The following is a 72089-nucleotide window of genomic DNA, read 5'->3' on the forward strand; positions in this document are numbered from 1 at the left end:
CAAGAAGGCTCTACTAAAGCTGCTGAGTGAAGCATATGTACCAAGCAGCATCACTGGTGGGGAAATGGCTAACATGGTAGGACAAGTGTTGGAGAGCCATAAGATCACATTTAATGGGGACGAGCTGCTACCTGAAGGGCTAGGGCACAACAAAGCGTTGCACATCACCGTGGAATGCAAGGACTATTTCATAACCAGAATCCTGATCGACGGGGGTTCCAGTCTCAATATTTGTCTACTGGTAACACTCAAGAAGCTGGGTAAAGGACTGCATAAGATAAAAGATGGGGCAATCAATGTGAAATCCTTTGATGGTTCTTAGAGGTCCACCATTGGTGAGATTGTCCTATGCTTGCAAATGAGACCAACATGGTTCGATGTCGACTTCCAGGTGATAGATTTGCCAGCATCTTACAATTTACTGTTAGGATGACCATAGATTCATGGTGCTGGGGCCGTAGCATCAACACTGCATCAGGCCGTAAAGTTTGAATGGAATCACTAGGAAGTGATCATTCACGGTGATGGTAGCAACCCTATATACAGTCGTCAGACCATTCCGACGATCGAAGGAAGAAGGAAGCTGGGTGGAGAGACTTACCACCACATTGAATGGGTCAATGCTATCGACAAAGACAAGTGGTGGGATAATAAAATCGAGAGTATACTGAATTGGAGTGGATACGAACCTGGAAAAGGGCTCAACAAGAATCTCCAAGGAATCGTGAAGCCCATAAAACTCAAGAAACATGGCACTACCTTCAGTTTGGGATATGATTACACCTGGGAGGAATTTAACAATTGGTCGCCACCATGGAGCGGTCCTTACTATCCTCTAGAGCAGCCAATACCGCGTTTGGAGCAGACTTTCCAACAGTCCGACATTGTGTATGGGTCAGATGGAGAAGAGGCACTGGCGAAAGTGAATAACTTGTTCCTAGAAGACAATAAAATGGACTATTGTGTTGTTTTCGAGGAGGAGGGGAGGAAGGCCCATCCATACAAGCTGTAAGTAGAGGGGCCTATCTCAAGAACTGGACTATCAGGACAACCAGAGCCCGACGATCCTCGCGGTAGCAAGGCTAAAACAAGTATTATCCATTATTTTAATAAATGTTTTTCTTTTCGCATCTTCACTCTCGCAATAAGATCTTCAATGTTCAAAATAGTTACGCAATTTATCAAAGCGTTTTGACTTTTCTTATGAATCAACACTCATTATCGTTCTCTCTCATTACTTTACTTATACAACATTACTATTACTTATCTTGATGAACCAATGACTGTGACATGCAATGAGACAACGCAAGAAACAGACATTGATTCAGAGGAAGATGACATACCTGACGAGATTGTTAAAGAAGTTAAGAATTTTGAAAACAGACCTATGTCCAACCTGGACGAGACCGAAGTTGTTAACCTGGGAGATGTAGAAAACATCAAGGAAACACGAATCAATGTTCACCTATCGCCATCAGAAAAGAAAGAATACACAGAATTTTTAAAAGAATATGAGGACATATTCGCCTGGTCATATGATGACATGAATGGCCTGAGTACATCTATTGTGGCTCACAAAACTGCCAACTGATCTGACGTGTCCACCGGTAAAGCAAAAGCTCAGAAAGTTCAAGCCTGATATAAGTCTGAAAATCAAGGAAGAAATTGCCAAGCAGGTCAAAGCTAAGGTTCCCAGGGTAGTAGAATACCCGACATGGTTAGCCAACATCGTGCTAGTGCCAAAGAAGGATGGGAAGGTCAAGGTCTGTGTTGACTACCGGGATCTCAACCGGGCCAGTCCAAAAGATGACTTCCCTTTGCCAAACATACACATCCTGATCGATAATTGCGCCAAACATGAGCTGCAGTCATTTGTAGATTGCTTCGATAATTATCATCAGATCTGTATGGATGAAGAAGATGGTGATAAGATGGCTTTCATTACGCCATAGGGAATGTACTATTACAAGGTGATGTCGTTCGGCTTGAAGAATGCAGGGGCAGTCAACATAAGGGCCATGACTACCATTTTCCATGATATGATACACAAGGAGATAGAGGTATATGTAGATGATGTTATCATCAAGTCCAAGAAGTCCACTGATCACATGGAAGATCTGAGGAAGTTCTTCAATATACTGCGGAGGTACAAAGAACTGCCACCGCCAAAGAACAAGAAAGATGTGATGAGTTTTTTGGGGAGGCTCAACTACATCAGCCAATTCATAGCACAATCTACAGTTATTTGTGAGCCAATCTTTAAGATGTTGAAGAAGGACACCGCTACCAAATGGACTAACGACTGCCAAACGGCCTTCGACAATATATGTCAACACAACCAGTCTTGGTCCCGCCGAGCCAGGTAGACCCTTATTACTCTACCTTACAGTACTGGATGGAGTTTTGATTGTGTTCTGGGGAAGCATGATGAAACGGGGAGGAAGGAGCAGGCCATTTATTACCTCGGTAAGAAGTTTACCCCGTACGAGGCCCGATATTCTCTATTAGAGTACACCTATTGTGCTTTGACTTGGGTAGCCCAGAAGCTGAGACATTACTTCTGTGCCTATACTATATATCTCATATCAAGGATGGATCCTTTGAAGTACATCTTTCAGAAGCCCATGCCCACTGGCAAGCTGGCCAAGTGGCAAATTCTGTTGAGTGAGTTTGACATTGTCTACGTGACTTAAAACAAAATCAAGGGACAAGCACTAGCAGATCACCTTGTTGAAAATCCCATGGATGGAGAATACGAACCCCTGAAAACGTATTTTCCTGATGAAGAGGTATCATTCATAGGAGAAGACTTGCAGAATCTTATGACGGTTGGAGAATATTTTTTGGTGGAGCAGCAAATTTCAAAGGAGTTGGCATAGGAGGAGTCCTAGTATTAGAAACCAGTAAGCATTATCCGGTGTCTGCCAAACTCAGGTTCCCATGGACCAACAATATGGCCGAATATGAAGCCTGCATCTTAGGGCTTAAAATGGCCATTGACATAAACATTCAAGAGTTGCTAGTGATTGAATATTCAGATTTACTTATACATTAGGTACGAGAAGAATGGGCAACCAAGAACTCCAAGATACTCCCGTATCTGCATCATGTACAAGAGTTGAGAAAGAGGTTCACAAAGACAGAATTCCAGCATGTTCCCAGAGTTTAGAATGAGTTCGCTGATGCGTTGGCTACCCTATCATCTATGATACAACATCCAGATAAGAATTTCATTGATCCTATTCCGATAAATCCATGATCTACCAGCTTATTGTGCCCATGTTAAAGAAGAAGCAGACGGAAAGCCTTGGTTTCACGATATCAAGGAATATTTGGCAAAAGGAGAATACCTAGAACTTGCAAATCCTACTCAGAAATGCACACTTCAGAGATTGTCTAACAACTTCTTCCACAACGGAGGAATCCTGTATAGGAGGACTCCTGATTTGGGATTATGTAGGTGTGTCGACGCAAAGGAAGCATCCAGGCTGCTAGAGGAAATTCATGCTGGGACTTGCGGTCCACATATGAACGGTTTTGTCTTAGCAAAGAAGATACTCTGGGCTGGTTACTTTTGGATGACTATGGAGACAGACTGCATCCAATATGTCCGAAAATGCCACCACTGTCAGATACATGCAGATACGATAAAGGTACCTCCAAATGAACTTAATGCAACGAGCTCACCATGGCCGTTCGCCGCCTGGGGAATGGATGTTATTGGACCAATCGAGTCTGCTGCTTCGAATGGGCACAAGTTCATCCTAGTAGCCAAGGACTATTTCACCAAATGGGTCAAAACAACATCTTGCAGAGCAGTAACTAAGAAAGTCGTGGCAGACTTTGTCCGCGCCTGCATTGTTTGTCAATTCAGGATTCCAGAGTCAATCATTACTGATAATGGCTCCGACCTCAACAGAGACTTGATGAGAGCTATGTGTGAAACTTTCAAAATCAGACATAAGAATTCCACAACCTACAGGCCTCAAATGAATGGAGCTGTAGAAGCCACCAACAAGAATATCAAGAAAATATTGAGGAAAATGATAGAGAAGCATAAACAGTGGCACGGAAAGTTATCATTTGCTCTATTGGGGTATCGCACCACAATCTGCACATCAACCGGGGCAACCCCCTATATGCTGGTTTATAGTACAGAGGAAGTCATTCCCGCAGAGGTAGAAATTCCTTCCCTAAGGATCATACAAGAAGCTGATCTTGACGACGCAGAATGGGTAAAAAGTCGTTATGAACAACTGGACCTTATATATGGAAAGAAAATAAATGCAGTCTGCCAAGGTCAACTCTATCAGAACAGAATGTCCAGAGCCTTCAACAAAAGAGTCAAGCCGAGACAGTTTACACCGGGATAGCTAGTGTTAAAGAAAAATTTTCCGCGTCAAGATAAAGCCAAAGGGAAGTTCTCTACCAAATAGCAGGGTCCATACATGGTTCACCGGGTTTTGACAGGAGGACCCCTCATACTTGCTACTTGCAGAAATGGACGGAGAAGTCTGGCCAAAGCCGATCAATTCAGATGCAGTCAAGCGTTACTATGTGTAATTTTTATGCTTTCCTTATATGATGTAAATTGAACTACGCCTGACCTGATTCCCGTTTAAGTGAAGATATGTAGTCAGCCCTATGGGTTCGGTCACAATGCAATAAGAATTTCATTTCCCCCCTCCCCCCACAATTGGAAACTGGGGCAGAATTTTGAGGAGGACCCTCAAAATTCCGAAGTAATTTTAGCCAATCCCCGCAAGCAGCAGTCAGAAACGTTAACCCATCAAACTGGGGCAGAATTTTGAGGTGGATCCTCAAAATTCCGTAGCAGGAGAGGTTGCAATGTCCTGAACCATGTCACAGTCATCAGTTCATCTAAAAGCTATTTTAATTATACATTTATGTCATGTTTTACGAAATCATGCATGTTTATTACTGAAACTGCTTTGTTTAGCAATGCTACCCCAACAATACAGACGGTATCGCCAGATCAAAGCCAAACGAGTCAAGCAAAAGCTAGCGGGGATACGACTATCCTCCCCCCTTTACAAAACTCATAATTTTTCTTTGGATGCAGGCACTAGGATCGCAAAGTCATTAAACATACTGTATGCCCTACGAACACTGTTCAAGAATACGACTCTTCAGCCATTGCACTTGCCAGCATCTCTGTTCATTAATGGTGCCCTGTATGTCACAAGGATCCCAGTAATTGCAACACCGCAATCTGCTATTAGCTAAGAAAGCCCTACTACCATTTGTCATTTTATTTCTTGCATAAGGCTACTATTCTGCCTTCCGAGACTGAACGTTGTCTCCACCTGCATTCTTGCATAAGGCTACCATTCTGCCTTCCGAGACTAAAATGATGTCTCCATCTACATTCTTGCATAAGGCTACCATTCTGCCTTCCGAGACTAAACACTATCTCCATCTACATTCTTGCATTGCATAAGGCTACTATTCTGCCTTCAAACTAGCATAAGGCTACCATTCTTCCTTCCAAGGTTAATCTCTACCTCCGCCTGCATTTGCATCGCATAAGGGTACTATTCTTACTTCCGAGGTTAAGCTCTACCTTCGTCTGCATTCACATCTTTGCATAAGGCTATCATCCTGCCTTTCGAGGCTAAGCACTGCCTCCAATTTTCTTCGAAACTAAGCTCCATCTCAAGCACTATTCATTTCGCTTTTCTTACGGGCTGAGCTCTGCCCTTCAATTCGCAAGACTAAGCTCTGTCTTGTCCGCATCATACTATATCTTTCATGGGATGAAATATCGCCAACTCATCCAAAGGTGTCATCGTTCGTAGGCACTATCCTCATAGACCGAGAACACCTTGTCATAGCCTGAGGATCCCTTTCAATCTTTTGCATAACATTATTCAAAGGCATCATGGTTCGGAGGCACCATCCTCATAGCCCGAGAACATCATTTCATGGCCTGCAAATCCTTTATCATACGCTTCATGGCCCAGGACGTCATGGTCTAAGGACGTCATCCTAACCGTCCAAAGACAACATTCATGGTCTGACGGAAATTTGCATCATGTTTAAATTTACGCACAATATATGCTTGTGTTGTTTCTAATTGCAGGTAAACCGGCGAGAAATGGCCATCCCGGCAAGAGCGGCCCTTCTCCAGTTCCCGCGACCTTATCAAACCTGGCCACTCCCGTAAGCCTTTCACTCACCCCGCCCTGGATATTGCGTCCATTCTTGAAAAGTCTCCATCGGCATACTCCGCTGACGGATCCTGAACTGTATACGACCTGATTCCTGTAAAACTAGGAATATGTAGGTAGTTTAGAAGCTAGGGTGCGGCCTAAATCTTCTTCAAACCATTTTGCTCGGTCAAAATTGGCCATCATATCTTTACCCGACAACGCTTTCATCCTTTTGGGTAAAGAGGGGCAGCTGTTGATACCCAATTTTTCCCTACATATTTCAATATGCACAATACCTTCAAAATAGCATATATATTCATATATAAGTATATCCAAGTGTTTTATTATTTTTTCATAATTTTTAAAAAGATTTTAATTGATTTATTTCCCTTTTTTATCCATAAATCCCAATAATTATTTCCAAAATTATCATTTTTGGTAATCCATCTGTTTGATTTTCATATTTATGCCAAAATATAGCTAATGTAATTTTTACATATTTTTTACAATTTTATTTGGTATTTTTTAAAGCTAATTGCAGAAAATTGCAATATTAGCCTCTTTTAAGATTTAATTGTATTTATATTCATAAAATCAAGCCCTATATTTTTAAATTGTTATTTACATACTGTGAATAATTTTAGTGCTTTAAATTTATTCTTAGAAATTAATTTACAATTTTTTTATAATTTAAAAAGGAAAAACATTGCTATTTAAATAACAACCGATTTGTATTTAAATTTTAGCCTAATTTTAACCCCAAATCAAACCCAATTTCCCCGACCCAATTTCAATTTAAACCCGACCCCTAACCCAATTAAACCAACCCAACCCGGATTCCCCACCTACCCTTTTAATCTAGGCCGCTGATCATTCAGATCAACGGCCACCGTTCACCCTTCCTAAAATAAACCTAAACGACCGCTTACCCTAATTAATTTTTCACCAAACACCACCCTTGAATCCCTCTTCTCTCAATTCTCTTTGCAGCCTCATATGAACCCTCGCCGCTGCCACCTAATTCCACCCTAATCCACATCAATCCCCACCTAATCCATGGTCTCCTATGGCCGTTTGAGATGTATACCGGCCTCCTACATTTTCTAGTGACCCGTTTATGTGATTTCATGACTAGATCTCAACCTCAAAGAGATCTGGTCCAGTCCTAGCTCAACCTCTATTTCTGGTCTTTCTCCGGCCATCCATGATCGTTCAAGTCAGATCCTTGACTTTTCAGGCTAGATTGGTAACTTTTAAAGTCTTTCTCACTTTTTCTGGGTTCTCTGAAACCCTAAACTTTAGGATCTTTCAATTTTCTTTAGATGTATCTTAGATCTATGCATATTATGAATTTCTTAATTGTTTTTCTCAAAGGTTCACCGATTTTCTTTCAAAGTCACTCTTCATTTTTTTTATGATTAGGTTTTCTCTTAACTTCTTTTTAAAGAGCTCTTCTCTGATTTTCGATGTTATTTTATGATTTTACTATGTTCAATCAACTTTTTTATGCTTTCCCTCTACTTTATTCAGCATGTTGGAAACCCTAGGTCTTTTTTGGTCTGTCCGATTTCTGAAACTGTTTGTTTGAATGTATACTTGTTTGATTAAAGTTCTTTGTTTCTGACCCTCTTTTCTTTGTGTGACTTATCTGATTCTGAGTTCTTATCATCTCTTAAATTGACTATTGTCGAAACCCTAATTTCTCAAAAGGTGTCCTCACTTATTACTGTGAGACCTTTACTTGTTTTTGACTCTCTTCTTCACTTTGGCTCTACATGTGAGCCCTGACTATTTGACCTTGTTCATTACTGAATCCTAGCTTATTTCTGCTACTAATGTATGTTTATGTTTTTTCTTTTGCCAATCTATTTGACCTTGCATGTCTGATACTTCTGATCATTCTATTTATATGTTGAAGTGCAGAATTATGTTTCTTTCTTGATTGATCCTGATTCCCTCAATATTGCGACTGATTGCAAAAGTTTTTTTATGAACCCTAATTTTACTCGTTTATTTGAATTAATTGATTCCCTTCCCAAAACTAAGCATATTTTGAACTTAGTCTCAATTATTTGCTTCATACTTTTATTGCCCCCTTATATAGCAATGATCAATCTGTCCCAAACTGATTTCTTTTCTTAATTAAACCTGTTAGTATCCGTTAAGCAGTGATTCCTTAATTAAAGGGAATCACTTGTGTTAATTGATTTTGATTGTGATTATTTCCATATTTGTGTTAAGACTTTACTTTTTACCTTATTCTTCACTCGTTTTCAAAACTATAAATACCCACCCTCTCTTCTTTCAGAAAACATGACCAATTTGTGTTCAACACACACTTACACTTAAAAACTCTCTCTTTCTTTACTGCTACTTGTGGTATTTCTTTGTCTAGCCGGTTGAAAGCCAAGGCTAGACCATGGAATGTTGCCTGCTTTACCTTTCTACACCTTGTTTTTCTACTTGTATGTCCTAGTTAATTTTTAAGCCTCAACAACAACATGTTTCTTTAGTTGCTTCAGTTTCTTTCACTCTTCTCTACTTCTGCCTGTAGTTTTGCAGTCAAGTTACTTTACCAGCATGCTGTAATATATTCCCTTCCCCCTTAGATTAATACTTCCTCTATGTGTGTTTTGAAGTATACTCTGCCAAACACTTGTTCTGTACTTGTTGTCTTATGAATCCCAAACCCCCACATCCCTTCTATGTGTTTGTGTTCTTTTGACTGGTTCGTGACCATACCAGCATCAGCTATTGCTGTGCATGACCAAACCAAACCCCTACTGGGGTCATGTGCTTACAGACAAGTGTATCTCCAAAACCCCTTGACCCCTTTATATGACTACTGATTCTGTGTAGTTTGAGCTCACTACTACAACTGATTTCAAGCACTTTTGTTACTGATTACTTTCAAAATGGACTTACCAGTCTAGTTTTAAACAAACTCTTTTTCAAACTGTGTGTTCTGCACTTTCACTATACTCCTAGAATCTAGGTTCTGCCCCTCTTGTGTGAGCCTTGCCTTGGGACCCCTGAGCTCCATCTGAACTTGGACACATAAGGGCTGGCCCTTCCACACTACACTTACTCTGTCTGGTTATGCAAATCTGGGTGTGAGCACTGCTCGGGATCCCATGAGGTCCTTAGGGAACTCTGACACACCTATATATGAGAAAGGATTTGAAACAACATTGGCATTTGAGGAGGTTTATTCCATAACTCAGAGAGGAAGTCAGAATCAGGCTTCCTATGGTTGTAACTTCTTATTTTGCACTTTTTTCTTATGTAACAAATATTAGGGTTTGCTAGTGAAAAGGGATGGGGTGATTATGCATGCTTTAGCTATTAGAAGGGTAGATAACATGTCTATAGGGTGTATTTCGATATAATCTGTTAGAAAACGTGCCTATAGGATCTGCTTTGGTTTAATGAATTCTGCATGCTTCACTTTCACGCAAATATAAACCATAACTATGAATGGCTTTAATGATAGATATCATGCCTATAGGATTAATATAAATTTTAATAGAAATCATGCCTATAGGAATTTCACTTTGATCAAATAAATCTTGCCTGCTTCACTGCATGTTCTATTAGATACCATGCCTATAGGACCAAAATCAGCCTTTCATACTTATATACCATGTTTGTAGGAATTAAAATCAGCTATAATAGAGATCATGCCTATAGGATCTAAAACCAGTTTAGTTTAAAAATCAGTTTGACTAGTACTTATATGTTCTGAATCAGATTGAATAACTTAGTCTTTTTGTGTTAATAAATATAATTAGAAAGCATGCATATAGGATCCAAATCGCCTGTTTAAAATTAACCACTGCTCTACTGCATTCTTAATCAATATAGATATCATGCTCATAGGACATCACTGTTACGCCTAGGCAAGCCTTAGGCAATTACTTAAATAAAATTGAATCTGCCTTTGTTAATTACTAACTGCTACAACCAGCAGGCAGGCCTGATTCAGACTTCTTATCTGAGTTATGTAATAAATTTGGTTCTGCTTCAACATTTTAAACACCCTGCTTTAGTACTTTAAATTCTTACTCTAACTGTGTGTAAGTCATGCTATTTATATGCTCTATTTGCGGAGGTGTACATGAGCCTCTTAATTGTTTATGTGTTTCCCCTTGAAATGCAGTCCTTCATGTTTTGTATGTCACTCTAGCCTTTTACCTTTAAACCTACGAGTCAGCCTAAAATCCTCCCTCTTATAGGAATAGTAGTCCTAAATCCCTCCGGGACTGATAGGAATGGGACGAGTAATAGCATGCAATAGAGGTCGAGACCAATCTGCACTTTAATACCTTAATGGGGTGCGAAGGGTAGATATGGATATGATGACCGATGCGCTAATACCACGTGTAGCCCCTCTTTTGAGGAGTGTCATACCGGGTATTGCATCGATGTGATCCATATTATAAACAAACCTAGGACCCCCCTCCTTTTACGTTCTCAAGTTTGTGTAAACTGTAACTCCTTTTCAAAATTCGCCTTTTAATAATTGTTTTCAAACTCTTATGTGTTTAAACTTAAATCCCCTACTATTTGAGCCTATACTTGCCTATTTGCTAATTGTACAAATTTACAAAAAACTATCTGGCCGGGAACCACACTAGTGAATCCTGAGGGGTGCCTAACACCTTTCCCTTAGGATAATTTCAAGCCCTTACCCTATCTCTGGTTATCAAACAAACATAGAAATGAACCATATAGGTGTCATAATACACCTTAAATAATTAGGTGGCGACTCTTTAAAACTGCAAACCCAGTTCCCAAAGGGAATGAGTTGTCCCATACCCAAAAAATGTCATAAACCTGATTTTCTGACGTGAAGAGGAAAAAGGGGGCATGATAATACCTATTCTTTCGACAGATCGTTGCCTTTTACCGCCTTGACATAGTAGATTATGTGATCTTCCATGTCCGTTGTGCTATCATATATTTTCAGGTATGGCGGAATTTTGAAGGTTTTTGGAATAGAATGGGGGGCTGCCCCTTCACTGTATGGTTGCTCGACTAATCAGCCGACGTCACATTTTGGTAGCAACTTCGAAGCGCCCGGTATTTTATTGACCCTTTCTTGATACTCCTTCATCTGATCACAGAGTGTTTTGTTCTCGTTTTCCATTTCTTTCATTTTCTTAAAGATGACTACAAGTGCATCGTTACCTGCATCAATGACAGTGTGAGTGTTACTTGTGCGTGGAGTTTTTGGGTCATCGACGACAATTGTTGTTTCTGCATGTATTGTGCCACCGATATCCCTTTGAATGGGTTTGTCGAGTATGTTGCTCAAGGTGTTTGTAAACCACTCTTCTAATAGCCTTTTCACAGCCGGTGGTGCTTCTCCTACCGTGGATTTTGAGTTTTCCCTCTCGTGCGAGATAGTCATGCTTTTGTGCAGGGGGGGAGGGGAGGGGAGGTAAGGTATCTCCTTCAGGTGTAGTGCTTGGCATTGCATTTTCATTGTCTTCCCTGCCCGCTTCATTGATGGAATCCAGAAGGTTGTTCGTGACACCTACTAGTGCCTTTAATATTGCTTCCCCCTTTCCTGCCATTGTTGGTCTTTGCGAGGCGAAGAAGAGGTGATTATCCCTTTCAAGGATCTAGACAAAACTAAAATCTCAGCTAAAGAAATTCCCACAGACGGTGCCAAATTGTTTGACTCAAAAGATATTGAAACCTTTTTGAATAAATCAATCAAAGAAAATGAAGGGGTAAATCTTAGTTAAACACAATAAACTCTAGAACAAAAGGTGTAAAATATGAACACAATGGGTAGTAATTCTTGATCTTAAGAAAGTCAGTAATCGAGCGTTGAAAATGCTAATCTTCAATATGTAAAAGTATTACAATCAGTGTTCTCCCCCTTTACAAGGTTTATATCCCACTATATATAAGGGACAACCTTCTTCTGAACCCTAAAGGACATATCATATGGAATATTCAAGAGTATATTCCTAGTTCCCCCTGTTGGGCCTACACTACTGTAAAAATCATACGTCCTCTATTTGCTATCTGTCGTCCTCCACAGGACGTCGAGCTATGAAGATCTCATCTTCTGTTGTGTTGGCCAATAGCCGTGGTCGTCCAAATTTGGACCCATACAAGTACGCCTCTGAATTAGTGTATATATATATATAATGCATGATTTATGTATGTAAAGATCCTAAAAAAATCCTATGAAGTGCTAAAACCTAAAAGTCACTGAAGAAAATTGTACATACTTGCTCTATGTTATTTTACAACTTGTTTGGATGGTTTTTACGTATCGTTTAATAATGTATCGTATTGTATAGTATTGTATTGTACTGTATTGTTTGATAAAAACAATGTTTGGATAGATTGTGTCATTTGCCATCATTTTATAATATCACACACCAGCAATATGAAGAATAAACTTGTAATATTATTAAAAAAATTATGATACAGGGTAAAATTATGATATCACTTTGATTTATTTTAATCGTAGTAAATTAGTATAATTTTGTGTAAAACACTCTATATGAACAAAAATTTGCCGTTTGACAACGCTGCTGATGTAACGACCCGACCGATCGTTTTGAGCTCTAGCGTGTCGTTCAACGGTTTGAGGCCATGAGCAGCTTCACTTCAGGTATTATGACTTGTATGCAAGGTCAAAATTGAATTCCGCAAAGTTCAGAGTTGATTTGGTGAGGGAATTCGCATTTCGGAAGCTTTAAGTTGAAATAATTGCCTAAGATTGGATTTTGGAGTAAACGAACTCATAATCGGAATTCAAAGGTTCCAACAAGTTCGTATGATAATTTTGGACTTGGGCGTATGTCCAGATCGGGTTTTGGAAGACCCAGGAACGTTTCGGCACCTACTGTGGAAGTTAGCATTTTTGGAAGGATTTCATAAGTTTGGGTTAAATTGCCTTTCCATTTTATCTATGTCTATTTGGGATTTCGAGTCTGAGGATAGCTCCGTATGGATATTTTGGTATTGGGAGCGCGATCGGAAGTTAATTCAGGGGTCCGTAGGTCATTTTGGAGTCATTTGGCTAATGATAGAAATTTGAATGTTTTTGAGGAATTTGACCGAAAGTGGACTTTTTGATATAGGGGTTGGATTCCGATTCTGGAAGTTGGAGTAGGTCCGTAATATCAAATATGACTTGTGTGCAAAATTTGAGGTCAATCGGACGTGATTTGATAGATTTAATTAACGAAAGTAGAAGTTTGAAATTTTAAAGTTCATTAAGTTTGAATGGGAGTGAGATTCATGATTTTGACGTTGTTTGATGTAATTTGAGGCCTCGAGCGAGTTTATATCATGTTTTGGAGCATGTTGGTATAATTGCTTAAGGTCCCAAGGGCCTCTGGTGGATTTCGGAAGGTTAACAGAATGGATTTTGGACAAAGAAAGCTGCTGAAATTCTGTTACAGAAGTTGATTCGCTAGAAAATTTCTGATGCAAGTTTGGAAGCTCATATCTTTCAATCTATATGAAATCTAAAAATTTGCAAAACATGAAAGTTGTAGCCCTTGCATTCTAGTTTCCAGAAAAATAAATCATTGACCATTTGGATATTTGTACAGAAAGTTATAATATGTTGACTGAAGGCTGATAGTAGTTCAATTTCTACCCGAAAATCAGGCATAGTCGCATTTCATACATGCGACTAGCCTAGGCAGAATGCATAAAAACGAGAGTCATCCATTTTTTACTCATTCTTTAGTTTTGAGTCCCGAATTTGGGTAATTTTTGGAACTTTTGGAAGAGGGTTTGAACCTAGCACTTTGAGGTAATTAATTTCTACACAACATGAGTTTAATACATAGATTATGGATTGATTAACATGTAAAAATTTGTGAAATTAAGGGTTTAGATGAAAACCTAGATTTTGTATAAAAATGAAATTTGACCACTAAAATGGTTATGGAATTTGGTATAAATCATATATTTGACTTCATAAGGTTATGGTAACAACTTTCTTTGACAATTTTCGGAATCCGGGCACTTGGGCCAGGGGTGAATTTTAGGAATCTTACATTTAGGGTTGGGTAATCACCTTAATAGTTGAAATATGTATTTTTGAACATGTATTGATTAGTTTATACACTATTTCATTAGTTTTGGATTGTTTGGCACCGGATTGAGGGTTGGAGCATAATCTTGGACCGGAAAGTGCGCTTCGGAGCAAGGTGAGTCCCTATAGGTTATTTAATTGGATATGTGCTCCTATTTGTGGGGGCTACATATGCACAAGGTGACGAAAGCCCGTGCGTAAGTCTAGGACCCAAAAACATGCTCTACTTGTAATATTTGGAATCTTGTTGTCGATTTATAATGCTTAAATCATATCTAATTGGTAAATGATTTCTAAAGGAATTAAACATCATGTTCTTGACCGTTAAAGAGAATTGCTATTTCATTGGTAATTGTTTTTTCCTGCTGAAGTCTTGATTGACTGTTTGAATGTGTGTTTCTATGTGTACCTGCGTCGCATGTATGATTCGCGAGCGGCGTGATTGTTTTTTATATTTGACCATGTCACATGTATGATTCGCGAGCGGAATAATAGATGCATCTATAGTTCGCCTTCGACCCTCTGGCAATGCACAGTTTAAATATTTGTTGGATCGGGCCGTACGACCTTGACATGATTTGCACATGCTTGTATTGCTTGCCTTGAAATTCATAGATGTTGATATTTGTTTTCTCTCTTGCCTGAGATAAATGTATAAATGATAAAAATGAATTTGGAAATTTCCTATAAACGAAAGAATTGTTTACTTGCCTCATGTTATTTAAGTTACCGTCATTTTTATGAAAATCCTTGATTTATTAAATTATTGGTATATTATCATTGGACCACTAGTAAGTGTCGAAGTCAACCTCTCGTCTCTACTTCTTCGAGATTAGACGGGATACTTACTGAGTACACGTTATTTTTGTACTCATGCTACACTTGCTGTGTATTTTGTTGCACAGGTACATGTACATCTAACGGTCTAATGGGTGTAGCAGCATGGATGATATGGAGACTTAGGCGAGCTGCATCTCTCGAGGCGATCCACAGCCAGTATAGTCTCTTTCAGTGTATTGTATTTACTTCCTATCCAAATTTGTTTCCCGGGCAGTTATTATACTTCATTTGATTTCCTAGTGATTGCTCATGCACTTTTGACACCGGGTACATGGATGATTACGGGATATTTAATATTAAAAGTTGTAAACATTTTATTTATTCAGTGATGATTACCTTTTACTAGTTAAAATAAAGGAAATTATGGTTCCTAAAATATTAAAATGAGATTTTAATTAATTACTCAATGTTGGATTGCCTAACCGAGCTGTTCGGCGCCATCACGACCTTTGATGAATATTGGAGCACTAGATTTCCTTAGGTCTCACGAGTCATGAGAGAGTCTATAGAGTCTTGCAGATCGGTACAAAAATGTCTGTACTTATCTTCGAGAGGCTATAGGTCTGTTAGAAGCACTTCCCTTCTTGATTCCTCATCGTGCGGTTTGATTCATTTGAGGCTTATTCCACTGTTTCCTTCCTACTCAATCTTATGTGACGCGAAGCGCTTATTATAAATCTGGAATTGAGGAATTGCAATAGTACTACAGTTGTGGTACGGGATGTTTCTTCCTGCATAGTTGTTTGGGCTATTGTCATCTTCTTGCAGAAGGTCGTTCTGTTATTTCAGCTTAGTATCAGTATTACCTAAGGTTTCGAGATCTGGTATCGATGTTATGATGATTCATGCGTTGCTATCACCTAATATAGATGTGATAGTAGGATACTTACCAATTTGTCGTGGCAGTGAATGACCGAAAAGGAGGCCTACCCAGTGCATGATTTAGAGACTCGATATTTCATTCCCGGCGGAGGAAAGGCAAACAAACTATAATTGTTCAGGATTGAGTCGATGTTTCTAATGTCAACGGCTCGAGAAAACATGATCTTCGAAAAAGTATAAAGTTAGTAGCGGTCTATTGGTTCAAGTGCTACAGAGATATATATATTGATCTAAGGCAAAAACTGGGCAGCAAAGGATGAGGAAGGACATGTGGGAAGTGTCATGCGGTGGTTAAACTTCTAGAAGTTGAGTAGTTTCTTAAAGAAATGAGTTTGCCCAAAGTGGGAGAGTGGAAGAATAGCATATGGGTTCAGTGACAGGATAACTACACACCTTAAGGAAAAGTTAGAGTGGTTTGGGAAATTTAGTGGATGGTGATTGGGTCTACGAGCGTAATTTGAAATATTGGCCAGCATACGACTGGAGATTTGATATGACTGAAAGAAGCTGCTTGATATGAAGAAGGATACAACATAACTTTGAAATGGGGAGATATTGTCGTGTATTTTAGTGGATGTCCACAAGGAATGAACGGATTCATTCAGCTAGCGAATGAGCATGGGCTCAGGATGGGTTACTGATTTCGTAGTAATGGTGCATTGCAGCGTTGTTGGGAGATGACAACATGTAATTTGTACAAGGGGTTATCTCCTGTGAGCAGATCAGCGGCCGCATGGTTGGCGAAACGTATGTAAAGAATCCTACTGGCTATCCAGTAAGAAGTCGAATATGTGAATGTTGCTAGAGATTCAGAGTGTTCATGAAATGCTAACGGAAGGATTTCGAGAAATTTGGCGGTGGATTGTGCAAGGTTGTGTCAATGAGAGATAAAGAATCTTGGTGGGTTCTGGAGTTGTGTAATAGTGGCTTCAAGCTAAGTGGGAGAGTCCCACCGCCTACGGTTGGATTGCATGGTTGTCTATTTGTGAGATTTCACGTTATTAGCATATGGATGGGTTATTTCAGCTAATGGAAAGGAACATAAGAGCTAATTTGAGAAAAGGAATTGTTAAAGGTGTGCTATAGTTGGCCTTATTGACTCATGTTCAGGCTTGGGGAAGGGTACATGATTTATGCCTTGTGTAGATGCGGGTTTCAAGGAAAGTGATTTGGCTGGGTGCTTCGTCGAGGGGGTTTTCATGTGCTAGAAGATTCATAGAGTTGATTATATTTGGGACCAAGTCAGAGTGGGTGTCTCTCAACAACGATCCTAGTGAATTCAAATGATTTAAAAAATGCGGTGCCTAATAATTCAAGCCCGCAGTATGGTTAAGAATCGAGCTTTTGTAGCAAATTATGATAAGAGGATCAGAACGATCTATGATGTTTTTGTCTTACAATGTATGATTATGAGGAAAAAGGGGAAAAGACTTCGGATTCATAGAGGGATTATCAGAATGGGTGCATCAATTGAAGATGCCAATATGCGTACAAGGAGGGTATAAAGCGGTTCATGGGTTTGGAGACAATGTGATCTCATGGAATGGGGTCACTCAAGATGAGTATGGATTTAGGTTGGTGATGTAAGGAATGGAGCTAATATTATCTCTAAGGCAAGTTAAGGATGAAATAGAGGAAGTTATATTGGTTAGCCATGGTTGAATTTGCATAGTGGTGGCGGTACGCCCGAGGCTCGACGGTCGCCGTAATTGATTATATTTGGATTTATTCACGGATTATGGCATGTTATGTGTAGGCGGATCTTGGAAGGGTTATGGTGGTTTAGACCAATACTTAAGGATTTAAATGCTCTACGGTTATGAGAAGTTACTTGATAACTAGGGATTATGATGGATTTTACACTCCTTCTTACTTGAGTTTTGATTAGAAATGTGTACAAAATAGTCCCAAAGGCTTAAATGTTGTACTTGATTACAGTGTTTGGTCAACAAGGTGACACTTCATTATAACCAGCTCAAAAAGGAGTGAAACATGCACAAGTACCAAGAACAAGTCCAAGCACAATGTAGCAGGACCAATGCGGTAGCACTCCATTCTGTACGGTCCGCAAATAGGAAGTTCATAGAGGTGCTCATTTCAGACTTTCAAGCAATGCGGCCGCAAAGAATTTCATGCGGACGACATTGGCTTCATTGCGGCCGCACTAGATATTGTGCGGTCCGTAAAGCTGGAGTTCAGAGAGTTGCCAATTTGGGAATCATTGCCCATGCGGTCCATGGTCCTTTTTGTGCGGACCGCAACAAAAGCCACCGCGGCCACGGTGCATTTTTTGCGGCCCGCGGTGTCCAAGTTCAGAGAGCAGAAGTTGTAAGCCAAGAGCCTCAGTGCGATTTTGTGTAGACCGCACTACCCCTGCAGGGGTATTTTTGTCTAGAAAATTTGGCCTAGTATAAATAGTTTCTTTTCCAATTTTTAGGTCATCAGTTGTAGTTTTAAGCAGAGCTACGCTCGTGAACATTGTTCCTTTAATATTTTGAGTAATTCTATAGTAGTTTTATCATTGAATCTTCAAATTTTATCTTGTAACTAAATAGTATGGGTTTTTCTTCATCTATTTCTTTGTTTTCTTCTATTATCATGAGTAGCTAGACCCATTAGCTAGGGTTGTGGCTCAACCCTAGTGTGGGTATTTGATAGGTCTTGTGTTTTAATGCTTGAATGTCTATAGGTGTTGGATATTTGGACTATTTTCTGGTTTCAATGTTGAATTAGTGGTTGCAAATACTAATTTGTGCCTATTTGACTTGGGCTCTTCTTGAGAAAGAGAGCCTAAGTATAGGAAATTAGTCCAACAAGGAATTGAGGCATATTCATGAGATTGATAGCCCCAATTAAAGGGTTAGACCTAGAGATAGTAATACCCGACTTGAGCCTCAATTGCTTGCACAAATTATCATACCCAATTGGTCTTGAGAGAGTCAATTAGGGCAAAATCACTCAAACTACCGAGAGGTATAGAGTGAGTAGTATCGTGAAATGGTTATATCGTAATCCCCAACATGACAACCTAGCCTTAGACTCGAGAACCTGTCAAGTGCCCACCTAGGAGAAAGTCACTTCCCTAGTGCCTTATTAACTATTTAGTCAACCTAGTATTTCACTCTTAGCTTAATTTAGAACCTTAATAGTATAATAGTAGAAGTAATCAAAAGACCAACTATGATTAGAAGTTCAATTAGGGGCAATTATGCATCTCTAATTTAGATAGAAACTCAATTCCCATTTCTAGCTCCCTGTGGAAATCGATTCCGACCTTCTCGGGTAAAAGCTGCTTCGACCACTCTCGCTACTTTGTAGTGGTGCAGGGTTGGCCTCGATCACATTTTGGCGCCATTGCCGGGGAGCTAACGGTTTTGGGTATCTATCTAAATAGTTTTGTGTATGGTTCTTTTTCCCTTCTGTGTTACTAATTTGCGTGTGTCACGACTTCAGGTAGAAAATGGCAGCAAACAACGCACCTCTTGGAGATCTTCCGCCGGGGGAGGAGGTAGATGACAATATTGATGATGATGTTCCTATAGTACCTCAAGCTCAAAGGAGAAGCCAACAGACCAATGATAATATTCCAAACCCTCCCCCGCCACCTCCAAGAGTGGCTCCTCGAGTGCTTCCCAACCAAGTCTATGCAAGTGAAATTGTCCCACCTCGGATCCGAGCGGGCAATTTTCAAATTACCAATGTGATACTGACATTGCTAGAGCAACGTGGGTATTTCATGAGCGCTGCTAATCAAAATGCTTACAAATACCTTAAGGGTTTTGTGGATACCTATTGGGGGAGCAAGCAAACTAATGTGTCTGAGGATGCACTTCGGTTGAGACTATTCCCTTTCTCACTTAGAGGGAAGGCATTGGATTGGCTTGAGTGACTTCCCAACCATTCCATCACTACTTGAGATGAGTTGGCGGATAAGTTCATTGCAAAGTTTTTCTCGCTGGGGCACATGGAAGCATTGAGAGATGAGATCTTAGCCTTCAAGCAGGAGCCCACCAAACCATTACATGAGATTTGGGAGCACTATAGAACAATGGTAAAGGAATGCCCCAACAATTATATGACTGAGGCAATGATCCAACATACTTTTTACCGGGGCATTAACACAACAAACCAGTGCATAGTGAACCAACTTGATGGGGGCAACTTTATGAAGTTGTCTTATGATGAGGCTTGTGACATTCTTGACGAGATGGCTGACTCGTCCTTCGCTTGGCAAAGTAGAGCCAATGTGACCCAGGGTGACCCCACAGTCACTCATTTGCACAAAGAGCTACATGATCATGGGCAGGCTATAGTAGAACTGACAACAACAATGAACCAGCTCGCAAAGGCACAGTTGCAAGAAGTTCGAAATCCTCGCCAAGTAAGTGCTATGAAGGGTGTCAACATGCTAGTGAACAAAAGAAGACAAAGAGGTAAACAAAACCAAGGGAGTTCGGAGCAATATGAAAATGATTGTGGTGGATTCCAAGATGATGGTTATGATGGGCAGAATGAAGAAGTGCAATACGTGAACAACTACCAAGGCCAAAGGTGCAATTCTTCCAGCCAACAACAATGGATACTCCAAGGCAATTGGGGCAATCAACAACAACAAGGCAATGGTAATTGGGGGAACAACAACCAAAATTACAATTGGGGAAATCAGAATAATTAGGGTAATTGGAATGGCAACAACAACAACTGGGGTGGTAACAACAATCAGAAAGGTTGCAATAACGGCAAACAAGGAAACTGAGGGCAAGGATTTCAAAGGCCCCCAATGTATCAACAACCGAACTATCCACCCCCATTTCCATCCCAAGGTCCTAGTTCTTCTAGCAATGATATGGGGAGAATTGAAATAATGTTTAACAGATGATGAAAAAGAATTCGGTCTCTGATGCTCAGTTGTCTTCCCATAATACTTCAATTAAATATTTGGAGGTTCAATTAGGCCAAATCTCACAGTCCTTGAATACTCACCCTAAGGGGGATCTACCAAGTGATACGATAGTTAATCCAAAGGGTGGGAACAATCATGTTCTGGCAGTAACCAGAAGGAGTGGATGAGGCGGTGATGTGAATGACTCCAAATAAAAGAAAATTTTGAGTGATGAAGTTGAGTTGCAAGAAGATGAAGTTCCTTTGGTGGTTGAAAATGTGATTGATGAGAATGTGAATAAAGAAGTGATGATTGATATTATCCAAGAAGATGAAGTTCCTCAAAGGCTCGCGAAGCAAAAGAAAAAAAGAGAATTAGTTTAAAAAGTTTATTGATATGATGAAGAGGTATCCATTAATATGCCTTTGGTGGAGGCTCTTGAATAAATGTCGGGCTATGCTAAATTCATGAAGGACTTGGTGACAAAGAAAAGATCCATGGATTGCAAAACTATAAAGATGACCCACCAAGTTAATGCAATAGTGTATTCAATGGCCCCGAAGCTAGAAGATCCCGGTGCTTTCACCATTCCTTGCACTGTTGGGAGTGCAGACTTTGCTAAAGCTCTATGTAATTTGGAGGCAAGTATCAATTTGATTCCCTACTCGATTTTCAAGATTTTGGGTATAGGGAAACCGAGGCAGACTTCCATCAGATTGCAAATGGCGGATAGAACTATGAAGAGACCATTGGGTATATTGATGATGTTCTTGTCCGAGTGGACAAATTTATCTTGCCAGCTGATTTTGTGATCTTGGACTATGATGTAGATTATGAAGTTCCAATCATATTGGGAAGACCTTTCCTTGCTACTGGGAAGGCCTTAGTAGATGTGGAAGCAGGGGAACTCACCTTCCGGGTGGGTAATGTGAAAGTGGTCTTTCATGTGTGCAAGTCAATGAAGCAGCCCAACAGTTCTCAGGTGTGTTCTTTTGTGGACCTTGTCACGATAGTGATAGTTGATGATACTAGTGCAATGATCAATGTGGAGGACCCTCTAGAGGCCGTATTGTTGAATCTTGATATCAATGATGATGAAGGCCGAGTGGAGTGTGTGAATGATTTACATAGAATGGGCTCTTACTCTTATGAGCCTAGGAAACTCTCTTTGGATCTCGAGAATAGGAAGACTCCACCAACAAAACCTTCAATCGAGGAACCTCCGGTGTTGGAGTTGAAGTTGTTGCCTCCACACCTCAGGTATGAGTTCTTAGGCCCTGGTTCCACTTTGCCAATTATTCTTTCCTCTTGTCTTACTAACATGTAGGTTGATGCCATATTGGCGGTCCTCCAAAAGTGGAAGAAGGCAATTGGATGGACCTTAGCTGATATTTGGGAAAAAAGCCCCGCATTCTGTATGCACAAGATTATCCTAGAAGATGATGCAAAACCCTCCTTCGAATATCAAAGGAGGTTGAACGAGGCTATGCAAGAAGTTAAGAAAAAGGAGGTGATCAAGTGGTTGGATGTCGGGGTTGTGTACCCTATCTCTGATAGCTCTTGACTTTGCCGGTGCAATGTGTACCGAAGAAGGGTAGCATGACCGTGGTTGCAAATTCATAAAATGAGTTGATTCCTACCAGAACCGTCACTGATTGGAGGGTATACATGGACTACCACAAGTTGAATAAAGTGACTCACAAGGATCACTTTCCATTGCCTTTTCTTGATCAGATGTTAGATCGAATTGCTGGGCATGCCTTCTACTATTTCTTGGATGGGTATTCTGGATACAACCAAATCTTGATTGCTTCGGAAGATCAGGAGAAGACTACATTCGCTTGTCCATATAGCACTTTTGCCTTTTCTAGAATGCCTTTTTGGTTGTGTAATGCACCGGCTACATTTCAGTGGTGTATGATGGCCATTTTTACTGATATGGTGGAAGATATTTTGGAGGTGTTCATGGATGACTTTTGTGTTGTGGGTGATTCATTTGATGAATGTTTGAAAAATCTTGATAGAGTTTTAGCCCGTTGTGAAGAATCCAATCTTATTCTTAATTGGGAGAAATGCCACTTCATGGTGGAAGAGGGCATAGTTCTTGGGGAGTTAGAAGTTTTCTTGGTCATACGGGGTTCTACTGGCGATTTATTAAAGACTTTTTGAAGATAGTGAATCCCTTATGCAAGTTATTGGAAAAAGATGTCAAGTTCGTGTTCGATGAGAGATGTATGCAAGCTTTTGAACTTCTCAAGCACAAGTTGACCACCACTCAGATTATCACCACACCCAATTGGAGCTTGCCTTTTGAGCTCATGTGTGATGCGAGCGATGTTGCGGTTGGGGCGATTTTGGGTCAAAGAGTGAATAAAATATTTCATCCGGTGTACTATGTGAGCAAGACAATAAATGATGCTCAAGTGAACTACACGGTGACTGAGAAAGAGCTTTTGGCTTTTGTGTTCGCGATGGAGAAATTTCGGCCATATCTTATGGGTGCCAAGGTCATAGTCCATACTAATCATACCGCACTCCGGTACTTGATGACAAAGAAGGATTCCAATGCTAGACTGATGCGATGGGCCTTGTTACTTCAAGAGTTTGATTTGGAGATTATGAACTGAAAGGGTAGTGAAAACCAAGTGGCGGACCACTTGTCCCACTTGGAGGAGGAGGGGAAGCCTCGTGATGGCCTAGAGATCAATGATTCATTCCCCGACGAACAACTCCTTTCGGTATTGGTGAATGGTATGCCATGGTTTGCGGATGTTGCTAATTTCGTTGTGACTGGTATAATCTTGTGTGAGCTCTCTTCTAACCAAAGGAAGAAGCTCAAGAGGGATAGTTTGGATTTCGATTGGGATAAGCCGTACTTGTTCAAGATTTGCACGGATGGTGTGATCCGAAGGTGTGTCCCAAAGAAGGATCAATTGAGTATCTTAGAGGCTTGTCATTCCTCTCCCTATGGTAGCCATCATGGCAGGACGAGGACGGCTTCCAAAGTTCTTAGTTGTGGGTTTTATTGGCCAACTTTGTACAAAGATGCAAGTGAACTTGTGAAGAGGTGTGACGAATGTCAAAGAGCGGGTGGAAATTTGAAGAAAGATGAGATGCCTCTCAATATCATTCTTGAAGTTGATATTTTTGATGTATGAGGCATTGATTTTATGGGCCCGTTTGTTAGCTCGTGTGGGAACACATACATTCTTGTGACGGTTGACTATGTTTCAAAGTGGGTTGAAACCGTGGCTTTTCCCAACAATGAGGCCCAAAGTGTTGTTGCGTTTCTCAAGAAGAGCATTTTTACAAGGTTTGGCATTCCTCGTGCAATCATAAGTGATGGGAGGTCTCATTTTTGCAATAGAGCTTTTGACACTTTGCTTGCAAAGTATGGTGTCAACCACAAAATTTCTACTCCTTATCATCCTCAAGCAAGTGGCCAATTTGAAGTCTCAAACAGGGAAATTAAGAGTATATTATCAAAAATGGTCAATGCAAATAGGACCGATTGGTCAAAGAAGTTGGATGATACTCTATGGGCTTATAGAACTGCTTACAAGACTCTGATTGGTATGTCTCCGTGTTGATTGGTGTCTGGGAAAGCTTTCCATCTACCGGTTGAGTTAGAGCACAAGGCCATGTGGGCTTTGAGGAAGCTGAATCTTGAATGGGATGTGGCAGCAAATCTTCGTATGGAGCATCTTAATGAACTTGATGTATTCTGATTCCATGCCTACTCTAGTTCGTCCTTGTATAAGGACAAGATGAAGTACCTTCATGATAAATATGCTTGTGGCAAGGAGTTCAAAGTGGGTGATTTGGTTCTCTTGTTCAACTCTCGGTTACGTCTGTTTCCTGGAAAGATTAAGTCAAAATGGAGTGGACCTTTTGAAGTAGTGTTTGTGACTCCGTTTGGTGCACTTGACTTGAAGAACAAAAATGGGAAGGTTTTCAGAGTTAATGGGCACAGTGTCAAGTACTACCTGGGCAAGATTTATGACAGCCACGTGGTGGCACTTCTTCACCTAAAGTGATTTGATGGTAACCTGCGTTGTGCCGCGACGTTAAATCGGGCGCTTCTTGGGAGGCAACCCATGTATCTTTCCTTTTGTTTTTCTTTGATTCTCTTTGTAGTGTAGGATTTATTTTTAGACTGACTGGTTGTGAGATGTTGTAGGATTGTGTTGATACATTGCAGGACCAAGTTGAAAAATGATCACTCTTTGAAGTTTGCAATGCGGACCGCACTTCATTTTGTGCGGCAACAAAGGCCTTTGTGCGGGGGAAAGAATTCAATGCGGACCGCAGAGTGATTTGTCAAAAGTGAGGGGTCTATGAAGTTTTCCATCGCGACCGCATTGTATTTTGTGCGGTCCGCGGTGGACCACTGTGGTTGCACTGAATTTCTTGCGGTCCGCAGTGGCCAATTTCCCAGTGCTTCATGGTTCTGAGCACCGCGGACCGCGATACCATTTTGTGCGGTCCGCGGTGGGTAGGTGAGATGGGGCCCAGGACCATTTTCTATAAATAGGACCTAAGGGCCTCAGTTTGAACTTTTCGGCCTTTTTACTCTCAAAGCTTAAAAATATTACTGTTCATCACTCTAATTGCACGAATTCAACTACTTAGTCTCGATTAATCATATATGCATCTCATTTCTGGTAACTTTAATCCCTTATTAGTTGTTTATTTTGCTATTTTCTTTTGACTTTCATTTTCTCTTAGTTTTTCTTCTTTTCTTCCCTTTTTCTTTTAATTTTGTAGCATAGGTTAGTTAATCCTGTTTTATTTAGGAATAATTAGTTACAACACTGATACAGCACCTAGGGAATCATTAATAGATGATTTGGACTAAAAATGTGAAAAACTTGAACCCTAGGTTGGTATTGCTGTTGGTCACAATGGATTTTGTGCGGTTCGTGGTGCCTCAATGCGGACCGCAATGCATGTTGTACGGTGCGCGGTGCATAGATTCAGAGAGTGGGTAGTCTGAACCCTACCTCAATGCGGACCGCAATGCATTTTGTGCGGTTCGCAGTAGCCTCTTGGCGGTCGCACTTTATTTTGGTGCGGTCCGCATTCTGCAATTTTTAACTGTCTGCAATAATTTTCCTACAACTCTGAAATTCACTGATTCTTCTGATACTAACAAGGCAAAACTGAATGTTGCTTGCAGACAATGGTTCAATCACGAGGCAGTGGTAGAAAACAACAGGGCAAAGGAGAATCCTCCTGGGGTAGAGGAAAGGGCATGATAAAATTGACCCCGCAAGCCTGGCAAAACATCGAAAACACCATAAGGCTCATAAAGGCTGCTGACAGAGCCATTGACCAATCAGGAAGTGAGTATGCACCTTCCCGGGAGGCATCATCAAACTACATGCCAGAGCATGTTACTAACTGGACGGAGAGGAACAGGTTGAGGGATACACCTCCAGTCTCTCCCACTGCCTAAGCATCCGTGCGTATATCTTCTGAATCATCTGAGGGCTCAGTTGCAGGCAGTGGCAATGAATATTCCACCTCTCCTTTAGCTTCACTATCCAGGGAGGGGACTGTAGAAGAAGAAAGGGAAGAAGTAGAAATGGGTGTGCCCCAAGTAGGAGGGGTAGAGAGAACCAGAAATCCGGAGGCATGGCAGGACAGATTTGTGAGCGAGGTCGCCTACCACAAGTTTAGAGAATGGTGGCCTAAGAGAAAATTGATACCTGAGCATAAATTCATCACCCGGTATCTTTTGCCTCACAACCCTAATGTGTTGAGGCAGTTCAGAGAGAGCTAGATGAGATTATTTCATAGGCCATGTGGAGGATTCCAATGAGCACTCGGTGAAGGAGTTTCACAAGAATGTTGCCCACATCAAAAAGGGCACCATAGTGACCAAAGTGCGGAATTTGAAAGTAAAATTTGATGGAAAAACAATAAATGATTATTTGGGATTCCCGGAGGTGGATGAGTCATTGTATTTGGAGTAGATGGCATTGGGTGAGGCTGCTCGTCCTTGGTTGGAAGTGTACTTGGCAATCCCAGGTACCACCCTTGATTGGTTGACTGTGGGAGTCAAGATTTTGAGAAGAACACTGAAATTTGAAGCTAAAGGGTGGGAAACATTTGTGTGTAGCAGGCTAGACCCCACCACCCACGACAACTCACTTCCTATCCACCAGGCTATATTGGTGGCATCGATTATGGCGGGGTACCCGATTAACATCGGGAATGTGATGTCCCGGGTAATTACTCGGGTGGTGAACGAAGGTGACAGATCTTATCCCTTCCACAACTTCCTGACTATGTACCTCGAGGACTTAAATGTGGAGAAGCGAAAATTTGATATGAAAGTGAAGGCGAAGGCACCGTTCTTATGGTACAGCCTACAGGGTGATGACAACCCTAAAGGCAAGAACTACAAGGGAAAATCCACTACTTCAACTGGCCAGTCTAAAGACACAGTAGTGGTAGTGGCTCCTACTCAGCCTCCTTACACCACAACAGACATGGCCCCAAGACCCTCTACTTCTTCAGCTCCAGAGATTCCATCATCCACTGCATACCCCTTGACTGCCCACCGCCTGAGCCAAACCCTCGCCAACATAAACAACTGGATGCAGATAGCTACTTCTAAGCTATCTGTATTATCTACTATGGTGGCAGCCTAGTCAGTATCTCCTACACCACAAGTCCCATAGTCTGTTGAGGACACTCTAAAGGAGATTCTGGATAACCAAAAGAAGCTCATAGATGCTGTTAAATCTCATGGAAAGGCATTGAAGGAGCTTGCTAGGGAGGCAAAGAAAATGAGAAAGACTCGGTCTTTAAAAGAGCCGGTGAAGGAGCTACGGGTGGAGGTAGAGAGGTTGAAGGCAGATCATCTGCCTCTAGATCTGTTATTGTATGACTCGGCGCCAGCAGCCCAGCCCCAGCCAAATCAGGAGTCAGAGAGGCCACCCAAGAGGAAGAGGGTGATTCCCCATTCTGACGACACAGTCATACAGTTGGAGGACCCGTAGGGAGGTTCCTCCAGCCAGCCCTAAGACTCAGTCCAGGTCCATGCCTAGGTCCTAGTGAGCCACAAATCACAGGGAGCCAATCACAGGTTCCCGAGTAGACAGAGGACCTAGGGACCCAGACTTAGGATCATATGCAGTCAGAGGGCCCATAGGGAGTTTATTTTTCCTCTCTTCTTTATTTTGTACTTATTTTGGTTAGTTGGTACTGAGGACAATGCCAGCTTTCATTTGAGGGGGTAGCCCTATTTGGATGACTGTATATATGATAGTATTTTTTCTTTATGCTTTCTTTTTTACCTTTGCTATGTATATAACTTTATCATTTCATTACACCTTTTGTACTTTTTACTTTTGGTTCTGTATATAAAGTTACGTTCTTATGTATATATTCATTCTCCCTATTGTATATTCGATTAAATCCCCTCTTGTACATATTCATTTTACTTTCCGCATTTTTCCTTTATTAGCTTCTTATTTCATGTTTATAGCTTCTTGTTTTGAGTTTTTGCAATAAGTCTTTGGTTTTCTTAAAGCTACGGTTCTTTCCAAAGGTGGAATTTGTGTGAATCGAGTGGCTCTTACCGATGATGGATGGCATGACAATCATCATAATGGTTTGAGTATATTTTCTTTTTGCTTTTTAGTAGTTAGTTGGCAAGGGTTACTCAAGCAAAGCTTCACTTGGGCCTAACACATTTGCCTTTGATCCTATGGACAAAAACAAATCATTGTGTATAGGATGATGAAAGTTGTGACCTTGAGACTCTTATGTTGGCCGATAATCATCAAGTGGTTTTTTGGGACCATTGTGTTGCTCAAATCTTAGCTAAGGTTGTTGTGGGCCCCCTACTCTATATCTTTAGCAATCCCATAGCTTGTGTGGTGAGAATTTGAATTGCAAGTCCAAGTCCCGAGCCATTGGTCTAGAACTTGCCCTGAATATTTGTCTAGGTGAAATCCTAAGTTGTAATTTGACTTGAGATGTGATTATAAGTTTTCCTTGATTCGAATGATATCTTGAACACTTCCATAGCCTACTAATGATAAAATCCCTAGTCAGCCCTTTTGAGCAATAGACTTTTTTCTTTCAAAAACCACGATACAAGCCTTTACCCGTTCTAAAATACCCTCTCTTGGCACCCGATCTTTCCTTAGCACAAGAAAAAAACATAAGTTTGTGGGGGGGGGGGACGAGGAATGCAACAAAGTGGTAAAAGGTACAAAATGAAGAAAAGGAAAGGCAATAAAAAACGAAGAAAATCAAAATGACAAAAAGAATGTTCAATGTAGAAAAGAATGAAGGGATTCAATAAAAGTAAAGAGATAAAAGGTGTGGGAAGTTGAAAGGAGAAAAAGATTTGAAATGAACAACAAAGAGTAACAGTGTGTCTATCTAACCCCTTAGAAAGAAGTTAAAGGACATAACAGTTAAGAGAATATGTGCCAAAATGAAGCAAAAGAAGTGCTAAAGGGAAGATGGAACCTTCTTAGACCAAACATTTCCTACCCTCAACCAAAAGCCTTCACTATATATCCATAAAAGCCCTATATGATCTTGAGTTGAATGAAGATTACATTAGTGGTGACTCACATAAGGGCAAGCATATGGTACTTAGAGCCGGACTTGTGACTTTCTTTTTAGAGAGATAGTGTATTTCCATTAACCTCGTTCTGAGTGCTATAATCCTAAAGGTGAGGCTTTCTTAAGGAGAGTTGAGAATGTGTGAGTTTGGGTTCTACAATGACCAAAGTAATAGAAATAGTTTCTTTGATGTGTGAAGTCAACTCTTGATGCTCTTGTGTCGCACTAAATCCATGGCGCTTAAAGGAGTGAATGTTGTTAATGATTTATTTGAATTGAGGGCAATTGTTAGTCCCAATTAATGCTATATGAGGTCACTTTAGGTCAGCTGAATTTTCTTGGATTTACTCTTAAGGGGTGGGTCTTATTTGTTTGCTTGAGGACAAACAAAAACTTAAGTTTGGAGGAGTTGATAACTAGGGATTATGATGCATTTTACACTCCTTCTTACTTGAGTTTTGATTAGAAATGTGTACAAAATAGTCCCAAAGGCTTACATGTTGTACTTGATTACAGGGTTTGGTCAACAAGGTGACAATTTGTCAAAACTAGCTCAAAAAAAGTGAAACATGCACAAGTACCAAGAACAAGTCCAAGCACAATGTAATAGGGCCAATGCGGCCGCACTCCAATCTGTGCGGTCCGCAAAGAGGAAGTTCAGAGAAGTGCTCATTTCAGACATTCAAGCAATGCGGCCGCAAAACATTTCATGCGGACCGCATTGGCTTCATTGCGGTTGCACTTGATATTGTGCGGTTCGCAAAGCTGGAGTTCAGAGAGTTGCCAATTTGGGAATCATTGCCAATGCGGTCCGCAGTCCTTTTTGTGCGAACGCAACAGAAGCCACCGCAGCCGCGGTGCATATTGTGCGGCCTACGGTGGCCAATTTCAGAGAGCAGAAGTTGTAAGCCAAGAGCCTCAGTGCGGCCGCACTCAATTTTGTGCGGACCGCACTACCCCCACAAGGGTGTTTTTGTCCAAAAGTTTTGGCCTAGTATAAATAGTTTCTTTTCCCATATTTAGGTCATCAGTTGTAGTTTTAAGAAGAGCTGCGCTCGTGAACAGTGTTCCTTTACTATTTTGAGTAATTCTACAATAGTTTTATCATTGAATCTTCAAGTTTTAGCTTGTAATTAAATATTATGGGTTTTTCTTCGTCTATTTATTTATTTTCTTCTATTATCATGATTAGCTAGACCCATTAGCTAGGGTTGTGGCTCAACCCTAGTGTGGATATTTGATGGGTCTTGTGTTTTAAGGCTTGAATGTCTATAGGTGTTGGAAATTTGGACTAATTTATGATTTCAATGTTGAATTATTGGTTGCAAACACTAATTTGTGCCTATTTGACTTGAGATCTTCTTGAGAAAGAGAGCCTAAGTCTAGGAAAATTAGTCCAACAAGGAATTGGGGCATATTCAAGAGATTGATAGCCCCCAATTAAAGGGTTAAACCTGGAGATAGTAATACCCGACATGAGCCTCAATTGCTTGCACAAATTATCATACCCAATTGGTCTTGAGAAAGTCAATTAGGGCAAAATCACTCAAACTACCGAGAGGTATAGAGTGAGTTGTATCGTACAATGGTTATATCGTAATCCCCAACATGACAACCTAGCCTTAGACTCGAGAACCCGTCAAGTGCCCACCTAGGAGAAAGTCACTTCCCTAGTGCCTTCTTAACTATTTAGTCAACCTTCAAGTATTTCACTCTTAGCTTAATTTAGCACCTTAATAGTATAATAGTAGAAGTAATCAAAAGACCAACTATGATTAGAAGTGCAATTAGGGCAACTACGCATCTCTAATTTAGATAGAAACTCAATTCCCATTTTTAACTCCCTATGGAAATCGATCCCGACCTTCTCAGGTAAAAGCTGTTTCGACTACCAAATTTCATAGATAAGTCAAAAATATTATATTGGACCTGTATCGGGCTCCGGAACCAAAATACAGACCCGATATCAATAATGCCAAATATTTAATCAATTCTTAAAAACATTAGATTTTTAAGACTTTTGGTTTTCAATAAAAATTCATAACTCAAGCTAGGGACCTTGGAATTTGATTCCGGGCATATGGCCAGATCCCATATTTCAATACGGACCTACGGGGACCGTGAAATACGGGCCCGGATCTATTTACTCAAAACATTGACCGAAGTCAACTAAAATTAACTTTTTAGGCAAAAATTCTTATTTTATCAGTATTTTGGCATATATGCCTCCCGGGTCAATACCCAGACTGTTCACGCAAATCAAGAAAGGCTAGAATGAGGCTCTAAAGGCTTCGAAATATAGAGTTTGGTTCTAAATCACCGATCGAAGTGCAGATACTCAAAACAACCAGTCGGATCGTTACATCCTCCACCTCTCAAACACATGTTCGTCCTCGAACGTGCCAAGAGTCGTTCCAAAGCTATCAAATCACGGTGTAACCTTACTATGCATAAACCGGGGGTGATCTCACGTCACCCTATTCCACATAAGCCCACCAACACGACACAATTAGAGATCCTTATTTCAACCTTGGTCTTGAAACCTTAAAACTCAATCTGTATCATCCAGAATTCATTGCAAGACCTGAATCCCACATCTACACATTGTATAAGTCTGAACAAGCTGTATCAAGTTACAACCATAACCCAAGATCTAATTACATGATATACCCCGTCACTTCGACACTTAGAGTAGGAACTGCTGACCATCATTACTGCCCAAAACAAATCTGGTGCCGGTAGAAAACATCATATCGATTAGAACCTCAATTAAAACCATCATACCCTACCGATGATGAAAGAAACACGCATAACTGCTTAACCACTCATCTGATCAATACTCCAAGAAACTCTTTCGCCCGACCAGGGCCATTGTCCACATCTTCAAAAAAATAAAGTGTTATTCTTCCAAACCTTCCGCACCCCAATACAATAGCGTAAATCTCAGGTCTAGAAACCTCATCTCAACCAAGACGAGCAACAACAACGACAAGCATCAACAATAATTATATGGAGCCACATACAACCTGGTTCCGTACACTAAAAAGTAATAATTCAGACATGACACATAACAGTAAGAAAAATAAATAAGAAAACTACTAAGCAAGTTAAGCAGACAGGGAAATTTTAGCATTTGACTATGAACTATTCTCAACAAAGTGGAAGCAAAATACACGAAATAGAAATAAGGAGCCACATTTCATCATTGTACCGTTGCGACGTGCAACCCGATCCCATCATATCAATCCACGTAGGGTACCCTTTGAGCCATGATACTCGGGCTCACTAATCATATGTGTGTCAACATCAAGCACAATAGAGTGCACAAAAATATAACTATGGGGAAAATCATTAGGAACAAACAATATTGAGAAGGACAAGCACAACTATGGTGCAATAAGCAAATCAACATCACAAAGGCCACCTCGCCCATAGTGCCATAAAGTCTAAACTGAATCATAATATGCGTGCAAAAAATCATGTAACCCTAATAACCCGCCATAGTATAAGATAGAAACATATGACATAAACCAAGGAATGAATGCCATCCATTCCACCTGATGATATACACATGGCAACAACTACGCAAAACAAATAGGTAAGCTCTGATACATAATACACATTCTCATTAGGCTCAAATTAATCCCCAAACCAAATTCCAATCTTCCTCAAACATGTAATCAACATTCTAAAAGTCTATAGCAACCTTTCCATAACACCTACTGTCAATCATCGAAACCTCTACATTTATTCTTAACTCGCAATCTAGGAATAGTCTGTCAACAAGAACATTCAATCTTTGAGCCTCATGAATACCAGAATTTTCATACCCAATATTAATACCACTACTCAATGGCTGACATGTAACTCATACTCCGTCATCTCATGAGAAAACACCCATAAGTCAAAACACATGGTACCTGCCAACAGGCAAACTCTACATTGATAGGAACATGTAGTGCCAGCAAAATCTTAAACACCCGAAATCTTCCATACCATCAAGAACTCATATCCTTCCATTCGAAACTATCTACAACCTTATACCTTCAAATTTCAACCCCACACGGTACATCTCCTCTAACATGCTACCCGCAACACTACAAAAATATCATAGCCAACTTTGAACCATAAGCAAATTGAACACATGGTAGAAAGACAAGTTGCACCTAGAACCACATCAGCCCCATGTAATGGAAACACATATAAGTCGAGGGGAGGGCAACAACCCTGGACAGTGAGGTAAACTTTCCGAATAACACCTTCACATCTCAAGCATTGGCCACTACCCACCACTACTGCAAAAGCAGGAATGGTTTGCACCACCAACTGTAGAAAGATCGCCACTGTGGATTGAATTAAGTTATGATCACTGCCACCGTCCACTAAGACTTGGATCGGAGAACTATTTACGTGCCCTAAAAACCGAAGCATCGAGGAGGAATTACCGCCAGCTAAGGCATGATAAGAGATAGCTGAATGTTCTTGCACCTTTACGCATTGCAATTCTTCGGCTAAAATGTCATTAGGAACAAATGGTTCTGGTAGCATTGTTTCTATCTTAGAACCATCAATGAGGAGTAATAAGTGCGAAGGAGACTTACACTTGTGCCCGACAATGTACTTTTCTTTGCAGTAATAGCAAACCCCCCGTTCACGGCGACTTTAAATTTCAGCATGAGTTAGCCATTTTATCGTGGTTCGATTTGCATTAAGAGATACTGGTGTTACTGAGGAGGAGGAATTGGTATAAGAGGAAGAAAGATTAGGGTTATGTAACAGAGGAGTACCTTTGTTAGAAAATGCGGGTCGGGTTGGACCTTTCTCTGACTGGATCCGACGTTCATATAAGTCGGCCTAGGTTAGGGCCTCTTCAAAAGTTTTGGGCTCATGACTCAATACTGAATTTTTTATATCCTCCCTCAGACCAGAGGTAAAGAATTTCAACATCAACCTTTCAGATAAGTCATTAGTTTCATTAGCGATGACTTCGAACCTGCTCTATAATTCCGACACGGTGGTGATCTGCGGGAGTTTCACTCACTTTCCCTCCGCCAACTCGAGACCCTCCTATTTAAAGCGAATTTTCACCTTTTCTACGAAATTCGGACAATCGACCAACTATTTGTTCTTACAACCAGCAAAACCATTCCAGTGGATCCCCGTCAAGATATAACGATGCCACAATTAACTGCTCGTTGGGCTCAACCCGATAGAAATTAAAATAATGCTCCTCCTGGAATATCCATGCTTTTGGATTGGCACCATAGAACCAACCAAATTCTGGTATGTGTCAGAGTGTGGTGTTTGCTGGTCCTTGGTCTTGTCGAACGATTTTCATTGCTGGATCACATCGGTTAATTTCCGCCGGAGCGTTGGGCACCACAACCTCTATTAGCATCTCATGTACCTCTGCCATTTCCTTAGAAAATGAATCCTTCACGTCTTGAATTGAAACCCATAGCGAATCATTGATGGAAGCATCAATGAAGCAATCAACAAATATTCCAAGTACCGATTATATTAACTCAACCAAATGGAGTTACAAGCAACAGAACAATACAAAGACTATTGAAGATACAGAGGAGAGAATTACCAAATTGAAAGATGAGAATCAGAACTTGCTGCAACATAATAGCCTACAACTACAATTTCTTAACAACTTATTTATATAATTTTGTGCTCCACTCATGCTATAACCACCTGCTCTGCCTTCACGTATTTCAGCCCTTAACCTTCACAATAAAATCTGTTAATATTTTGGATGGAATCTTCACGCGCTGGCTGTGTTTCACAGCTGCACTCCCTGGCTGAGTCAGCGTATCCATAGTGGCATGTGAAGTGTCCTCCATGTCAGCTCTATTGGTCACAACAATGTTTCTCTCTATATTTTATTTTTTAACTAATTATTTTCATCATTGCATAACTCATACTTTTTTGCTTTATATTTGCAAAAATTTATACGTTAAGATTGTATTTTTATGTGTAGTTATTTTCTTTTATTTTTTTATTTTTTGTGTTATCGAACATGTATAGAAATTTTGGCGACTTTCGAGCCAACATACACATAGAGTATAGAATGAAAGAAATTTGTACATAAGATGATCTACGTACTAACTATATAACACATATGGATTAATTTCTCTATATTTGTTTTCGAGAATTTCTATTAGGTATGATTTCTTTGTTAACTAAATAAGATTAAAATTTACCATTTTCAGGAACTTGAATTTTTTTCTATAACTTTTAATTTATACCACAAAAATATTTTTTAACAATATTTATTTAATTTTAAGAAATTATGTTCATTAATATAGAATACATGCGCAATGCGCGTGCTAAGATACTAGTATCTAATATGGTGGAGAAGTGTGTGACCTTCTATTTGCTAGTATCGATGTGTACTAATAAGAGATACAACAAACCAAACGTGGCTTATCTCATAGTAAAAAAAATGAAGAATTAACCTAAGTAGCAGCTTATCCAACCGCTTAAACTAAAGATATAGTATACAAATGCGGAATTATGTGATGCATAGGTGGGTCACTAGGCGCCGTTAACTTTGAAAAATATTCTATGTATTTAAGCATATATATCTTTAAAACAATTATAATATACTTGACACCCTTATAGATAGATGTTTGTTGGACACTAGTTGAGTGGTCTGCTTAAAAATCCATTTTGCTGTGGAACTGTCACGACCCGGATTTTCCACCCTCGGGAGTCGTGATGGCGCCTACTAATGTGAGCTAGGCAAGCCAATGCTTAACTGCTACTTCTTTAACAAATTATTTCTCTTGACAATTATCAGTAATATCATGAAAACAACAAAATTAAATAAATATGCGGAAGACGTAAATTAAAGGAACTGAACAATAATGCGGAAATCAACATATGCCTCTACCCAAGAACTGGTGTCACATTACTCACGAACTTCTAAGAGTACTAAATACAACCGTTTCAAAGAAGAATATAAATTGTTTGTCTCAGAAACATGAGATAACATACTGAAATAAAAGATAGAGGAGACGCCAGGCCTGCGGACGCCTGCAAGGCTACCTCGGTGTCTCACTGGACTGAAGGCTGGCTCTCGCGCTACTATTGCTATCCAAGACCTGGATCTGTGCAAAAGAGTACAGAGTGTAGTATCAGCACAACCGACCCCATGTGCTAGTAAGTGTCCAGCCTAACCTCGGCAAAATAGTGACGAGGCTAGGACCAGACTCCAAATAAACATATGCAGTTCATATATATATATATATATATATATATATATATATATATATATATATTCAGCGGGAAAAGATACAGGAATAACCAGTCAATGCGGGTAGGGGAAACATGTTGTGGGGGTGAATATAGTTCCGAATAGAAATGCATCAAGTAAGGAAGGAAACAACATAACTAGAATATCAACAAGGAAGCATAAATCAACAATTTGCACGGCATCACCCTTCGTGCTTTTACTCTCGTTCTCACCAAAACAATACACAGCATCACCCTTCGTGCTTTACGCGCTTCCTCACCCAAACAACAATCACAAGGCAAATAGGGTAAGGAAATCTAATACCTCGAAATAATCAAATAACAGCAGGTAATGAAAGAAACAACATATCTCGGATATCAACAAGGAAATCAGAAATCAACAAATGCACGACATCACCCTTCATGCTTTTACTCTTTTTCCTCACCATATAATCAATAAAATCGGCACGGAATGGTACATCGTGCGGCACGGCATCACCCTTCGTGCTATTCACTCTTTCCACACAATAGCAAACAATGCACGGTATCACACTATGTGCTTTGTAGCTCTTCCTCACCCAAACAACAATTACAAACAAGGGGCAAGGGATTAAACAAATAATAATAATAGAAATCCCGGCAAGGGAATATAATTAAACAGCTAAGTCCCAACAAAGGAACAATATCAATAAATCTCAACATCCCGGCAAGGGAGATAATCAACAAAGCAACAAGCATCCCGGCAAGAGAGCAATTTAATAACTTTTTCTCTTTCTTTCACTTCTTACTTTATAACTCACTTTACCACTTGAGCCAATGCTCCAAAGGGTTTCATTTATCTCATATACTTTCACAATTCGTATTACTACTCGAGCCAATGCTTCTCGAAGTTCAAAGATCACAATTTCTTTCACATGCTTTCTACAACATATAGAAATCATCATTTAGGCATGAAAGATACAACAAGATCAGAATATCCGCAATATAAAGACTCACGGTCATGCTAAACACCAACGTATAGATACTCGTCACCATGCCTATACGTTATACTCGACAATTAACATGTAGCAAATAAGACTCAACTCCTAATCCCTCAAACTAAGGTTAGACCAAACACTTACCTCGAAGCTTTGAACACCGCTCAAGCCTCAATTATAGCTTTACCCCTTGATTCCACCACCAATCCGCTCGAATCTAGTCATAAGTTACTTAATTACATCAATAGGTGCTTAAATGAATCAACCCCAATGCATGAAAATGAGTTTTCCCAAAGTTTTACCCAAAAAGTCAAAAATCAACCCCCGGCCCATATGGTCGAAACTCGAGGTTAGGACCAAAACCCGATTACCCATTTCCCCACGAATCCAAATGTATAATTTGTTTTGAAATAGGACCTCAAATTGAGGTCCAAATCCCCAATTTTGAAAAAAATCTAGGTTCTACCCAAAACACCCAATTTCCCCCATGAAAATATTTGATTTTAAGTTGAAACCATGTTAAAAGATGTTAGTGATTAAAGAAAACTAGTTAAAAATGACTTACAATTGATTTGGAGAAGAAAGGTTGTTTGAAAAATCGCCTCTTATATTTTTTGGGGTTTTGAAATGTGGAAAATAACTGAAAATCTCGTATATTTATACCCCTCTCAGAACCTCACCGCGGACCGCATAAAAAGGACCGCGGCCGCGGAGCTCCACCGCGGACCGCATTAAATGGATTGCGGCCGCACATGCCTCCCTGAAGACCTGCAGTTCAGCACCCTGTGCGGACCACACAAAGGCGACTGTGGCCGCACAGCCTCCACCGCGCCCCGCACAAAGGCGACCGCGGCCACGCTGGCCCTTCCGCGGTACCACGCGATTTCTCGCGGACTGCACCAGAGGGTTCAGAGACCTGCTACTTCCTGAACCTGCAACTTTTACAAGGCTAAAACCATTCCGAAACACTCCCGAGCCCTCGGGGCTCCTAACCAAACACATGCACTAACTCAATCAACATCATACGAACTTATCCGTGCGATCAAATCGCCAAACTAACCTCAAAAACAATGAATCAAACCTCAAAATCAAGAGTTTTTCCAAAACTCATCAAGTTCAAATTTAAGATTTCAAGTCCGAGACACATCAAACGACGTCCAATTCTAACCAAACTTTACAGAAACCTCTTAAATCACATATAAGACCTGTACCAGCGCCGGAACCAAAATGTGGCCCGATATCAACACGTTCTAATCAATTTTCATTTCAATTTTCCTTGATAATTTCAGAAAAACAATTTTACTCGAAAATTCATTTCTCGGGCTTGTGACCCCAGAATTCAATTCCGGGCATACGCTCGAGTCCCATATTTTCCTACGGACCCTCCGGGTCTATGAAATCATGGGTACGGGTCTGTTTACCCAAAATGTTGATCGAAGTCAAATTTAATCATTTTAAACTCAAAACTTAGCATTTTTCATATAATTTCATATTTAAGCTTTTCGGCTACATGCCCAAACTGCGCACGCAAATCGAGGCAACTAAAAATGAGGTTTTCAAGGCCTTGGAAGCACGGAATGGGTAAGGAAACAGGTGATGACCCCTTTGGGTCGTCACATTCTCCACCTCTAAAACAACTGTTCATCCTCGAACGGACAAAAGAAAGAAGTACCTGAGTCGGGGAATAGATGGGGATAACGTCTCCGTATATCAGACTCGGACTCCCAGGTCGATGCCTCGGGAGGCTGACCTCTCCACTGAACACAAACATAAGGGAAACTTTTGGATCTCAACTGACGAACCTGCCGGTCTAGAATAGCTACCAGCTCCTCCTTATAAGACAAATCCTTGTCCAACTGGACAGTGCTGAAATCTAACACGTGGGATGGATTGCCGTAATATTTCCGGAGCATGGACGCATGAAAAACTGGATGCACGGCTGATAAGCTAGGCGGAAATGCAAGTCTATAAGCCACCTCTCCCACTAGATCAAGAATCTCAAATGGGCCAATGAACCTAGGGCTAAGCTTGCCCTTCTTCCCAAATCTCATCACGCCCTTCATAGGCGATACTCGGAGCAATACCCGCTTACCAACCATGAACGCCACATCTCGAACCTTGCAGTCTTCATAACTCTTTTGCCTGGACTGGTCTATACGAAGCCTATCCTGAATGATCCTGACCTTGTCCAAGGCCTCCTAAACCAAATCTGTACCCAACAATCGAGCCTCTCCCCGCTCAAACTATCCAACTGGATATCGACACCGCCTACCATATAAAGCCTCATAAGGAGTCATCTGGACACTCGACTAGTACCTGTTGTTGTAGGCAAACTCTGCTAAAGGCAAGAACTGATCCCACGAACCTCCAAAGTCAATGACACAAGCTCGGAGCATATCCTCTAATATCAATAGTCCGCTCGGACTGCCCATCCATCTAAGGATGAAATGCTGTACTTAACTCAACCTGGGTGCCTAACTCTCACTGAACTGCTCTCCAGAAATGCAAGGTAAACTGTGTACCTCGGTCCGAAATGATAGATACCGGCACACCATGAAGGCGAACAATCTCTCGGATATAGATCTCAGCTAACCTCTCAGATGAATAGGAGACTGCCACAGGAATAAAATGCGCTGATTTGGTCAGCCTATCAACAATGACCTAAACTATGTCGAACTTCTTCCAAGTCAGCGGAAGTCCAGTAAAAATGTTCATAGTGATCCACTCCCATTTCCACTCGGGAAGCTCAATCCTCTGAAATAAACCACTAGGCCTCTGATGCTCATACTTAACTTGCTGAAAATTCAAACACCGGGCCACATATGCAATAATATCCTTCTTCATTCTACGCCACCAATAATGCTGCCACAAATCCTGATACATCTTCGTGGCACCCGAATAAATAGAGTGCCGGGAACTATGGGCCTCCTCTAAAATCAACTCTCGAAGCCCATCCACATTAGGCACACAAACTCGACCCTGCAATCTCAAAACTCCATCAGCATCTAAGGTAACCTGCTTGGCACCTCCACGCTGCAACGTGTCTTTAAGGACACACAAATGGGGATCATCAAACTGCCGATCACAGATACGCTCCAATAACGAAGAACGAGCGACCGTGCAAGCTAATACCCGATTAGACTCAGAAATATCCAACGTCATGAATCGATTGGCTAAGGCCTGAACATCCAAAGCAAGCGGCCTCTCACCGACTAGGATATAAGCAAGACTGCCCATACTGGCTGACTTTCTACTCAAAGCATCGGCCACCACATTAGCCTTTCCCGGGTGATATAAGATAGTGATGTCATAATCCTTCAACAACTCCAACCACCTCCTCTGCCTCAAATTCAACTCCTTTTGCTTGAACAAATACTGATGACTCTTGTGATCAGTGAACACCTCAAATGCCATGCCATACAGATAGTGCCTCCAGATCTTCAATGCGTGAACAATGGCTGCCAACTCCAAATCATGAACCGGATAGTTCTTCTCATGAATCTTCAACTGCCTCGAAGCATAGGCAATGACCTTGCCATCCTGCATCAACACTGCACCAAACCCAATAAGGGAAGCATCACAATAGACTGTGAAAGGCCCTGAACCCGTTGGCAATACTAACACCAGTGTCATAGTCAGAGCTGTCTTGAGCCTCTGAAAGCTCGCCTCACACTCGTCCGACCATCTGAACTGGGCACTCTTCTGGGTCAACCTAGTCATCGGTGCTGCAATAGATGAGAACCCCTCCACGAACCGACGATAGTATCCTGCCAACCCCAAGAAACTTTGAATCTCTGTAGCTGATGCTCGTCTAGGCCTGTTCTTGACTACCTCAATCTTCATTGGGTCAACCTGAATACCCTCTACTGATACGACATGACCCAGGAATGCAACTGAACTCAACCAAAACTCACACTTTGAAAATTTTGCATATAGCTGACTATCCTTCAGAGTCTGAAGAACCATTCTGAGATGCTGCTCGTGCTCCTCCTGGCTGCGGGAGTATATCAATATATAATCAATGAAAACTATCACAAACAAGTCTAAATAAGGCTTGAACACTCGGTTAATCAAGTCCATAAAAGTTGTTGGGGCATTTGTCAACCCAAATGACATGACCAAGAACTCGTAATGCCCATACCGAGTGCGAAAAGCTGTTTTAGGGACATCGGATGCCCTAATCCTCAACTGATGGTAGCCAGATCTCAAGTCTATCTTTGAAAATACCTTGGCACACTGAATCTGATCGAACAAATCATCAATCCTCGGCAGTGGATACTTATTCTTGACAGTGACCTTGTTCAACTGTCGGTAATCAATGCATATTCTCATCGAACCATTATTTTTCTTGACAAACAACACCGGTGCACCCCAAGGCGAAATGCTGGGTCTAATGAAACCCTTCTCAAGCAAGTCTTGCAACTGCTCCTTCAACTCTTTCAAATCTGGCGGGGCCATGCGATATGTCAGAATAGAAATAGGCTGAGTGCCCGAAACCAAATTGATGCAGAAATCAATATCCCTGTCGGATGGCATACCCGGCAGGTCTGAAAAGAAAACATCAGGAACCTCACGAACCACAAGCACCGAATCAATAGAGGGAACCTCAGCACTGGAATTTCGAACGTAAGCAAAATAGGCTAAACACCCCTTCTCGACCATACGTCGAGCCTGCACATACGAGAAAACATTGCGGGTAGAATGACCAGGAATCCCCCTCCACTTTAAACAAGGCAAATCTAGTAAGGCTAAGGTCACGGTGTTGGCATAACAGTCCAAGATAGCATGGTACGGGGATAACCAGTCCATCCCTAATATAACATCGAAGTCGAACATGTCTAACAACAACAAATCAACACGGGTCTCAAGACCCCCAATCACTACAATACAATAACGATGAACTCGATCGACCACAATAGAATCACCTACCGGTTTACACACATAAACAGTAATACTCAACGAATCACTAGGCATGACCAGGTACAGTGCAAAATAAGATGACACATACGAATACATATACCTTGGATCAAATAGCACTGAAGCATCTCTATCACAAACCAGAATGGTACCTGTAATGACTACATCTGAAGCCTCAGCCTCGAGTCTAGCTGGAAGGGTGTAACATCGGGGTTGTGCCCCACCACCCTGAACTACCTCTCTACGACGGTCTGCTGCTGGCTAGCCTCCACCTCTTGCGGCATGAGCTCCACCTCTACCTCTAGCACCTCTACCCCACCTCTAACTGGCTGGGCAGGCTGTGGAACGCCTGGTGCCTGTACCATAGCACGAGAACCCTGATGCTGAGAGCTACCTGGTGCTTGAGGGCAAAACCTGGCAATGTGACCAGGATCACCACAAGTGTAACAAGCCCTCGGCGGCTGAAACTGTTGGCCCTATTAACCTGAATGACCACCTCGGAAACTCTGAAGCGACGGTGCACTGATGGGAGCTGGTGGTGCACTGTAAGGCTATTGATCAGAATAGTGCGTCTGAGAACCACGACCAGCTGAAGTACCATGAGAGACCCGGAGAGCTGACTGAAAGGGCCTAGGAGGATGTCCTCTACCATATGAATATCAACCTCCAGACGAGGTACCACTAAATCTGCCTGAATGACTGATCCTCTTATTTGACCCATGACCACCTCCCTGTGACAGAACCATCTCAACTCTGCGGGCCACATTGGCCACTTCCTGGAAAGTGATCTCACTCCCGGCCTCCTTGGCCATCTGAAGACGAATCGGCTGAATAAGACCATCAATAAACCTCCTCACCCTCTCTCTCTCGGTGGGAAGTATGACAAGAGCATAGTGAGCTAGATCGATAAACCTGGTCTCATACTGGGTGACCGTCATGGAACCCTGTTGGAGGCGCTCAAACTACCTCCGAAAGGCCTCTCTTTGAGTCGCGGGGAGTAACTTCTCCAAAATCAACTCTGTGAACTATTCCCAAGTCAAAGATGGCGAACTGGCTGGTCTAGCTAAGCAATAATCTCTACACCAAGTCTTGGTGGATCCAGATAGGTGAAAGGCGGCAAAATCAACTCCATTGGTCTCAACGATCCCTACGTTCCGAAGAACCTCGTGACAACTATCCAGATATTCTCAGTAGATGCACCGCTGAATGTAGAAGTGAAGAGCTTGGTGAACCTATCCAACCTCCACAAAGCATCGACATACATAGCTGCTCCATCACCGGTCTGAGCTACTACACCCGGCTGAACTGCCACAGCTGGTTGAACCGCTGGAACCTGAACCTGGGGAGCTACCTGCTCTGGGGTGCATATAGCAGGAGTCTGAGTCCCTCCTCCATCCTGAGAAGTGGCTGGTACTACTGGAAGCAAACCTGCTCGGGTGACAATCTCCATGAGGCCTACCAATCAGACCAGAGCATCCTGAAGAACTGGGGTGGCAATAAACCCCTCTAGGACCTGATCTGGGCCCACCGGAACTGCTAGGGCCGGAATCTCTTCCTCAAAATCAACTTGAGGCTCTGCCACTGGTACTGTTTCTCGGGGCTGAGCTCTACCCCTACCTCGGGCTCTAGCTCGGCCTCGCCCTCTTCCCCTGATGGGAGCTGCTGCTGGGGGCTCGGGTTGCTGAGCGGTAGATGAGGAAGCGCGTGTTCTCGCCATCCACGATAGAATAGAGTAGAAATCCAATTAGCATTTGAGGAACAAATCTGCATGACAAGAAAGAACAAGTGTGAAATTTTCCTAACTCTATAGCCTCTGAGGGATAAGTACAGACGTCTCCATACTGATCCCTCAGACTCTACTGAGCTTGTCCGTGAGTTGTGAGACCTATGCAACCTAGAGCTCTGATACCAACTTGTCACGACCCGGATTTCCCACCCTCGGGAGTCATGATGGCACCTATTAATGTGAGCTAGGCAAGGTAATTTTTAACTGCTACTTAATTAACAAATTACTTCTTTTGACAATTATTAGTAATATCGTGAAAACAACAGAATTAAATAAATATGCGAAAGACGTAAATTAAAGGAACTTGAACAATAATGCGGAAATCAACATATGCTTTTACCCAAGAACTGGTGTCACATTACTCACGAACTTCTAAGAGTAATAAATACAACCGTTTGAAAGAAGAATATAAACTGTTTGTCTCGGAAACATGAGATAACAGACTGAAATAAAAGATAGAGGAGACGCCGAGCCTGCGGACGCTTGCAAGGCTACCTCGGTGTCTCACTGGACTGAAGGCTGGCTCCCGCGCTACTGCTGCTATCCAAGACCTGAATCTGTGCAAAAGAGCACATAGTGTAGTATCAGCACAACCGACCCCATGTGCTGGTAAGTGTCCAGCCTAACCTTGGCGAAATAGTGACGAGACTAGAACCAGACTCCAAATAAACCTGTGCAGTTCATATATATATACATATATATATATATTCCGCGGGAAAAGATACAGGAATAACCAGTCAATGCGGGAAGGGGAAACATGCTGTGGGGGTGAATATAGTTCCGAATAGAAAGGCATCAAGTAAGGAAGGAAACAACATAACTAGAATATCAACAAGGAAGCAGAAACCAACAATTAGCACAGCATCACTCTTCGTGCTTTTACTCTCGTTCTCACCAAAACAATACACGACATCACCATTCGTGCTTTATGCTCTTCCTCACCCAAACAACAATCACAAGGCAAATAGGGTAAGGAAATCTAATACCTCGAAATAATCAAATAACAACAGGTAATGAAAGAAACAACATAACTCGGATATCAATAAGGAAATCAGAAATCAACAAATGCACGACATCACCCTTCGTTCTTTTACTCTCTTTCCTTACAATATAGTCAATGAATATCGGTACGGAATGGTACATCGTACGGCACATCATCACCCTTCGTGCTTTACACTCTTTCCTCACAATAGCAAACAATGCACGGCATCACCCTTCGTGCTTTATCGCTCTTCCTCACCCAAACAACAATCACAAACAAGGGGCAAGGGATTAAACAAATAATAATAATATAAATCCCGCTAAGGGAATACAATTAAACAGCTAAGTCCCGGCAAGAGAACAATATCAAGAAATTTCAATATCCCAGCAAGGGAGAAAATCAACAAAGCAACAAGCATCCCGGCAAGGGAGCAATTTAATAACTTTTTCTCTTTCTTTCACTTCTTACTTTATAACTCACTTTACCACTTGAACCAATGCTCTAAAGGGTTTCATTTATCTCATATACTTTCACAATTCGTATTACTACTCGAGCCAATGTTTCTCGAAGTTCAAAGATCACAATTTCTTTCACATGCTTTCTACAACATATAGAAATCATCATTTAGGCATGAAAGATACAACAAGATCTGAATATCTATAATATAAAGACTCACGGTCATGCTAGACACCAACGTATAGATACTTGTCACCATGTCTATACATCGTACTCGACAATTAGCACGTAGCAAATAAGACTCAACTCTTAATCGCACAAGCTAAGGTTAGACCAAACACTTACCTCAAAGCTTTGAACACCGCTCAAGACTCAATTATAGCTTTACCCCCTTGATTCCACCACCAATCCGCTCGAATCTAGTCACAAGTTACTTAATTACATCAGTAAGTGCTAAATGAATCAACCCCAATGCATGAAAATGAGTTTTCCCAAAGTTTTACATAAAAGTCAAAAATCACCTCCGGGCCCACGTGGTCGAAACCCGAGGTTCGGACCAAAATCCGATTACCCATTTCCCACGAATCCAAATGTATAATTTGTTTTGAAATCAGACCTCAAATTGAGGTCCAAATCCCAATTTTGGAAAAAACCTAGGTTCTACCCAAAACACCCAATTTCCCCCATGAAAATCTTTGATTTTAAGTTGAAACCATGTTAAAAGATGTTAGTGATTGAAGAAAACTAGTTAAAAATCACTTACAATTGATTTGGAGAAGAAATGTTGTTTGAAAAATCGCCTTTTATGTTTTTTGGGGTTTTGAAAAGTGGATAATAACTGAAAATCCCGTCTATTTATACCCCTCTCAGACCCTCACCGCGGACTGCATAAAAAGGACCGCGACTGTGGAGCTTCACCGCGGACCGCATTAAATGGACTGCGGCCGCACAGGCCTCCCTGAAGACCTGCAGTTCAGCACCCTGTGCGGACCGCACAAAGGCGACCGCGGTCGCACGCGATTTCTCGCGGACCGCACCAAAGGGTTCAGAGACCTGCAACTTCCTGAACCTGCAACTTTTACAAGGCTAAAACCATTCTGAAACACCTCCCAAGCACTCCGAGCCCTCGGGGCTCCTAACCAAATAAATGCATTAACTCAATCAACATCATACGAACTTATCCGTACGATCAAATCGCCAAACTAACCGCAAAAACAATGAATCAAATCTCAAAATCAAGAGTTTTTCCAAAACTTCATCAAGTTCAGATTTAAGATTTCAAGTCTGAGACACGTCAAACGACGTTCGATTTTAACCAAACTTTACATAAACCTCTTAAATCACATATAAGACCTGTACCGGGCCCGATACCAACACGTTCTAATCAATTTCCATTTTCATTTTCCTTAAATATTTTCAAAAAACAATTTTACTCAAAAATTCATTTCTCGGGCTTGGGATCTCGGAATTCGATTCCGGGCATACGCCCGAGTCCCATATTTTCCTACGGACCCTCCAGGACCGTCGAATCACGAGTATAGGTCCGTTTACTCAAAATGTTGACCGAAGTCAAATTTATTCATTTTAAACTCAAAACTTAGCATTTTTCACAGAATTTCATATTTAAGCTTTCCAACTACACGCCTAGACTGTGCACAGAAATCGAGGCGACTAAAAATAAGGTTTTCAAGGCCTCGGAAGTACGGAATGGGTAAGAAAACAGGTGATGACCCATTTGGGTCGTCACAGGAACTAAGTTGGGATCTCTACTGCAACGACTAATTTAATTTTTTACATTGTACATCCATTTTTCATTTTTCTTTTAAACAAGTCCTACCCCTCAAAATCTTCGAGCCCAGTTCTCTTTCCACAATTAAAAACAGAAACTATTGCCCAGTTACCCTAGTCACTAACTCACTGGCTTAACTCTCAAGAATTAATATGGGAAATTTTTTGGTCTTGCTAAAAGTAAAACAAACAAAAAATGATACTTTCATATAGTCATGTTGGTTCTCTTTGAAGCTCATCGCCAAAACGTTTAATTTAGAGTTGGTTCCTTTTATTTCATTCTCACTCCTTTAATTTTTCATTACAGATGATTGACACGAACATTAGCGGATCTAGCCCAACATAGAATAATTCCATTTAAGACTCACTAAAATTTTAATAAATACTTATTAAATTTGAACCCATAATCTTAAAAACATAATAAGTTTAGTGCTAACAACTTTGTAGCTAGTATTGGCACTTAGTGGTGCCCCTATCCTCTTAAAATCTTGAGTACGCCTCTGAATTAGTGTGAGTGTATATATATATATATACTACTATGCTATAAGAGAGAATAATAGCCTGTTTGGCCAAGCTTATTTTTGGCCAAAAGTATTTTTTTGGCCAAAAGCACTTTTGGCCTCAATTTGAGGTGTTTGGCCAAGCTTCCGGAAGGAAAAAAAAGTGCTTTTGAGGAGAAGCATATGCAATTTTGGAGAAGCAGAAAAAAGTAGCTTCTCTTCAAAAGCACTTTTTTGAGAAGCACTTTTGAGAAAAATACACTTAGAAGCAGTTTTTTAAAGCTTGGTCAAACACTAATTGTTGCTCAGAAGTGTTTTTCAAACTAATTAGCTAAACACAAACTGTTTCTCACCAAAGTACTTTTGAGAAAAGCACTTCTCAAAATAAGCTGATTTTTGCAGTTTGGCCAAAAGGGATATAAGCAGGCATCTTATGGTCAACATGTATGCTTCATCATAAGGGTATTTTTGTCATTTCTTGTTCTCTTGACACCATAATCTGCCAGGTAGAAAGCACCGCTTCCAAATTTTTTATTCTTTGGTCTGTTTTTGTTTATATCCAAGTTTTCCTTCGTGCTTTTCTTTACCCTTTTCATAAATTCCTCTTTCAGCTTTATAGTGTATTCCTCTATTCAAAACTTTAGATCTTCTGCAAAAAGATATTCGGGGTTTTTGCTTGATTAGCCTTTTCTTCCGTAAAGGTAAAAACAAACTAAGGTTGGGTTCTGATTTTTTCTCTGTTTTTATTAATTTGTTTATTTTGCAATTAAGATTTTATAGAAGACAAAAAAAGTGACAAACTTGTTGGTTTAATAGACCTCATTTGGGAGAGGATCTTCACCATCGAATCTCCTTAGCGAAGGGTAAAAGGAGTGAGATTTGTTATTAGAATCCTCTGAAGTATAGTAGTGTATGAAAAAGTTCTTGTGGCGGATCCCTTGTTAGGAATTCTAAAATCGACTTAAGTTGTTTTATAATTCCCCTAGAAATTACAGTTATTGAAGATAACCTTTTCTGACTATGAATTTTATTTAGAGTTAAGATAGTATTCTTATGATGTTTTGAATCTTTCATGGAAGATTAAGCTTGCTTTCGCCTAAAATTCTAACTTAATTGATGATATATTGTTGCGCCTCTGTTTTGCTTTTCTGGGTTTAATCCTACTTTTCAACCCTTTTAAAGTGCAGTAAGAATCGATTTGACGTTTGTGGACTGCGTTAATTTGATTTTGACTGAGCAAAATAAGGTTCAACTATGATGTTTCACAATTTGGGGTAGTTGTGTAACATATGTACCTCTTAATTTCAGTGACCTTCTTTGTTTTTCTTCTTCTTCTCATGGGTTACAAAATTCATGTCTAATTTCATATTTCCGTGCCTTATATATGAGGATGGGTGAGATGCCCACAGATTGATATCATATCCTTCAATCAGTTCTATTTAGTGTTCAATCTGATAAGAAATAGATAAACGATGTTGAAATGGCATAATATAAGAAACTTATAGAATCAGGCGAAATTCAATGTGCATATCAATTCTGAAGCAGAGGAAGATGTGAATTAATATTAACTTCACAAGCACATCACTAGAAGGAAACTTCCACATAACTTTTCTAAACCCAATAAAAGCATAGCTTATGTTGTTTCTCTTTATAAGTTGCATGAATACATAAGTTTGAATAAACCTTTCGAGCAACTATACGTAATAATCCAGCGGAAAGGAACTTCATGAAAAATTTGAAACTTCTTCACTTCAAGCCTTTTTAGTTTTACTTTTTCCTAAAGGAATAGAAGTCAGATTTCATTGGAGGAACTGTAATGTTGACAGAGAAAGTATTCGAATACAAGAGTTTCGTTTCGTCTGTTCAAGAAGGGATATAATTCGAGGCATTCTAGCTCAGAATCATCCTAAAAAACTCTGCATTACTTTAAGGACTCTGGATGATATGCTTAGCTGCCGGCAAAATTAACTTCAATAAAATAAACGAATCAGTTCTTTGAGTTCGTTCTTAAATCCCATTTTGACAAAAATAAATAAAATAAACAAATCGATAGGGAAGAACTTGATGGACATTCTTTTTTTCATGTGTGTTTGAATTGAATCGGAAAGTAGAGTGAAAGGAGCCGTGATTTAAGTTTGTATATTTGCCTAACTTCAAAGTATTTTGGCCTATGAATTTCACTTATCATGCCAATCGTATTAACATATGCCTTTTCTCCGTATTACCAAAATTTCTTGAATATCTTTAACAAAGTTTTCAATTCTTTCTTGACACAGGGAGTTCCAACACTCAAAAATGTAGTGATTAAAAAAATCCAAATCCAACTTTTACTAGAAATTCCTAATTGTTGCAAAAAAGATTCAAGTGTATTTTACGCATATTTGCTGCCTCATATTTGTAATGTGGGATGGTTTGTTCTTGCAATTTTACAGTTACCAATATGCAGGTTATATTAATAAAACGGAACAAAGACTTAGTATTAGTGAAATTACACCACTAACTACAGAATGGACTTGCAAAGTCCAGGCTGTACAACAAATTTCGGCCGCGAGACAGTAAAGATCAGCGAGTTCATTTTCAGACAATAATTGTGCAGGATGTAAACGTAAGTCAAGTTACAACTATAATTGTAACATAAGTTCTTTTCACTTGTACTCTTCCAATAATTACTTAGTTATCATTCTTAATAACATTGTAGGAGGAACAAGTTTGCGTGATACTTTATGGTGACGATATTAGAAGATGTGATAACTTGTTCGAACTTTTTGAGACATATCTGATTTCAACTGCCAAGGTTAGAAATCCACAACCTTACTCACTACATATAGGCCAATTTGAGTAGATCGTTGATAGATTTACTATTGTGGAGTTTATCCCAAAAAATAATGAAAAGGAGACACTGTTACCTCCTCCATCAAGACTGACTACGATTTCATTCGCCGACGTTGCACAACAGTCTTCCGATGTTGAATTTGGTATATTTCAAATTACCTTATGCCTTATAACAGCTTAATTGCTTGAAACTCATGCTGAATGCAAGTATATTGGTTTTACGTACATTTGTTTTTTGTTTATAACAACAGATTTATTAGTTGTGGTGGTAAACTGTGGGACAATGCAATACACCGCTGATCAGAGTAAGAAATTTCAAGAGGCATAGTTATGGACAAAATGTGAGTCATTTAATCTTCTATTACATAACAAAATCTCTACCTAACACTTATATTAGTAACATGTATAGGAAGAAACCTCTCTTCTTCACTATATGGGAAGACATGGCAAGCAATGAAGGAGCTGAGTTACTGAAACAAGTGAGACAACTACAAGAATATCCTATTATTCTCGCGAAGCGGATAGGTACCACAAAATATCATGGTGGTAAGTTAACGCAGCTCCTGTTCCTACGTATGGATTATGGTTCTGCGTTGGTTATTAACAAAATTTGCATACGCAGTTACCCGTTTCGCAACAAGATACAACTCAACAATCTTAATCAATCCCTTATATGTGCAAGCAACTGAATTACAGAATTAGTACAATACAAACTGTGCCTAAAATGCACCACATTATTATTTAACTGTTATTTCTTCTATGGAAAAATAATTGTCTGACATTTCCTGTGCGAATTACAGGATAAATGAGAACAAACAAATGCTAATTAAATACACAGTGAAGAGTCCAGCAGAGTCAGCTTCATCGCTTAATCTTGTAGCTATTGACGATGAAATATTATCTGTTTCAGCTATTGCTACGCAAACCTCCACTGTGAGTTCACTAAATTACAAAATAAAATGCCAAAAACTGTCATACAATGTATCTTTTATACAATATGGATAACAGTTCAATAAATTTTATTATAAGGATTCATATATAAAAATTATTTTTGAGAGGATTGGATGGCGTTTGTTTCTAAAAGTGTTTCAATATTTTTTGCTTTTGAAAATCTTTACTTTATTCAAAAGTTTTTAAGTTTTTAGAATATTGAAATAACATGCCATCTACCCCTCCCAACTCAAAAGACTAATTTTGTTAATTCCTTTTCAAATAGTTTGAGAGTTTTTTTCCCTTCACAAAGGTTTAGAAGAATATGGTGTTAGATAGTATAGTGAAAAAACATGCTATAACTTATTAGGTTAAACTTACAGAGCTCTTATTCCCAGTTAATTTACCTGACCAAAAATTCCTTGAAATTATATGTCTTTGCTGTTTAGGCTTCACTTATAGTTATAAGATAGGTTTTGGTTTCTTCTTTTCCTAATTTTCAGAATTTCTGCTGACTAAAAATTGTTCAAATTGGATAAGTGTTTGGTTGCAAATATTTGTGAAATTATATACAATTTTATCTTAAGTGGCCTTGCTGCATAAACTCTGTGACCTTTTGTCGAAAAACTTCAGTAGAGAGAGCATCAAAGGAACTGAATATAGACATCATCATCTTTGGTATTTTATTGCTTCTAACTTGGAAAACAAATGGAGTTAAAAAAGACAAGAAACTAAAAGTATTGCTTTATTGGTTTGTTTTTTATGTAAGAAGTGTACTTATAACCAATACTTTAAACTTGTATGTGAAGAAAAGAAGATGCAAAAGAGAAGTATATATAGGGGTTGGATTAAAGAATAGGAAACCCTTTACCAAATGAATTTTAGGTTGGAGCAGATGGTTAACTGAGTATTCATATTAGTATTTACCTTTAAGTTTTTCCTTACTTTTTACTGTAGAAAAAAGTTAAAGAACATCTGAAAATTGTCCTACAACTGCCTATGAACGACCACAATTATATGTGACAAAAAGCAGTTTATTTCAATATGCACATTGTTTCACGTGCTTTTACCTGGATAAAAAGAACAAAAAAATAAGTCATTTTGTCTCTTACTCACTAAGTTTTCCTTCTATTATTTCTCCGTGTTAACACTTTGCAGGCGGAAAGTTTTTACGTCGAAGGAGAAATTTCGCTACCTGGGCATTTCCAACGATTTTACCTGCTAGGTTGTTCTGAATGTAACCATCTTGTTCAGAGCAAAATAAAAAGGGAGATTCAATGCATAAACTGCAGGCTGTCACGGATGTTAATTCCAAGGTAACAACTACTACTAATAAGATTATACCATTGGCAATATTTGATATTGTATGTCATCTATTGTACCTCAACTAAAATAATTTACAACATACCACATCATAGGTGCCACTTTGAGGTAGAAATTACAGACGAAACTGGCACAATAACAGCAACAATGTCTGAAGGCTTGGGCGAAAGAATATTATCAATGACAGCTGAACAGATATATGATATCACTGGTGTTAAGGTACATACACATACAACATCGCAGTTAACATAGGTCAACAAACTTAATATAATACTCTGATATGATATATATTATTTTTACTATCTGTTTGCAGAATGAGTTATTCCCTGCTGCCCATAACAATCAACTACTTGCTGATAAACTATTCAGAGTTCAGCTACAATGGTCATCATCCAGAACACCAGACAAAAATGCAGGTTCTCTGGTTCTTTTGTCATACACTGAAAAACCAACCATGTTTCTACCAGAAGACTCAACATCTGTGAGTGGTGCCGACAGAATTATGGAAGAAGAGCCAATACTTGTGACTGATGCAAAAGCAACTAAGAAACAGAAAAGGGAACCAAGTACCCTACCAAAGCGGTTACGGTATGGATAGCTAACTTGAGTGACAAAAGACAACAAATGCTTGCTTGCGAGTTGACAGGTAAGGAATACAGCCAACCAATAGACCTCTTTATTTTATTGTTTACTAAAAGTAATAGACGACAGTCAAGGTTAGAAACTCAAATACCATATTTTACCATCTACTAATGTTCTTAAAATGAATATTTTATTTGTACAGATTGTCGAAGCAGTGATGTTCGCTCAGACGGTATGGAATGTACAGACACATTTTGATAACATTTTGGCAGATCATACCGATCTTTAACAAAGTTTAGATATTTGGCCGCCTTAACAAACTGTTTCACATTTTTGCGTAAATAGTTATCAGTAGTATGTGCCTATGTTTTTGAAGGCAATTGGTATTATTTTTGGATATTGGAGCGGCCTCTACATGTTATACATACCAGTCTATTTATTGAAATGTAGAAACTAAATGTAATGTTGTTGTATATCTTGTCTGTTTGACATTAATGTTACAAACATGCTGTTCTATGTATCTTTAGTGGATTGATTGAGGCTAGAACTGTACATCGCTGAACTTTGCAATGTGTAGTCCGGTTCATACAAGTCACTTGCTTATAAATGAACTCTTTCCCAATGGCACTCTTTAGCTATAAGAAGTATATGGTTGAGTTTGATGAATTTGTGACGCTATTATACATTGTCTTTGATAGATATGATCTGACTTTCTCAATTGCTCACACTCTAATCCAAAGTGTTGGGCCCGGGCAAGCCCGGGCTGATCCCATCTAGTATATATATAATGCATGATTTATGTATGTAAAGATCCCAAAAAAAAAGCTATGAAGTGCTAAAACCTAAAAATCACTGAAAAGAATTGTACATACCTGCTCTGTGTTATTTTACAATTTGTTTGCATGGTTGTTACGTATCGTTTTATAATGTAACGTATTGTACTGTATTGTACTGTACTGTATTGTTTGATAAAACAATGTTTGGATAGATTGTGTCGTTTGCTATCGTTTCATGACATCACGCACCAGCAATATGAAGAATAAACTTGTAATATTATAAAGAAAATTATGATACATGGTAAAATTACTATATAAAAAGGTAGGGTAAATGATTAAAATAAAATTATTTAATAATAATAAAGGGTGAGAGAGAGAAAAACACAAGGTAACGACGCGACCACACCAAATTGGTCGTTACATAAAGTGACATATTTCGTCTTTATGTAACGATGGATTTAACGATACAATAAAATTTAAGTAACAATCAAAACAAATATTATATTTAAAGTAACAATACAATACAAAACAATGGATAACAACCATCCAAACAAGTTGTTAGTATTCCAGAGTTGGGATTCTTTATTATTGTCGAATGTCTGTGACTTTCAACGGTCTAACTAAGAAAAGTAGACTGAAAAGCTGGATCATTCTAATTTTGTTGATAAAATTTAAAAAAGTATATTTCATGGCTTTTTAAGGCTGAAATATTTAAAAACAAACTCAAAAGTAGTATTAAAGAATTTTTTAAAAAAATAGATGAGCTATCCATACAATTCAATCACAGCAAAGACTTACTTACATTGGATATATATACTAGCTTAATTGATATATGACACGTGTCTATCACTTAATTAGGTGTACTATACATCGTCACCTTGATTTATTTTAATCATAGTAAGATAATATAATTTGGTGTAAAATACTCTATACGAATAAAATTTTACCATTTGACAACGCTGCAGACATACGTGCTTTGGGCAAAGAAGATAAAATTGATTTTTACTTGATATGTTTCTAGCTACTAATTAGCACTCTTTGATTGAACGGTGGCGGGCGGCCCGACGTTAGAGGTTCTTGAAGTCATGTTGACTCTATATATGTTATGCTGATTTTTATTCAACTACGTCTTCGTGCTTGACATAGGTGGATTTGTTTTGTCCACGTGTCATACTTATATTAGTTATACATTCATCTCGAATCCATCCCATATTCATAGTAATTTTGGAAAAAGCATTAGTGATGGGGGGAGGGGGAGGATTTCCGCTAAGGGGTTCAAACAAGGAAAAATTTAATAAATTGAAAGAGAAAGTGACCAATGGGACTTGAATTGACCTCACAAAGACTTTGAACCCCGTTGATCATAACTATGCTTTTGATTGTGTCAAGGAGATTCAAAACATAATAGATAAAAGTAAAAAACAAATTTTGCCTTATATAAACAGTGTAATTTTTGGACGAAGGGGGTTCGGATAAATACCCATCCTCCCCTAAATCTGCCCATGTTAGTGATTTTCGCATTTATTGAGTTAGAATTCCAAACTCGTCTCTAAATTGGTAGGATCCACATAAACTTTGCACGAAAAATTAGAAATGACGAAAATGTTACATGGCAGGCGGCCCGTCACGGCTTTACTGTACTCGTTTGAGGAAAAAAGTAAATTAAGGTTTCATTCATGGGAACACAAACTCAGAAACTAATAATGAAAATTTCACATTCAGATTTTCAGATCTTGTAAGGTCTCTTGCAATGGCAACAATTGCATCATTGAATGGAAATCACCAAGATGGGGTTTTTCGCCCAACAACAAATTTTTCACCTAGCCTCTGGGGAAATATATTTAGTTGTTCTGCGTTGAATAATCAGGTATATATATCTATGCTTCTTTATTTCTCGTTCACCTTTTTTTATTATATATTTTGATACTAAGAGAGAGCGCATTATTACAGGTCTTCGAAAAAAAATATAAAGGAGATTGAAACTTTGAAAGAGGAAGTCAAGCACATGATAATCAGTACTACTGACAATGACACCACAGAAAAAATATGTTTGATTGATACTCTTGAATGCCTTGGTATTTCATATCACTTTGAAGAGGAGATTGAAGATCAAATAAGCAAGTTGTTTAATCTAAATGTCATCCAAGAAGAACATGATCGATACAGTGTTTCCCTATATTTTCGATTGTTTAGGCAACACGGCTATCCAATCTCTTGTGGTATATATTTTTATGTGTAGATATATTACAATTTTGTTTAATTTAAATGAATGTTTTTAGTTAATTTGTTATAACAAGATATTTTGTGAATTTAGATCATTTCAACCAATTCAAAGACAACAATGGAAAATTCATGGAAACTTTACTTAAGGATGTAAAGGGTATGCTCAATCTGTATGAAGCAGCTCAAGTAAGGGAACATGAAGATGAAATATTAGAAGAGGCTCTAATCTTCACAAAAGAACATTTGGAGAAAATAGCACCCAAATTAAGCTCTTCTATTATTGAGAAACAAGTAACACATGCACTCATGCAATCTCTACAGAGGCATTCCAAGAGCTGAAGCCCATTTTAACATTTCAATATATGGAGAATCTGAATCAAGAAATGACAAGTTACTAAGGCTCGCCAAACTAGATTATAATTTGTTGCAAGTGCTACACAAGGAAGAGCTTAGTGAACTCACACAGTAAGATGATTTTATTTAATTTGAGTACCATATATATTTTATTACTTGAGTTAATTAACTAAATATGACTCTCATTAATTTATTTTGAAGATGGTGGAAAGATTTGGATCTCGCGTCTAAGCTTTCGTATGTTCGAGATAGAATGGTGGAGTGCTTTTTTTGGGCCGTAGAGGTGTATTTTGAACCTCAATATTCTCGTGCTCGAATCATGCTTGCAAAATGCATAGCTATGATTTCAGTAATTGACGACACATATGATTCCTATGGTACTCTTGATGAACTAGAAGTGTTCACAGAAGCCATGGACCGGTATGCAATATTCCATTTATAATTTCTAATGTACATCTAAAGACTCATGAAAATATTTGATTAAACATCTATTCTATAATGATTATTGGAATAAGGTACTCACGTTAAAACATTGCCAATCATTGCAGGTGGGATACAAGTGAAATTGATCGACTCCCTACCTATATGAAAACATTGTATTCAACTCTTCTCGATCTCTTCAAAGAATATGACATCGAAGTAGAGAAACAAGATATGAGTTTCAATGGAGTATATTACGTCAAAGAGGCGGTACGATCACTTAAAACTCTAATATATATAATTTTCCTTTTATTTTATGAGTTTAATTAATATTATTATATTTCTCAAATATAAAGATGAAGGAAATCGTGAGGAGTTACTACATTGAAGCACAATGGTTCATCAAAGGGAAAAGTCCACCATTTGAAGAATACTTAAGCAATGCACTCATAACTGGAACTTATTACCTACTTGCACCTGCTTTATTATTGGGCATAAAATCATCTTCAAAAGCAGCATTCGATTGGATGATGAATAAACCTAAGATTCTTGTGGCTTCAGCATTAATTGGTCGAGTTATTGATGACGTTGCAACTTACCAGGTATATATTGATATATAAACTACGTCTCAATCTCAAATAAAATGTGAATTCGTTAATGTTTGCATGATCCATGATCTGCTTTTTTTTCTTTCGTATATATAGATTGAGAAAGAAAAAGGACAACTTGTGACGGGAATAGAATGCTATATGAAAGAGCACAATTTAACAGTGGAAGAAGCAAGTGCACAACTTTCTGAAATGGCTGAAAATGCATGGAAGGATTTGAGCAAATAGAGCATTATTAAGCCTACTAATTCTTCAATGCCAGCTGAAATCTTAAAGCCAATCGTAAATCTGACACGTCTAATTGATGTGGTTTACAAGAATAGTGAAGATGGATATAGTAATCCAAAGAATAATGTGAAGTCTGTAATTGAAGCCTTACTCGTCAATCCCATCAACATGTAGAGGACTCCAAGGAAGATGGTCAAATATTAAATAAGTTAATGTGAACCATTACAGTACTAGTTGATTTAAAACTCCATTAATAAGTGATTTAATTTTACTCCATCGTATTATTTTGATTGCAAATGTTTTATTTGAATGAATAAATTGTATGTGTATCGAGAGTACAGAAATTTTCGTCAGTTATCCTTTTTGGGGACTAACTGTTTAGTAAATTAAATGGTGTAACTGGTAAAGTTGTTGTAATGTGACCAGGAGGTCAAGAGTTTAAAACGTGAAAACAGTCTCTTGCAGAAATGCAGGGTAAGATTGCGTACAATAGAACCTTGTGATCCGGCCCTTTCCCGGACCTCGCGTATAACGAGAGTTTAGTGCACCGGGCTGTCCTTTTTTTTTTAGTATATTAAATGTCTTTCTTTTTATTTTTCTTGCAGCTTATGGATATTTTAGACCACGGTCTAAAGATTACTTTCGAGCAAATTGAAATTTTGATAAGAAACATTAGACTGCGTTCTAATATTTTGCAAGTTATTGCAAAAGTGAGAGGAATGTATTGCAAAAACATTAGATGTATTTGTCATATTTATCATTTAATTGTCGGTGATGGTATGCGAATATTAAACATAGAAATTGAAAAGGTTAGAATGACTCTTAATTGACTTTTTTATTCAAACCGTAGAAGTAGACTTAGAGAGTATTTTAAAAAATGTGATGAATATGGCCTTAGAGAAAGAAAGGTTCCTAAACCTTGCCCGACTAGATGGAATTGTATGTACGAAAGTTTAGTAGTAGCATATGAATATAGAAACCCAATTAATGCAACGTTTAATTCTCGGGTAGGTGGTGAAGATGATGATGAAATGCTTACCACTCAAGATTGGACTAATGTTAAAATTCTTTTAGATTTTTTAGAACATTTTCAAATTGCAACAAATGCATTTTCTGGGCAATATTATCCTACTATTTCAAACTGTTTAGTCTATATTGCAGCACTATCTGATTTGTTTGTTGAATTTAGTGAGGGTGGGGATATTTATGAACTTGCTATAAATGAAATGAAACAAAAGTTTAAAAAATATTTTTTTCCTATCCCTCCTATTTATGGTCTTACTGCAATGCTAAATCCTACAATGAAATTGGGAGGTCCTCATTTTTGGTATTCAAATATTTATAAGGCTTTAGATCTTTCAAATGAGGAAATTGCGACACTTGCAGATGCAAAAGCTTCAATTAAGATTAACGCTCAAACAGTTTATAATGCTTATCAACTTGCCTTAGAGCATGCTAGGCCAACTATTCCAACCCCTACTTCGTCTAGCTCACAATCCTCTAAAAGAGTTGCGGGCTTAAAAGCTCTTAAATCTTGGACGGAGTTCAGGGGGTCTCAAGGTGAAAATTATGATGAAACTTCACATCTAAATGAACTTCAAGTTTATTTGTCTCAGGGACTTGAAAAGGAGAATCCAGACGGCTCTTTTGATCTTTTGGAATGGTGGAAGGCAAGGGAAAAACATTTTCATGTTCTTGCAAGGATGGCTCGGGATATTTTATCAATTCAAGCTTCAACTGTTGCATCAGAGAGCGCTTTCAGTCAAGCAAGACTGCAAATAGGTGATCATAGAGCGTCTATGAGGGATAGCTTGGAAAAATCAGTATTGTTTAGAGATTGGATCCGCTCGGAAAGAAGAAACTTTGGAATTGCAGAAGCACAACCGGCGATAGATGAAGCTTATGAAGAAATGATAGCGGAACTTGCGGAGGATTCGGCTTCGCCCGGAAGTGGTGATGAACAAGCTTCTTTTCCACCACCACCAACGCAACCTCCTCCGAACCTTGAAGGATTTATGAGATTTGTTAGAGATAATACATAGAATAATATGTAACTTGTATTTTGGCACATCTTCCTTAGTTTTTTTTCCTTCTAATAGTGGTATTAGTACCTTGTTGTGCTCATTCCATTGGGGGAAGGATGACTAAGAAAGATATGTCATTTTTTGGTAATAAAATTTATTGCTTCTACCCATGAGCTTCTTCTCGCAATATTTCTTTGTCTATACTTAGAATTATTTATAAGCTACAATATATACATAATATACAATATATATACTACAAGAAAATATATAAGAGAATATATATACATAAGATACAATATAATATACTACAAGAAAATATATTATGCGAAAATATATACATAATATACAATATATATACTACAAGACAATATATTATGCGAATATATATACATAATATACAATATATATACCAAGCTCTTAAATATATTATGCGAATATATATACATAAGATACAATATATATACTACAAGAAAATATATAAGAGAATATATATACATAAGATACAATATAATATACTACAAGAAAATATATTATGCTACAATATATACATAAGATACAATATATATACTACAAGAAAATATATTATGCGAATATATATACATAAGATACAATATATATACTATAAGAAAATATATAAGAGAATATATATACATAAGATACAATATAATATACTAAAAGAAAATATATTATGCTACAATATATACATAATATACAATATATATACTACAAGAAAATATATTATGCGAACATATATACATAAGATACAATATATATACTAAAAGAAAATATATAAGAGAATATATATACATAAGATACAATATAATATACTTCAAGAAGTGATATTTATGCATGACAATTTAGTGTTTTACTATTGTTTTGTTATTTTCTTTTTCATCAAGCACTTTAATAATTAGATATACATATATACTACATATATATTTTTAATATAGCCATGATACTACAAGAAATTGTCTAAAAAAAAAAAAAAAAAAAAAAAGCCCGCTAGGCCCGCGAAGCCCACGAGCCCGGCCCGTTAAGCACAGGACCATGTGGGCTTAGGCCCGTCACGGGCCGGTTCCACCCATTAGGCCCACGAAGCCCGGGACCGCCAGGCCCGGGACCGCCAGAGCCCGGGACCACGAAGCCCGGGACCGCGAGGCCCGGCCCGTTAGGCCCACTAAGGCCCGGGCCCGGGACAAAATACAGCATTACGTGAGGGTATGAGGATTCTGAAAATGAACAATATATAAACAAATATTAGATCCAAGGCTAATAGTATCCGAAGGATAATCTTTCAAGAGCTATATTTGGACAACATTAAAAAATAGGGACAACATCGTCTAAATGGTGGCTTAAAAATATAGAGCACCATTGAATTTACCCGCGCTTCACGCAGTTCAATATAATTTTTTGCTAAATTTAATATAGAAGCAATAAAATAAAAAATAATGAAAGACATAAATACGAAAAATTTAAAAGTCAAATATAAAAGATAGAAGGTACATATCAAGATAAAACATAAATCGGACCAATTAAAAAGTTTCACGTGTATTTTTTATAGATTTATCTTGATAGAACTCATACACAAATAAACATGTCTCAACTAATTAACCTTTTTTTTTCCTTCAGAGTAATAAAGTTCCACATCCTACAAATCGTTTATCTTTCAGATACAATCATCCTCTTTTAGACCCAAACGAAATTAGAAGAACCAATAGTGAATACAGGGATGAAATATTGGCTAACATAACTGCAACATAAAGGATGTATTTGGTATGAAGGAAAGCAGAAAATGTTTTTCAATTTTTTCATATTTGGTTGCTTTAAATGTTTTGAAAAATATTTTCCTCCAATTGGAGGAAAATATTTTCCCTATCAAGAGAAGGGAAAATTTTCCAAAACTCCTTTTCAACCTTCCCCACCCTTATTCCCCATCCCTACCAACCCCCACCAACGCACCCCACACCCCTCACCTACCAACCCCACCCCCGCCCACCCTAACCCAGCCAACCCTCGCTCCTCCCCCCCCCCGTGTGACGACCCGCCCAATCGTCTCATGAGTTACCGCTCCATTTCTCTCATTTCTGCTTCTTATTTCTTTGTTCAGTTGTATTTCATGTCATCGGGTTGATTGTTTCGGGTTCGGAGATGTTTTGGCAAGGTTTGAGATACTTAGTCTCTTTTGAGGAAGCTTAAGTTGAAAAATTCAATCGGATGTTGACTTATGTGTTAGAGGGCTCGTATGTGAATTCCGATGGTTCGGATAGCTTCCGGAAGTCATTTGGGACTTAGGAGGTGACACCAGATGTTTTGGCTGTTTTGGTTTAATATTGTATCGATCCGCACATTTTTTAGCTGTTTTATACATTTCTTATGAAAATTTGAGATTTAAACCTGTGTTAGAAAATGGTTTTATAAAAGAAATTCGCAGTGATTAATGGTTTGGGTTGGCTTGCCTAGTAATGTGATAGGCGCCATCATGACCGGGTATTTGGGGTCGTGACAAGCTGGTATCAGAGCGGTTGACAGAGATCTGTATCCGGGAGATTGTTCGTTTGCATGGTGTTCCAGTTTCTATCATTTCAGATAGGGGCACTCAGTTCACTTCACAGTTTTGGAGGTCAGTGCAGCGAGAGTTGGGTACTCAGGTTGAGTTGAGCATGGCCTTTTACCCTCAGACGGAAGGACAGTCCGAGCTCACTATTTAGATATTGGAGGACATGTTGCGTGCTTGTGTCATTGATTTCAAATGGTCATGAGATCAGTTTCTATCGCTTCCAGAGTTTGCTTATAACAACAGCTACTAGTCGAGTATTCAGATGGCTCCATATGAGGCTTTGTGTGGGAGGCGGTGTAGATCTACAGTTGGTTAGTTTGTGCCGGGCGAGGATAGGCTAATAGGGACAGAGTTGGTATAGGATGCTTTAGAAAAGGTGAAGGTGATTCAGGAGAGGCTTCATACAGCGCGGTCGACACAGAAGAGTTATGCTGACAGGAAGGTTTGAGACGTGTCCTACATGGTTGGCGAGAAGGTTCTGTTAAAGGTTTCACCCATGAAGGGTGTTATGAGATTTGGGAAGAAAGGGAAATTGAGTCCAGGTTCATTGGGCTTTTTGAGGTGCTTCGGAGTATTGGGGAGATGGATTATGAGTTTGCTTTGCCACCTAACTTGTCGAGTGTGCATTCGGTATTTCATGTTTCTATGCTGCGGAAATATATTGGAGATCCGTCTCATGTTCTGGATTTCAGCTCGGTTCAGTTAGATGATGATTTGACTTATGATGTGGAGCCAATGGCTATTTTGGAGCTCCAGGTTCGAAAGTTGAGATCAAAGGATATAACTTCAGTGAAAGTGCAGTGGAGAGGTCGGCCCGTGGAGGAGGCTACTTGGGATACCGAACGGGAGATGCAGAGCAGATATCCTCACCTATTTGAGGCTTCAGGTATGTTTCTTGACTCGTTCGAGGACGAACGTTTGTTTAAGAGGGGGAGGATGTGACGGCCCGACCAGTCGTCTTATGAGTTACCACTCTGTTTCCCCTATTTCTGCTTCTTATTGCTTTGTCTATCGGTTGTATTTCATGTCATCGGGTTGATCGATTCGGGTTCAGAGAGGTTTTGGCAAGGTTTGAGACACTTAGTCTCTTTTGAGGAAGCTTAAGTTGGAAAAGTCAACATCCTTCAGAGAGGTTTTGGCAAGGTTTGAGACACTTAGTCTCTTTTGAGGAAGCTTAAGTTGGAAAAGTCAACCGGATGTTGACTTATGTGTTAGAGGGTTCGGATGTGAATTCCGATGGTTCGGATAGCTTCGAGAGGTGATTTGGGACTTAGGAGGTGACACCAGATGATTGCGCTGTGTTGGTTTAATATTGTATCAATTTCCGCAGATTTTTAGCTGTTTTATACATTTCTTATGAAAATGTTGAGATTTAAACCTGTGTTAGAAAATGGTTTTATAAAAGAAATTCGCAATGATTAATGGTTTGGGTTGGCTTGCCTAGTAATGTGATAGGCTCCATCACGATCGGGTATTTGGGGTTGTGACACCTTAACAATACTTTCTTTTTTATGTTATAGATAGATTTCATTTTTTTCATTTTAACAAATGAGTATTTTCTTTTAATTATATAAAAAAGTAATTTTTTTATTTTAACAAAAAAAATTACTCTCTTTTTATGATGTAGAAAAAATATTTTCTTTCATTTTAACAAAAAGAGTATTTTCTTTTCATGATGTAGAAAAAATATTTTTCTTTCATTTCAACAAAATAAGTATTTTCTTTTCATGATGTAGAAAAAAATATTTTCTTTTATTTCAACAAAATAAGTATTTTCTTTTCATGATGTAGAAAAAGTATTTTCTTTCATTTCAACAAAGTATTTTTTTTATTTCAACAAAAATGAGTATTTTTCATGATGTAGAAAAAGTATTTTCTTTTATTTCAATTATGTGAGTACTTTATTGTCATATTGTAGAAAGAGTACTTTTTTTCAACCAAAAAAAAGTATTTTCTTTTTAGCTATGTAGCACAAATTTCAACGTCATTTTTGCGTACAAAGGTAAAGCATTACATGAGTTCCTTTGCATTTGTGTGAATTTTTAGAAGAGTAATTAAATTCTTGAAGAAAGTAGTCCTGAAAACGTTGGTTATTTGGGGAAGGGGGAGGGGGGGGGGGGTGGAGGGAGGAGCAAGGAAACATGTAGACTTAGGGGAAGGGGGTGAGGAGAATACCACAAAAAAATATTTTCTACTCTCTAGCCAATCACTAAAAATTTCCGAAAATTGTTTTCCATACAACAACCAAACAAGGGAAAATAAGTGATAAAACCACTCATTTTCCATGAAAACATTTTCTAGGAAAATATTTTTCAAGAAAAATATTTTTTAGGAAAACATTTTCTTTCGTAGCAAACACACCCAATGTGTTGTAATATTCAATCTAATATTTAGATATTTCCTCTTTGCACTATGTAGCTCTTGTGAGAAAGTTTTGGCGCACACAGTATGTTGGATTGACAAATAACATGTGTCCACTTGCATTCATTATCGCCAAATTTGTAATAACCTCAAAGAAATTCAAACTCCATTAGTCAAGTCTTTTCTTTATTATTGAAAAGTCACATTGTCCGAGGGCTACGACACGATCCCCATCTGCTGTCTTTTCTTTTTATACAAAGCTGCAAAAATTTGGTTAGCGAAAAGAGACCACTCTCATGTACAATTTTGCTACTATGATCATTTAAGCTAGTGTCACGATCCCAGTTCGCCCTCTGTGAACTATCGTGACGGCACCTAGTCTCTACGACTAGGTAAGCCTAACAAATGGGAAAAAGAAAATAATTGCGGAAAGAAAATAATTAAAAACTGAGATAACAAAATGAAACTGTGTTTAAGATGCCGCCTGACATATAACAGTACAAAATTTCAACCTAACACTCCCAAAATCCGAAACCCCATGAATCACAAGCTAAGAATTTACATAAAAAGCTCAAACTCCAGAAATATCTATCAAAAAGGAAAAATACAGAAGGGCTATACTAGTGCTGAGAATAGAAAGGGACTCTTCGGTTTGCGGACACGACAGATATACCTCGAAGTCTCTATGAAAGATCCTCGCCTCAAGAGTGATAAGACTGAGTGGAATTACCTGGATCTGCACATGAAAAACATGCGTAGAAAGGCATGAGTATACCACTGCGGTACTCAGTAAGTGCCAAGCCTAACCTCGGTCGGCTAGTGACGAGGACGGTCAAGACCCTACTAAGGTTAAATGAAATACAAGGTATAACAGTGTAAAATAAGACAATATAATAAGTGCAACAGTAAGAAGTAACACATGATGGAAAGAACAACAACAAATGTAATAGAGACGAAATAATCATTGAAAGGAAACAACTCAACACAGAGATAACAACCGGGGATCTCCCAGGATACTGCCCTGTAGTCCCAAATATAAATATCTAGTGGATCTCTCGGGATACTGTCCTGTAGTCCAACTCATAATGTGCGGGGATCTCCCGGAATACCGATTCGTAGTCCCAAATGAAAATACACAATACAGGGGGAATCTACCGAGTGCAGTCCCGTAGTTCTAATATAAAAGTGCAGGGGGGGGGGTCTCCTGGAATACCGATTTGTAGTCCCAAAGTAAACATGTAGGGGGATCTCCCGGGATATCGTCCCGTAGTCCCAAAGTAAATACACAGCAACAACAAGAAGGATACACAATTCAATTCAAATTCCATACCAAGGTAAAACAGGTATTTCTAGCCTAGCATGCTGCACATAATCCAAATAAGGCAGTTTGAGCAAGTAAGGCAATTAAGTCAACTAGACATGCTTCTTCCCTAACCTAACAACAGGCTTGAATTGCAAGTAGTATAAACAGGAAAAGAAAGACAATTATAATTACTTAATGAAAAACAGATTTTTTAACAATTAGCACAAGTACACACTCGTCACCTCACGTACAAGGCATTTCAAATATCAATAATACCAAATCCTAAGGGGGAGGTCTCCCACACAAGGTTAGGCAAGCCACTTAACTTGAACCGGCTCAAAAGCAACCCAAAACCACGTTCTTGCCACGAGTACTCGACTCCAAATGGCCCAAATCTATTCAATACAATTGCATAATGTAAATATAACTTCAAGTAACTGATTCCACAAATAAATTCTAAGCTAATACGTGAAATTAGGTAAAATAACCAAAACGCCCTCGAGGCCCATGTCTCGGAATCAGGTAAAATTTACATTTTCAGAATCATCATACACTCACGAATCTAACCATACCAAAATTATCCAAATCCAATGTCAAATCCCCAATCAAAACTTGAAATTTAGGTCTAAGAACTTTCCTCCAAATTTCATCCAAATTTCGAAATTAAATGATGAATTCATGTTTAGATTAATGGGTTACAAGAAAAAAGGAGTTAAGAATTGTTACCCAATCGATATCTCTGAATATCCCTCAAAACCTAGCTCAAATCCGAGCTCCCAAGCTTTAGTTTTCACAAAAATGGCTAAACCCTCGATTTTGAAATGTTTAATACTGCCAAGGTGGTTGTACATCGCAATCGCGTAAAATGAGGTGTGATCGCAAAGAGGAAAATATGATGGCTTATAAAGGGCTATGCGAAGTGTGACGAAGCAGACGAACACAGAAGAAGGAAAGGCAGGCTTACGCGTTCGCGGACAGGCCAAAGTGAACGCGTAGAGGAAATGGTCACAGTACCCCCCGCTCCTAGTTCTACTACACGAACGCGAATAGAGGGATGCGAACGCGAAGGAGGAGGGGGAAGACTTCCGCGATCACAAGCAAAAACATATGAACGCGAAAAAAAATAAATCATCCTCCGAAATTACACTACGCGAATGCGAGGGAAAGGGCGCGAACGCGATTAAGGAAATCAGATACCAGCAGTTCTACAATTTCAACAAGTTCCAAAATAACCCGTTGAGCATCCGAAACACACCCGAGGCCCCCGTGACCTCAACCAAACATTCCAACCAATCCTAAAACATCATTCAAACTTGTTCCAATCTTCGGAACGCTCAAAACAACATCAAAACACCAATTTTACATCGGATTCAAGCCTAAGAATTCCAAAAACTATCAAATTACGCTTTCGATCAAAAAGTCTATCAAAACTCGTCTGAATGACCTGAAATTTTGCTCACACATCACATTCAACACTACGGAGCTACTCCAACTTCCGGAATTCCATTCCAATACTTAGATCAAAATCTCACTATCGAACCGGAAACTTCAAAAATTCAACTTTTAGCATTTCAAGCATAAATTAGCTATGGACCTCCAAAACACAATTTGAACATGCCCTTAAGCCCAAAATCACCCAACGGATCTAACGGAGCTGATGGAATTACATTCCAAAGCCGTCTTCATACTGTTACGACTACGGTTTAAATTCTAAAGCTTAAGCTCTCATTTAGGGACTAAATGTCCCAAAACACTCCGAAACTCAAAACCAAATATCCCGGCAAATCAAAATATCAGAAACAAATACGGGGAAAGCAGTTAATAGGGGATCAGGGCGTTAATTCTTAAAACGACTGGCCGGGTCGTTATAGCTAGAAAAAAGGAGTAAACGAACTATTATATATTTATAACGAACTTATTTATTCAATTATTTGCACAATTCCTCAGCAAAACAGAACAAAAACATTCCTACACTTGTTTCTTTAGCGGAAATTGATCGAATTCAAGCTTCTATTTCAGGCTTCACTAATGGCTATAGTTTTTCAAACACTCCAGTATACTTCTATGGTGGCATCATCTCCTTACAACCAAATCTCAATCAGTTCTATTAAAACTTAAATTAGTGGATGTATAAATTGATATACTATAATGATTCAGATATTGAAGTTTTAAAAATAACAAAAAGGGCCAAAACTACCCCTATTATTTGCTAAATGGTTTATAAATACCCTACGTCCATCTATCCATCCAGAAAAACTCAAGATATTAATTCTATTAACAAAATTACCTCTGCGACTAATGACATGGCCTACATTTAATGACGTGCCATTTTTCTACTGAGCCACATGGCATCTTTGACTCGAATAGAAATAGATATTATTTCGACCCACTTAGCTGACCCAACCTAATGGCTTCCTCGGGTTCACTTGCATTTGGGCTTGCATGTTGTTTGGGCTCGGATCCTATGGCATCAACACTAGGTTAAGTAGAGTCAATTCTTTTGGAGGGAAGAAGGGAAGTTCCAACCTCATATTTCATGCTAAGTAGGGATTTTAGTTGAAGTGGGGTGGTAGGTTCCACTGGGCATGTATTGTTTGGATTATATTTTTGTTCATTCCCGAAGCTAGTGGTTGCATTATATTGTTTACCCAAATGTGATTTATGTAGTTTTCATAGCTAGATGAAGCCCCACGAATACTAGTTGTGCAAGAAATTGAGGGTTTTGGATTAGAATTATGCTCACTTGACCGTTGATATCTGAACCTTTTCTGGGGATTGAGAGGCATTCTTGTCATTTTGGTGGGAATGAGGGTGGTGGTTTATAGCGTTAGAGGTTTGAGGAGTAGGAACAATTGCTCCTATTTGCATGCTATCTGAAAGGATTAACGTGTTTGGCTTAATAGAAGATTTTGCATGGGATTGTTTTGGCACGTGTCCCCAGGCAGATGACAATTGTATGATGTTTTGATTTTCTTTGGCCGGTTGTGCCAATGCATGCATATTGGACAGGGTAATTTGGTGGCTGTTAAAGCTAATTGGTGTATTAGGATCATTATTGGGGTTATTGGGATAGTTGGCATAGGTATTTAAGTTATTTAGGGATTTAATAAGGTTTTTAGTATTAGGAGTTGGAATTTTTTCTTCTATGAGTTTATAGGTTCATGAACTATATTTATCTTTTGTGACCGATTCATGCATGAAAGATTAGGGGTATTACTGCTATTATTTCTAGTAGTTTACTCAAATACCATTTGCTGGTTATCTATGTGAATATTAGAGAAGTAGTTTTTGATTTCAAAGTGGATTTAATCTTTATGTTTTGCAGAAATATTATGATCGCAGTTAACTGGAAAAGAGTTTGTTTGCCCAATAAGAGAGTCTTTAGAAATGTATTTTAATTTTTTGGTAATAATGTACTTACCTATGACAATATTAAACAATTTGACATCGATACCTAAATCTTGGTTCTTGCCAATTTCTTCACGTCCTTTTGATGCATTGGTTTTTATTTGTTTCTTGTAAATGGCACTGTATGCCAGCCATCCGTTTGAGTTGTTGAGGGTTTATCATCCTTGGAAACTTCCGTTTGAATCAAAGTTGAATCCTTGTTAGTATCATATCTGTAGGAAGAATTATTTGTTGAGTGACCCAATCTACCACATTATTTGCAAAAGAAATGGTCTGCTTCATAATGAATGTATTGTTTCTGAGTGCCAATGTAAATAAATTTCACTACTGGTTCCTCCATTGATAATTCTAAGCATAATATGGCGTATCTTCATCGTAAGAAAAATGATGTGCATGCGTCCACTTTTAATAATCTTCCTATCACTACCCAAAAATCACAAGTCGTGATAGCATTTAATTCAACCCGCTAGGTAATCCAACTAACAAAAAACACAACTCAATTGAGATTACAAGAGAAAAGAGAATAGATAACTGAACATTTACAAGTTTACCCAAGACTTGGTAGTATGAATCACGACCTTCTAAGATTTGAAATTTCAAAACTGATATAAATACACGTTCTGTTTAAAGGTTACATAAATAGATTATCAATAATCTAAGCTACCAAGGATAAGTGGCAGTTATATCCAAACGCACGAACATCTTCCGAATCAGCACCTGACGTCACCAACAACTCCGCTCTAAAATCTGCACGCAATATGCGGAAGTGCAGTATCAGTACAACCGCCACATGTACTAGTAAGTATTTTTCTAATCTCGTCGAAGTAGTGACGATGCTTTTAGTTAAAACATGCTTATTGTTATAACCTGCACATTAGATTAACAGTAAAGCAGTTCAAATCATAACAGATAAAAGTATCATATATAACTCAGCGAGACAGTCAGCAATTACTAAAAGGAACCATAGTAGAAGATTTATGATCTTCCCTAGTATGCGAAGTATGTCCCAAATATTAAATCACATGGCACGATAACACCCTTTGTGCTTTTATCTCATCCTCATCATGTATAAATAAATTTATGTAACAATTCAATTAGCACGAGAATACCCTTCGTGCGTTCAACTCATCCTTCCAAATGAACGTATAACAGAACCAACCATATGACAGAAACACAATGAAAGCAATTACGAAGTAGGAAATATGCAAGTAACAATGGACAAGGATATACATGTGGGCCGCAGTAAAGGACTAAATGGAAGCACGTGAGTAATAACAACAATTGCAAAGCAAGGGATATCAGCGTCAATTAACTAGTATATTGGGGGCCTAAGTACAAATATGGCAGATAAGGAGGAAACACATGATCTTTACAAGTTAGCAAGTACGGGCATGAATGACTAACATGATGGAATGCTTAAACTAGAGTGCGATAGAATAGGTATGACATGAGTACAATTTCAAAAGGGGGAAGTAGACATGGCATATGCAAAATACGTAAGTAAAAGACATGGACAACATAGCAACGATAAGATAGAGGTCAAGCACGGGAGAATAACAATATATCACTCAGAATGTATAATTGCGACAACAGCTCAGGTAAGGGAAGAAATGTAAACACAGAAAAATAGATATCACATCATAATGCATGTCCCTCATCCTCAGTTGCACGGAAACACCCTTCGTGCCATGACCTCACAATATTAAAAGCATAACAATGAAAATGAAATGGCACGGCATCACCCTTCGTGCTTTACACTCTTCCTCATATGATAATGTATATTAAATGGCACGACATCACCCTCGTGCTTTACACTCTTCCTCAAATAATTATGTATACAAAATGGAACGATATCACTCTTCTTGCTTTACACTCTTCCTCATATAATAATGTATATAAAATGGTATGGCATCACCCTTTGTGCTTTACACTCTTCCTTACCAAGCATATGGTATCAATGAAATGACAAGGCAGGAAGTATAAGTAACATCGATGAGAGTGTTGAAACGAATATTCCAACAAATTCTAAATCACGAAATTTCTAAGCCCTCAAGGGCTGTATAACT

The 72089-nt window shown here is 39.0% G+C and overlaps 1 protein-coding gene and 1 pseudogene across 15 annotated transcripts; both read left to right on the forward strand.

Annotated features, from left to right (window-relative positions):
• The first annotated feature begins 48644 nt into the window (after positions 1–48644).
• On the forward strand, positions 48645–54281 carry LOC107812194 (uncharacterized). 15 transcript variants are annotated; one of them, XM_016637232.2, is made up of 10 exons: positions 48645–48795; positions 50541–50699; positions 50793–51069; positions 51178–51267; positions 51336–51472; positions 51727–51859; positions 53015–53172; positions 53275–53398; positions 53493–53825; positions 53964–54281. In XM_016637232.2, exons 6-9 carry the CDS (start codon positions 51746–51748, stop codon positions 53775–53777), a joined length of 681 nt encoding a protein of 226 aa, XP_016492718.2. In that variant the 5' UTR covers positions 48645–48795; positions 50541–50699; positions 50793–51069; positions 51178–51267; positions 51336–51472; positions 51727–51745; the 3' UTR covers positions 53778–53825; positions 53964–54281. The 15 variants fall into 15 exon arrangements, with proteins under 15 accessions (XP_016492718.2, XP_075106088.1, XP_016492720.2 ...); XM_016637234.2 differs by having other exon boundaries at positions 48654–48795; positions 50527–50699; XM_016637231.2 differs by having other exon boundaries at positions 48658–48811.
• A 1981-nt stretch (positions 54282–56262) lies between these two features.
• LOC107812193 (viridiflorene synthase-like) lies at positions 56263–58544 on the forward strand (annotated as a pseudogene).
• Positions 58545–72089: the final 13545 nt, after the last annotated feature.

The sequence above is a fragment of the Nicotiana tabacum genome, chromosome 3 (assembly GCF_000715075.1).
Source record: "Nicotiana tabacum cultivar K326 chromosome 3, ASM71507v2, whole genome shotgun sequence".
NCBI lineage: Eukaryota > Viridiplantae > Streptophyta > Magnoliopsida > Solanales > Solanaceae > Nicotiana > Nicotiana tabacum.

Coding starts and splice junctions, on each gene's coding strand:
- LOC107812194 (XM_016637232.2), top strand. CDS start 51,746: ATGCTAATTAAATACACAGTGAAGAGTCCAGCAGAGTCAGCTTCATCG. Junction 51,860..53,014: donor TTGCTACGCAAACCTCCACT/GTGAGTTCACTA, acceptor AACACTTTGCAG/GCGGAAAGTTTTTACGTCGA. Junction 53,399..53,492: donor ATGATATCACTGGTGTTAAG/GTACATACACAT, acceptor ATCTGTTTGCAG/AATGAGTTATTCCCTGCTGC.